This window comes from Nicotiana tomentosiformis, chromosome 11 (assembly GCF_000390325.3).
Source record: "Nicotiana tomentosiformis chromosome 11, ASM39032v3, whole genome shotgun sequence".
Classification (NCBI taxonomy): Eukaryota; Viridiplantae; Streptophyta; class Magnoliopsida; order Solanales; family Solanaceae; genus Nicotiana; species Nicotiana tomentosiformis.
Window position 1 is genome coordinate 98,017,821 of NC_090822.1, and position 72,089 is coordinate 98,089,909.

The 72,089-nt window shown below is 38.2% G+C and overlaps 2 protein-coding genes across 2 annotated transcripts; both read left to right on the forward strand.

Moving 5' to 3' along the window:
• Window positions 1-22,303: 22,303 nt before the first annotated feature.
• Window positions 22,304-33,492, forward strand: LOC104089347 (protein IQ-DOMAIN 5). The gene is made up of 7 exons (XM_070188029.1): window positions 22,304-22,547; window positions 23,752-23,867; window positions 24,431-24,685; window positions 27,312-27,539; window positions 28,117-28,230; window positions 31,746-32,271; window positions 32,900-33,492. The coding sequence occupies exons 2-7, from the start codon at window positions 23,784-23,786 to the stop codon at window positions 33,037-33,039; spliced, it is 1,347 nt and encodes a 448-aa protein (XP_070044130.1). The 5' UTR covers window positions 22,304-22,547; window positions 23,752-23,783; the 3' UTR covers window positions 33,040-33,492.
• An 11,225-nt stretch (window positions 33,493-44,717) lies between these two features.
• Window positions 44,718-47,791, forward strand: LOC104089346 (glycosyltransferase BC10-like). The gene is made up of 2 exons (XM_009594214.4): window positions 44,718-45,944; window positions 47,261-47,791. The coding sequence occupies exon 1, from the start codon at window positions 44,855-44,857 to the stop codon at window positions 45,923-45,925; it is 1,071 nt and encodes a 356-aa protein (XP_009592509.1). The 5' UTR covers window positions 44,718-44,854; the 3' UTR covers window positions 45,926-45,944; window positions 47,261-47,791.
• The last annotated feature ends 24,298 nt before the right edge of the window (window positions 47,792-72,089 follow it).

Sequence of the window (72,089 nt, forward strand, 5' to 3'; positions counted from 1 at the left end):
AGGTTTGGGTATTTCGCGGTGGTGTTTGGTTCTGAGTGGTTGAGTTTTGCTGGTTGATGTCAGGAACATTTAGGGTAAGGTAGAGGTTTGCGAGATTTTGGACCTGATCAAGCTCACCCTGCAACTCTAAGATTTTCTGTTCTAGACGTAAGACCAACTCATTTTTTCCCAGCGTACTTCTTCCATCTGAGGTTTCAACGTTTTCTGCCATGGTAGCATTGTATTTTTTATTGCCACTTAGATCGTCCATCTTCTCTTTGCCTTTGCTTTTCGGGTCGCTAGGTGGAGGAGGAGTTGGAGGACATCTGGATCTGGTGTGGTATGCTGATGATGCTAAAATGCACGAACCAACCTTTGATAATGGGAGTAATCAAAAAATGAAAAAGAAAAGGTAACCAAGTCAGCGAGACAAAGTAAAAGAGTGTTTGCAATATTTAAGCAGGTATCACGTGAGGGCATGCAATAATTCGCGTCCTAATTTGGGGACCTTATTGTGCCTGAGGTAGGCCAAAGCGACACATAGACTTGGAGAAAATTCATGCCAGCGTTGCCTTATTCCATTAATGCGAAAATAAGCCAAATCAATCTTTCACTAAATCAAAATAATAATTATAAAGTGGCTAATGGCATTAAGACTTATTACATCGAAATCTAATCTAGAAAGCAGTAAAGAACATTATCTCCTAGTCTACTTGGTCCCCGAAGGACCTTCTCCATGTTTGGCTCTCTTGACTCCATCAATCACATTTCCCAAATCACGCATGTCGAGTAGCAAGTAAGCCATTGCCAGCTTCCCTTATTCATCAGGATCCATGCCTTGACAATCCCAAAGCCACTTTCTCATCTTCCCCTCTAGCTCCATTAGTCCTTTCTCTAGATGTTCTAACCTCTCTGTCAACTTATTTTCGATCTCCTTCCATTCTCTGATCACCTCCATATCCACCTTATATTGTTCTAGATACTTAGCTTCATGTTTGAATACTATTTTGCATAGCCTCTTGTACTTCACATATGCCTCATCCACCTCATCTATGATCCTATCTTTAAGATTGACCCCTGATTTGATTTCCCCGGCTATGTCGTCTTCCAACCATGAGAGATATTAGTACATATGACTGACGTGATACCTATTTGGCTCAATAGTCTCTTCCTCCACGATGATCTTTTGGTTCCACATGTGTTGGGCTTCAAACTTGAATATGATGACATCTCCTTTGAAATCTGCTTTATATTGAACTATGTTGGAAACTCGAGATATCACTTGTTTCCTCCCAGCTTGCCTCATTTCCCTTATAGGAGTGTAAGGGTAGATGCCTCGCAGCCCGATCAGTACCAAGTGAGTGGTTCCTTTGGACATAATGATGAACTCGCTATTAGGAAACCACTCAAATATCTAATGCACTTGCTCGTCTGTCAGATTACTAAAAAAATGCACCCAGCTTATAACATTTCCAAGATTTGCAAACCTGTCTGGAATGAATGTCATCTTCTTTGGATGATGACTGGCTATGTAGTCGTTCAGTGGCTTATGTAGAAGCTCTTAGCGATAATCACCCATCTGAAAGTGTTCTAGCAGCTAAACTTGTAGTAAGAGATTACAAGCCTCAAAGTGTCCGAACCCATGCTTGCACCGATACAGAGAACGGTACATCTCAGCTAAGATTATTGGGATGATAGTGTATTTCTTCCCCTCGATACCCTCCATCAAGGTCCTAGCGACCATGGCTAAGCGAGTGTGAATTCTTCCCCCTTGCATTGAAAAGATCAACAAACCTAAGAAATTGACTATGAAGACATAGACCTGGCGGTGCACCCATCCAAAAGAGGTAATGACTAGCTCCTCATGATGCAGGCGATATGATATTCTATGGCCATATTGCTTATATAGAAATTCAAAGGGGATGTATATTTTTTCAGGCAGACCAGTTCGTCATTCTTCTTAAAACCTAACATCTTCAGAAAATCGCGTGGGGTGCGATTTTCTAACACTAATAGACTCGGACTATCCCATGGTAACTTAGCGAAGCCCCCTACTTTTTTCGGGAGAGGAGTCATTTCTATATTTCCAAATCAGAAAACAACTCTCTTTTCATCCCAGAACATGGTGGCTGCCTCAATTAGTCCCCTGTTGGGTTGAATATTCAGCAAAGATAACAGGTTACCCAGTATTCTTCTTACATGGTTTCTATCACAGGGTGAAAGGTTGTTCCACCAGTCAATTAGCAGAGGCAGGATATTCTGGACCATACCAATCATGGGGATTTCTTGCTTCATTTTCTGAAACAAATAAAAGTTAGACCTTTCCCCCTCCATATTCGACTATTTACGCAATAATAATCAACATGTTGGCACGTTTTCTCCAAGTAATGCACTTAATATGATGGTGTCCTTTGGGATTATGGAAATCCCGTTAGACTTTGGACAAGGTTCATCTAAGCGGGTTGATGTGTCAATGACGTCTCAATTCGTACTAGGTTTAGCATGATGCATGTACATTTCAAATCAAAGTGTGGTTTCTAGAAGGGTCTAGACTGGTACTCTCAAGTGGGCAACTTGAGAGAGAAAGGCAAGGGACCGTCGACTGCACCGCTGATCGACTAGTCTACCGCTAATAAGCCTTTCCGATTTAAAATGGTATTTTTAGGAAAGCGCGGACACCCATCAAGCGCTGCTATATTGATAATAAGCACGAGTGGAGTATGATACTGAAAGCATGCTTTATGAAAAAAGAGTAACACGTTACCAGATATTTACACGATGAAAGTGCGTAAAACAGTAAATAATATGAACAAGAGAAAGAAAAGAAAAAGGAATGACAAAAGAAAGAAGTCGGTTTAACTGATAAAAATGTACGAGAACGTAATTAAATGAAGCAAATAGGAGGAGATAGGGTGGGAGATACATGATATAGAAGCCTTAAACAAGATAAAGGAAATGGAGAGGGGATGTATATGTCATAGCAGTTTAAGCAAGTAAGGGAAACAGGGAGGGGATGTATCTATCATAGCAATTTAAACAAATAAAGAAAAATAAGGTAAGGGATGTGCATGTTATCAAATAATCCGTTAATCCACATAAGTCAACTTCATTATGGTAAGAGCCTAAGTATATCCCCAACAGAGTCGCCATACTGTAGCGCCCTTTTCCTTTTGAAAGCGGGTTTCGACATGTGACAACTCTTTTAAATGGATATTAAAAAAGAAGAGTCGCCACCTAACGGTTTTAAGGTGTGTTAGGTGATGGTAGGCTATAATTATGTATTTTAGTGGCTTATTGCACTCTAATTTACTGCATTTGAATTGAGTTTGAGCTTTAACTATTAGTGTTTTGCACTTATTATGTGTTTTATGCCTTGTAGGAGTGATTTCGATCTATGTAGATGTTATGGAACGAATTCATGCTATTTTGGAGCTTTGAAGTCTGAGTAAAAGCCCAAGGATTAAGTTGGAATTGAGTTCGGGGATCAACGGACACTAGTGCATTCAAAAAGAGAAACGAAGAATCGAGCTGGACGTCACCAAGGTGCACAACCGCGCATTGGGCGTGCACTGGGTGTGCATGTGAGGAAGTGGACCATCCAAAGTGCGTGGCCTAATGTGCGAGCACCTTCCCAGGTGCGCAACCGCGCACGTCCTTCCCGGAAAAAGTCATATTTCGTGAAGAAGAAGGTGTGTTTGTTTGGGCCCAACCCTACTTGGTATATATACATGGAAAAATGGTATTTTGAGAACTTTTAACATACTTTAGATCTAAGGAGTCTAAGGAGAAGTGGGAGAAGCAAGAGCATAGGGATTTCATCCTTCAATCTACACTCAAGACAAGGGTTTGGATTGTTTTATGTTTTCCTTTAACTCAAACTTATTTGTGATGAATTCCTCCATATCTATGGAGTAATTCTTCTTTAGAATTGATGGATTTGGTGTTTTGAGAATTGTTTGTGGATATTAACTCTAGTTTTTATGTATTGAATCATTTTGGGTATTTTAATTATTGCATCTATTTTCACATTTTTATGTAATCGAAAGAGGTGTAACTTGTGATGTTTTTGCATTATCTTGTTGGTTTAATTCATTGATTCTTCTTAGTAATCAAAAGAGGCTAGTTTAATTATTGTTTAGACCTAGTTAGGAGAATGATCGAAATAGGTTCTCTTACAAACCAATCCACTACGAATTCTTGCATATCTTCACCGAGCTTAACTTAGTTCATACTGGGAGGTTAAACTTTAATCGAGAGAGGAGTTTCTACTGAACATTCGAACTAATAATAGAGTGAATTCGAGAGACTCTCTTGAACCTTAGAAGTGAATTAACTAGAGCTAAATCCCAGACAAGTATCTTGTACCTATCCAATCAACCCATATTTTCCCCCATTGATATCTTTCTTGCTCACTTTTGTTCATTTGTCATTAGTCAATAACTATAGATTCTTAGTTAATTGTAGTTTTTAATTATATAATTCTTAATTATTGATCATCTTGGATAACAATCTAGCTATAAACTATGATAATACTGTTTAACTAAATCTATGTGAATACGATATTATATTATACTATATTCGACTAGCAAGCATATTTAAGTGTGTGTTTTGCACTCGTCAAATTTTGGTGTCGTTGTCGGGGATTGGCAATCAATAGTGTTTGAAATAGTTTGTAGTGCTAATTCAGGAATTGTTCTTTTATTTTATTTTTCTCTTTTTACGTTTGGTGTTCCTTGATTGTGCGCAAGCTACATGTTAGATTGATGCATGACTCGATCTTCTGGGAGAGAATTGCTACCCTACGAACCAAAAATTGAGAAACAACTGCGATAGCTAAGGAAGGAAAAAGATATCTCCGAGAATACAGAAAAGGTTGGGCAATCCTCAACCAAAGAAATAATGCCAGGAGATGAGGATAATGTTGATTTGGCTACAAGAGAGGCAGCCCAACAAAGAGAAAAAACTGTACGAGATGCTGAGGAGACAGCTCTTCGAAATGCACAACCTTTCTACGAAGAGGAGACGGCTCGGAGAATGGCTCCGAATCAACCTTTGGCTGCAGATCAATTCGAAAATATAGCTCCCGGTGCTAGGAGACCACTTGGAGATTATGCTAGACCAGTCTAAAAACAAGGCTTATCAAGTGTGAGACCACTTCAAGTTGCAGCTAACAATTTTGAGTTAAAGCAAGGATTGCTCCAAACTCTTCAAAACAGCTACGTTTTCAGAGGAAAGATGAACGAAGATCCAAACAATCATCTGATGGACTTCGAGGAGATTATGAACACCTTTCAATACAATGGTGTGTTACAAGATGCAGTCTACTTAAGGGCATTCCCCTTCACACTCAAGGATGATGCTAAGCACTGGATTCGAAGCTTGCCTAATGGATCGATTAGAACATGGGATGAGATAATAAGAAAATTTCATGACAAATATTTCTCATCAGCTAAGTCGGGCAAGTTTAGAAGAAAAATCCATAACTTTTGTTAGAACGAGACTGAAACTGTGTTTGAAGCTTGGGAGAGGTTTAAGGAGATAGTGCAAAAGTGTCAACATAGAGGAATTGAACTTTGGATGCAACTCCAGGATTTTTGGGATGGATTGACACCAGCCTCACTCAGAACATTGAGCAACCCAGCTGGAGGTCTGTTGATGAAGAAGACTCTAGAGGAAATAGTCATAGTTTTGAATGAGTTATCCGAAGATGCAAATTAGTGGCCCTCTGAAATGCTAAAAGAAGAAGATCAACTGGTGTTCACCAAGTTGATGCTAACACATTTGTGCAGGTAAATCTTGATGCCATGGCCAAGGAAATAAGGAGCCTGACCTTAGCCTCGATACACAGTGAGCTCCATGCAGCGTGTGATATATGTGGAAGAGGGCACCCTACTCATGAGTATCAAGCCTCAATCGAGGAAGTTAATGTTGTTGGGAATTATAACTTCAATGCAATGGGTCAGAAGCACCCCGATTTTTTGTGGAGTTCACCTGGGGGTAATGCAAATGCATGGCAACAAAACAATCCCAGATTTCAAGGAGCTCCTGGTTTTGTGAACCAGTCGAGGCCGCAGTTCCAGCCTCAACAACCAATTCAGTCTGGGTTATAAGATCTAATAAAGTCCTTTATTGTCAAGACAGATTAGAGATTAGATGCTCATGGTTCAGCTATCAAAGAACTTGGCACTGGTTTGCGAATTTTGGAGAAGCAAGTGGGGCAAATTGCAATTGCATTGTCTGAGAGAATCCCAGGTACTCTACCAGCTGACACTGAAATAAACTCCAAAGAAACGATAAATGTTGTGACCTTGAGAAGTGGGCAAGTATTGAAAGATCCCACTCCAGTCCAAAAAGAGAGTGTACCTGAAAAAGAAGTTGAGGAGCAGCTGAAAAATGAAGTTGATAAGAAGAAGAAAGGAAAGAAGGGAGCTGAGAAAAAGAAGGAGGAAACTTCAAGAATTGAGGAATCTAATGAGAGCGAGCATATGCTTGCTCTACCTTTTCCCCAAAAGCTTTATAGAGAAAAGTTGGACAAGTAGTTTGAGAGATTTCTAGATATGCTAAGACAGATTAATCTAAATTTTCCATTCACAGAAGTTCTCTCACAAATGCCAACTTATGCCAAATTCTTGAAGGAGATCCTTACAAAGAAAAGGAAGATAGAAGAGACTTCAGTGGTCAAACTCACCGATCATTGTAGTGCAATCTTGCAAAACAAACTCCCATAAAAGTGTGGAGATCCAGGGAGTTTTATTATACCTTGCTCGTTAGGCACTCTTAATTTTGATAAATTTTTATGTGATTCTGGTACCTCAATTAATTTAATGCCTTTGTCTATTTATAGGAAATTAGAGAATGAGCTTGGAGAGATAAAGTCTGCACCAATATCTTTGCAGCTGGCCTACCAAACAACTTTGATACCTGAGGGGATAGTTGAAGATGTCTTAGTTCGGATAGATAAGTTTGTATTTCCTGTAGATTTAATTATGGTGAAGATGGAGGAGAACAAAGAGGTCCCCCTTATCTTAGGAAGATCATTCTTAGAGACGGGCAAAGCAATATTAGACATACATGATAGAAAGCTCATGCTTAGAGTGGGTGAAGAGACGGTGACTTTCGAGATGAATGTAGAGATGGGGGTGAGAAAGGGGAAGTCAGCTGCAAGTGTAGAGTGGAGAGTGAAAAGCTCGAAAGAGAAGGTCCCAGTGATTGAGAAAGACAAGTGTGGGGTGTACCCTAAGAAGGCTGAGAAGAAGTTATCTGCGTGGATGTGTGCACTAGTTTGAGAGAGAAGGATGGAGCCCGACTTTGACTCAGACCCCGACTAGAGATTCGGGGAAAGTTCCTCTACGTTATGCATTTTAATTGTCTGTCATGGGGACATGCCACAACTTAAAGTGTGGGGTGGGGGATCTTTTTGTATGTATTTTGTATGTATATTAATTTGGTTAGTTTCTTTTGGTTAGTTGTAGTAGTTTGATAGAAAAAATTTGGAAAACCATAAAAAATTTAAATTTTTTGATTTTTCCCGATGATGGATATCATTCGACAGGTTTCTTGAGGGATTAAAGTCGAAAGAAAAAGACAAAAATATTTTATTTTGTTAGGTAGTGTATTAATTTCCCCTTGGTTTTTTTCTTTGTGCCGCGGTTCTTTTCCAAGGGTTTTGATTGAACCGGGTGTAGTTAGTTTTATTTTTGGTTATGAATAGGAAGCCTTGTGTTAAGAGCTGAATTGAAGACAATGGCTCTTAACTTTATTATACCTTGAGAATAGTGAGTGCTTTAGTTGTGACACTTAGGCTCAGTTTTTGACTCTTGTATAAGTACCTTAAATTGTATGATCCTAACTTTGCTTAACTACGTTGACTAGAGTGTCTAGATAATCCAATCTTGATTGAGTTATGTGCCATATGTGTGTGAGAATTTGTGTTATTTGGTGCATTACATTTGATGTCTAGAACTTACCCCGTGTATTTGCAAAGAGAAATAGTAGTTTTGTTCAGTCTTAGAAAGGATATAAGCATTTCTTTGTTGAGCCAGAGATATGCGCTTACCCACCAAATTGTTATGTATCTTAGTTAACCCCGTTGAGCATGTAATCATGTTTCTTTGGTAACCACATTACAAGCCTTACCCATTTGGTTGAATTAACCATTTATTTGAACCTTTTACCTCTCGTGAGCACTTGAAATTGTTATGAACTTTGTAAAAGTTGAAGTGTGGGATGATTGGGTTGGTTTTTGAATGGAACTAATGAAATAAGGAGAAAGGTGCACTGTTTTGAAAAAAGTAAGAGCCACTTAATTTGAGAAAGAAAAAAATATAGTTGTATTATTATGAAACATATTCCTTGATAGTGGTAACTCTTGGATGTAATTGTGCTTAAAGAAGTAGGGACATAATATATATTGATGTGAAGGTGGAGTTATGGTTCAACATAAGTGTGGGGTTTTAAATGTTAAAATGTATGTATTAAAGTGCTTAGGGAGGTGTAGTCACTCTTATATTCAAATGTATTATACCTGTCCTGCAGCCTACATTACAACTAATTAAAGTCCTACTTGATACTTGATTGAACGAGCTCAATTAGTGGAGTAGTACGCTACGGGCAAGTCTATGGTTCATCTTTTGTGGCATATGAATATTGTTTCTGAGAGTGAGCGAATTCTTTCTATCTTGAGTTCCTAATTGTTCTTAATTTCTATGGTGTGTGGAACTACTCTCTATTGTTGTGTGAGGGCACTTGATTCATGAAGGAAAGGTAATGTCGTTGACCTCTAGTTTAGAGTAAGTGGGTGAGTTGTAAATAATGCATGGTACTTGCGAGTCAAATGTTGAGGCTAGGATGTTACACTATTGTACTTAATCTATTTTAAATATTCTTGGTATGATGAGTTATGGGAGTTGTTTAAAAAGGTCATGTCTTTATAAAGTGTAGTTTGATTGCTCGAAGACGAGCAATGGTTTAAGTGTGGGGTGTTGATGGTAGGTTATAATTGCGTGTTTTAGTTGCTTATTGCACTCTAATTTACTGCACTTTAATTGAGTTTGAGCTTTAACTGTTAGTATTTTGCACTTATTGTATGTTTTATGCCTTGTAGGAATGATTCCGAGCTATGTAGATGTTATGGGATGAATTCATGCTATTTTGGAGGTTTGAAGTCTGAGTAAAAGCACAGGGATTAAGTTGGAATCGAGTTCGGGGATCAACGAACACTAGTGCATTCAAAAAGAGAAACGAAGAATCGAGTCGGACATCACCCAGGTGCGCGACCACGCACTGGGCACGCACGACCTGCACAGGAAAAGTCCTATTTCGTGAAGGAGAAGGTGTGTTTGTTTGGGCCCGACCCTACTTGGTATATATACATGGAAAACGGTATTTTGAGGACTTTTGACATACTTTAGACCTAAGGAGTCTAAGGAGAAGTGGGAGAAGCAAGAGCACATGGATTTCATCCTTCAATCCACACTCAAGACAAGGGTTTGGATTGTTTTATATTTTTCTTTAACTCAAACTTATTTGTGATGAATTCCTCCATATCTATGGAGTAATTCTTCTTTAGGGATTGATGGATTTGGCGTTTTGAGAATTGTTTGTAGATATTAACTCTAGTTTTTATGTATTGAATCGTTTTGGATGTTTTAATTATTGCATCTATTTTCACATGTTTATGTAATCAAAAAAGGCGTAACTTGTGATGTTTTTGCATTATCTTGTTGGTTGAATTTATTGATTCTTCTTAGTAATCGAAAGAGGCTAGTTGAATTATTGTTTAGAGTTACTTAGGAAAATAATCGAAAGAGGTTCTCTTACAAACCAATCCACTACGAATTCTTGCATATCTTCACCGAGCTTAACTTAGTTCATATTGTGAGGCTGAACTTTAATCGAGAGAGGAGTTTCTACTGAACATTCGAACTAATAATAGAGTAAATTTGAGAGACTCGCTTGAACCTTAGAAGTGAATTAACTAGAGTTAAATCCCAGACAAGTATCTTGCACCTATCCAATCAACCCCTATTTTTTCCCCATTGATATCTTCCTTACTCACTTTTGTTCACTTGTCATTAGTCAATAACCGTAGATTCTTAGTTAATTGTAGTTTTTAATCATATAATTCTCATTTTTTTATCATCTTGGATAGCAATCTAGCTACAAACTACGATAATATTATTTAACTCCAATCCTTGTGGATCCGATATTATATTATACTATATTCGACTAGCGAGCATATTTAAGTGTGTGTTTTGCGCTAGTCATTAGGGCACCTATTTGCAAATAACTGTGTTTATCTAGTCTACGTCACCAAAGATCGGGTAGGGCTCAAATTACCTCAAAGAGAAGGTGTTAGGCACTCTTCGTGGTCCACAACTGTGGGTCGCGATCGAAGTTTATGCTACGTAGGATTATCAGATTATAATTGTCCTATATGATCATATAAGTAAGGGAAGATAAGGAATATAAAAGTTCTACTATAATATAAACAAGTGTAAAGAAAATCGCACAAGAATTAAAATATATAAATAATCAGTACAAGTCTTTAGAAGTTACAGGATACAACTTAATTATTCACAGTGCGAACAATAAACATATAAAGGAGGGGGTCCTAAGTTTTTTAGCCTAAAGGGCCACCCCGTGCAACATAAATAATACTTCACAACTCCCTTAGGGTAGGGGTTGCTCATATTATTCAGCGAGCACAAACTATCATCTTGTAAGGCCCCGTAAATTTCGCCAAGGAATTTGAGGTTTTGTGACCCCGTAAAAGGTCGCGGTACTGACATTTTTTGGGTTGAAGAATGCACTGAGTTTATGGAAATTTTTGGCTGAAAAAGGCGATTCTGCGATCAATTTCGCGACCGAAGACCCATTTCGTGGGCCACATAATTATCGCGGAGTTGAGCAGAGAATTTGTTGAATTTTGAAGGTTGTTTTGCGGTCTATTATGCGATCGCATAGTTGTTTCGTGGTCTGCACATCCGTCGCAAATTTGGCATGAAGAATTTTGGAGAGTGATTCTGCGGTCCACTCTACGGCCGCATAAGCGGTCTGCAGACCACAGACCTATCGCAGACTGGTCCAGACCAACCCAGTTTTGGCATCATTTTTGCGGTCCATTTTGCAGGCCGCATATCTGTTCTGCAGTCCCTTTTGCGATCGCAGACCTGAGTTCGAAGGGTCCAGTTTCCTATTTTTATAACCCGGTCCCATTTTTGATAAATAGCCTTAGGGGCTCATTTTGAAGCGAATGTCTGATGATTTTAGAGAGAGGTAAGAGTATTTTAGAGAGGGGGGGAGGAAATCTAGCATTCTAATCACATATTCTTGCACCAATCTTCAAGAATCAAGAAATCCAATCACTAGATTATCATCTATCCGATTAAGTCCTACTCCTAAGCTTTCATGCAAGAGGTTATGAGTTCAAGTATATTGTGGGGTTGGAAATAGGCCATGCAAGTGACAATAGGTTGTAGTATGTGGGGTTAATGAACCATTTGGATAGTTTATTGTTGAAACTGGTTGAGGGAGGAAGGGATTACCATTGTAGAGCTTTGTAGTCTATTTTGCATACTAGGTGTTTGACAAAATTCCTAAGAGAGTTACACCATGTGAATCCTTCTAATTATAATCTGAGTTTCGCTATCTTCCTATAGATTGTTATTGCTAGGAGTGTTGGGATATTGTAGTAACTTAAGGAATGCTCAAGCAAGGTATGTTGACTAAACTTCTCTGTTGGAATCGAATTCCATGATGTTCCCGTAAGTTTCAAGTATGGTTGGCCCAAGTTCCTAATTTCCATGTTCCGAGTTATTTATTATATATTTGACTATTCCGAATAAGCTTGTGTTGAAAGATATATACTAAAAATGTGCACCAAATTCTCCCATCTTCTTGTGTTCTCCGTCGGTAATGTATCCTAGTGTACCCAATATGTCGAGATAGTATGATTTCAAATCATATTTAAATTGCAAGTTGTTATGCCCATTTGTGAAAGAAAACTCAATGCACATAAGACCCCTATTGCTCATATTTATGCTTAAGGCCTTGATCCCAAATGCTCTTTTGATGATGATCTATAAATATGCTTAAAAGTGAAAGAACTAAGAGTGAAATATAAAATGTGGCCATGGTTGTTGTAACTAGTGCATTTGATTTGAAGTCGTGTGTATATCGTAAATCACCATGCTCTCCTTTATAAATATTTTCATTGTGATTTGAGTTCTTACATACTCAAGAGTTGAAATTGTGTATTGCCTTTTGTAAAGAAGTATTTAAGAAGATACAGTGTTTCACTCGTTTATGATTTTTTAATCGTGTTGTGATTACAAGTCATTGTGCTCCATGCTTTGGAAAGGGATCTAATGTGTTTAAAGCCTCCACTACTGATGAACTTAAAATTATGATTTCCAAAATATTCTATGTGTTGATGCTTGTGATGATGATCATGGAAAGTCAAGGAATGAAAAATGTGGAATACGAAATACGACCAACATGCCATGAATGATGAATCATAAGTATGGCCAAGAGAGCCAAGGAAATAATGATGTTGTGAATTGTTGAAAGTACTAATGAAGTTATTTATATTGTGAAAGGTTATGAGGTGAATATAAAATATATTTATACTTTTGTTTCCCTTGTGTGCAAAACAAAATATTTTTGAAATATCGTTAGTCACCAAGGAAGGGTAGGTTGAAATAATCTAACCCCGAAACTACACGTGCCGGTGTAGGAGTGCATTATGATTATTCCACTTATTTGGGATGAGATTGATGTGATGATAATGTTCCCCTTTATTGGGATGAGATGATTGCTAGAAAAGGGTGATGTCGATCCACACTGCATTGTGGTGAGACGGCCTATCCGGTTGGGTCGTGATCGGACGCCATGTTGCACACATGTTGGTGATTATGCTAGGAACTGTAACTGAAATTGTGATTGAGATTATGATTGTGATTGCACCTCCACCTGCACACATTGGGGTGAGACGGCGGTGCCTCTTTGTGTAGATCAAATGTCTTTGGGTGAGATGGCCTAGCCGATCGGGTGGAGATCGGACTCGATGCTAAAAATACGGTGGTATATCGGTGCTAATGATCTCCCAACCAAAAATATATATTATATCTGTATTTTAAAAATTGTTATGTTTTAAACTTGGCATTTAGATATAGATGATTGTAACTTATTGTTTCCATAGTTTTCCCCCCTTCTTATATTGGTGTTCTATTTCGAAAGAGGGACATTTAGCTTTACATACTAGTACTATTCCACATGTACTAATGTCTTTTTTTTCGGGGGCGCTGCATCTTCAATGGATGCAGGTGGTTCATCAGTGGGCGGTCTTGATCCTCGATAGCAGTTACTCCCTATTCAGTAGGTTTCAGTTAGCCCTTCTCTGTTCCGGGCTTTACGTCAATTGACATTGTATTTTGTGCTTTGAGGTATAGCCGGGGCCTTGTCGCCGACACTTCCATTCTTCATTTCTGTTTTACTTAGAGGCTCCGTAGACAGGTTGTGGGTGGTGTCTGATGTTGGGAATAAAACTAGAAGTGTTGGTATTTGGCAAACCTATTTTTCATCATATCTATAAACTTGTAATATTTTGGGAATCGTAAATGAATATCCTTTGAGTAATGGAAAAAGAATGAGGAACACTTGACTCTTCTCATGTCTATCACTTGTACTGATTCTTATATTGTTAATGGGCAAGGTTAGGTAGAAGGCATCTAGCAGGCTTGCTTAACCGGGGTATCTCGATTGAGCGTCGGTCGTTCTCCCCTAGGTCGGGGCATGACACATCTCCTGCTACCTAATTACTATGTTAAAGTTGTTTACTTAGAGCGCTCTAATTCAATTCTAAATTGTATCCTATGCGTGCGCTACCCGTCCCATGCCTATGGTCCAGGAGGCTTTGGACCTACGATTTGGGTGGTTCTAAACTTTACATAGGGTACTCAAAAATGATAAAACTAGGTGCACATTCAAAACATGTAGGACTACACGTAAAGACAATAAGTGACTCAAGTTAGACTTCACACATAAGCAACAAATGCACCCGGGCAGATTCTTATATTAGGCAGTAAACAGTTTTAGAATTAAGATGCATTAGAGTCATTAAGTCATGTAGGTATGGATTCTATGTGATTCTGATTTCAAGTATCTTACAGGCAGTACTGCTATTTTAGACTAACGAATTTGCATATTACAGGTATTACGAACCCTATGGGCATGATATCTAAGTTGCTTGAACGATGAAGCAGTAAAATCATTTGAACTCAGGATTACCAGCATTTGATTCTATAGACATGTTTTCTTGGCGAGTAACCGTATCCTATAGGCAGGATTTCTAACAATTTGTATTTGAACTTGATTTTATCATACTTATTCCTATAAGCATGTCGTCTAGGCGGGCAGTACAATAAAATAACAGAAATAGTTGATTAGTTAATTAATTGCCATATAGTCATGGTATCTAGATGAGCATTAGCAAAGGCATGTATTGTTACAGCCTATAGGTATGTTGTCTAATAATTAAACAAGTAGTTATTGGCGTTTGGTTCCTACATATATGTTGTCTAATAGTGCACAATAGTAGACATGGAAACAGGTACAACATTTACTCAAACCAATTATGTTGTGAATAGTGTACAGGTATTAGACAAGTTAAGTGAAGTGTGTGATTTCCTATAGGCATGATTTCTATGTGTATCGCGTCAAACAAATAGCAAGGAAATCTTATAGACAGGTTTTCTACCCGTTTATGCAAGAATTAGGATTCCCAACCCCCTTTTCACTAATTCCCACATTGTTTGTTTACAAATTATTACATGCCCAAAGATAAAAGAAGAAACAAACTCAAATATTATAAAATCGAGATGACTATAGGCCCAATAAATAGAGCAGACCCAAGAAAAAATAAACCAACACTACCTTGGCCTTCAACAGACTCGCTCCTCACACAAGTAGCAGACCTAGACCCAAACTCAGCTCAAACACTGGAGTGTATCGATTGCATAGCTTAGGCCCACACTTGGACCCATATCAAGCCCAGATGGAGTCCCACTTACCCAGTAATTGCGAATTAACAAATTAACTAAATAAACTAACAAACCACATATAGCAATCACTTAAAGGATTTTGGGACCTACTAACAGCGACTAGATGACAAAATTTACAAGAAAGTGTATTTTGTATTTTAGAAGCAAGCGTGACAGGATTGATTAAGCAAAAGAACATGAAAACTGAGAGAATCAATAAGGCTTAGCTTCAACATGGCAAGTTTGGTATGGAAAACTAACATTACAGGTTCAATCATTTAGCAGGGGATAACATGTTGAGCATGAACAACACATTGAGACAGAGTAGGGGAAACATGTAATTTGGGATTACATGGTAAACATATATAAGATGTACATGCCAAATGAGTTCAGAATGGAGCATGGTCTATAATTATCCTAAAAAGGATTTTAAACTCAGGAGTCTAAGTTATGAAGGTCAAACAGAGTCATAGTCAGGGAATGACAATTACAAATAACAAACAGACAAGCAAACAATCAATATGGAGCCTAATAATGCTGAGTGTAACACAAATATCCCCAAGTCCAAAGATATCATAGTAGAAAGACCCATTAATTCCAGACTAACATGTCAAACAGACATTAGGACTATCCCAGTTGACCATATAGGAAGAATAAGTTGAACATAATGAGAATCCTCCTAGTAGTCTTAAGCAATTAGTGAGCACATAGTGATAGCATGGCATTAGAGTTTATAAACAGCAAAGAGACCTAGTTGGGATAGTATTAGAATATAAGTTCCTCATGAATTGACTCTAAGAAAATAGCAGATTGTACATGAAGGACTCGACAGAAAAGTAGTTCATTTGGACAAATTCTGAGCATAAATTAGTTCCTCACAAGAATCTAAGGCATATAATCATGACAAGAAACAAGTATAAGTAACCCGCTATACATAAACATTATGATTAGAAATCAATCAGGTTGGACACATATAATGGGCATGCATTAAAGCTAGCAGTGGCAAGAGAAAATATTAGGCTAAGCATTTAGGCAGTATTGTCACATGATTTGCAGAGAAATAACAAGTTATGCATAAAGAATTCAATAGGAAGAGAGCAATTCTGAGCAAGGACATAGTTTCCTAAGGGTTTTAGTATAAGAAATCAAAACAAAGTGCAACAAGCATTAATCAGGTTTAATTACGAACCAAGAAAACATCATGAATCAACTTAGCTAATTACGCAAAAATCAAGATTTGAACAGAGTTGAAGCTATTGACACTGCATAATAGTATTAAGACGAACAGACTTGTATAAGAAGTGGCTTAATAACGAAATTAACTCAAGGAAATCCAAGTAGCACTAGTGCACATAACATAAACACAAACAAAAAGAAGTAGGATGCGAGGGTATGAAGTACTAACCAGTTGCAAACAAATCGAACAAAGAATGAGAAACTCAAAATCTCATAAATAGCGACGATTGTAAGAGAACAATGAAACCCCAAATCTCCAGTGCTTCAGAGTTCACGCGAGCCTCGAAGTGGACTCCGAGCAGTGCTTGCGCTAGAGGAGGCTGATGAACGGATTTCAGTGGCCTTGGCTTCCAGCCGGCCAAAATCAAAAGTCTCAAAATAGTATAGAATTAGTGACAGTGAGAGAATAGTAGTGGTAACAGTAGTTAAGTAATCGTTGTTAAGACTTAGAAGGGGAATGTGGAAGAGGGTTTATATAGTAGTAACAATTGAACGAACAAATAAGGAAACATAGTTAATCAAACACCAATAAGGAAAGAGAAACATGCAAATCAATTCACAATTAGTTTAGGAGAAAATCGGGTAAACCCTAGTTCCAGATGAAGAACAAAATAGTCGGAGAATCTCACTGAATCAGACCCATATAACCTTGCTATGGATGCATATAGACGAAACACCGTCCAGATCTTAAAAATCTGGAGACGGTTGTACTTGATTCAAGACCTGGTACTGGCCAAAAATAGACAAGTATTACGTGATACCATAACCATGTAAGTAACGAAGAGATCGGGCATATATGGAAGAAAAATCACGAGGAGGTTCCATATTAGCGTCGGAGTTGGAGAGGATAAGGGAGGCGGGGAGAGTTGAGAGTGTTTGGGGGCAGCGGCTCAGAGGGAAATGGGTGTTAGGGCTTGGGGTTGGTTAATTAAAGATGGGAGATGGTTTGTGGGTCGTTGATCTCTGAGATCAACGGTTGAGATAGAAGGAAAGAATGGGGCAAGTCGTTTAAATGGGTACCGATCGGGTTCATTAAAAGGGTCGTCTGGTTTGGTCTTGGGGCTATTGGGCTAGGTTTTGAGTCCGAAATTAGCTCAAAAAATTGGACCATAATTTAAATACACACAATTTATTAAAAATAATTTATAAAAGTAATTAATAAATAATAAAAATATTATTTATGCAGTAAAATGCTTGAAAATAATAGATTAACATTATAAAAAATATAAAAATGCAATTTTGGAATAAATAATATAATAAATATAATTATGTATATAATATAAGTTATTATTACAAAAATTGTGTAAATAGCTAAAAAAAAAATACAAATGTAATTATATGAAATGAAGTAAAATATTATAAAACATAAATATGGGTGTAAATAATAAATTTAGATGATTAAGTCATCACAAAATAATTTGAAAGGATAGTTAATAAATATTTGAACAATTTAAATACAAGAAAATCAACTTTAAAGCTTTAAACATTATGGAAAATACTTATATGACTCTTGCAAATTGGGTAATAATGTGAAATGATATTTTAAAAAATATAAAAATAAAATTGGGTATCAACAATCGTAATCGCGGAACGTGGGCTGCGTTCGCAGAAAGAGAAGACTTAGGTGGACTTAGTCAACTTTGTTGACTTATGGAATAGCGAGGAGGAAGTCCACAGTCGCAGACATGCTTGGCCCAACTAGTCTCACGATCGCGAGAGGTTGCCATCATGGCGTGGGAAACCTAACCCACATAGTTTTGTGATAACGATAAAATGTATGTGATTGTAAGACCCCTTGATATGTAAAGGATATTATCAATTTTCAGAAGTGTGTTTTCAATTTTGGGCAAGGTAACTCACGAGTTTGAAGGTTTTAAGCAATGTACTCATAATTTAGACTAAGATAATGACTTTAAACCCTTACTTTAGTTGATTACATATTTTTATATGGATTTTGCATTCAAAATATGAGATTCAAAATGGATAATTATTATTTTGAGCCCTAAATCCCCAATTGAGAAAATTGAGGATTCGGGTGACTAATTGAACGTCGATTATTGAAGCCATTCATCTTATTAGGAGACTGGTAGAGCATTATAGGGATAGGAATAGGGACTTGCACATGGTATTCTTTGACTTAGAAAAAGCTTACGACAAAGTCCGAGGGAGGTTCTATAGAAATGTTTGAAGGTTAGAGGTGTGCTTGGAGCATATACTAGGGCAATTCAGAATATGTATGATGGTGCTAAGGCCCGCGCTAGGTCGGTGGGAGGGAACTTAGAACATTTTCGAGTCGTGATGGGTTTGCATTAGGGATTCGCTTTTAGCTCGTTTTTATTTGCCTTAGTGATGGATGTTTTAACGTAGCATATTCAAGGGGAGGTGACATGGTGCATGTTATTTGTAGATGATATAGTACTGATTGACGAGACGTGAGGCGGTATTAACGTGAGGCTGGAGGTCTGGAGACGAACCTTAGAATCAAAAGGTTTCAACTTGAGCAAGACTAAAATAGAGTACTTGTAATGTAAGTTCAGCAGCATGACTCATGAAGAGGATGTGAAAGTGAGGCTAGATTCACAAGTCATCCCCAATAAAAGGAGTCTCAAGTACCTCAGATATATAATCTCTAGCAATTGAGAGAGACGAGGATTTCGCGCATCGGATCGGAGTGGAGTGGATGAAATAAAGGCCCACTTCCGGAGTTTTGTGTGATAAGAAGGTTCCACCAAGACTCAAAAGTAAATTTTACAGAGTAATGGTTAGACCGACGATGTTGTATGGGGTGGAGTATTGGTCGGTCAAGAACACCCATGTCCAACAGATAAATGTAGCAGACATGAGGATACTGAAATGGATGTATGGACATACCAAGCGAGATAAGATTAGAAATGAAGTTTTCCGAGACAAGGTGGGAGTGGCTTCCATGGAGGATAAGATGTGGGAAGCTAGGCTGAGATGGTACGTGCATGTGAAGAGGAGGAGCATAGATGCCCCAGTAAGGAGGTGCGAGAGGTTGGCCATATTGGGGTTGATGAGAGGTAGAGGTAGGCCTAAAAAATATTAGGGAAAGATGATTAGGCATGACGTAGCGCTAAAGGTGTCAAATGGGCGGGGTTGGGCAGGTTTTGGGCGGGTCAAAATGGGTTGAGTCAATAATTGGACGGGTCAAATGACCCGCCCAAAAGTTACTTGGGTTAAGATGGGTTGGGTCAAGATAGGCTAAAATTTGGGTCATAACCCAACCCGCCCAACTCTTATCAAGTTGTGCTTAATATGTGTTATTTTCTTATAAATTATATAATTACTGAATAAGACTTTTTTTTTTTGTTATGGTCATATATAACATATCAAATAAAAAAAAATATTTCTAAAATATTTTGACAAAGTTACTCATGGATCAATTTGGGTAAAAATCAATCCAATTTTAAATGGGTTGAGATAAGTTGGGTCAAGATGGGCTGATTTCAATAAATGGACAGGTCAATAGCCAGTCCAACCTTAGGCGGGTTCGGCGGGTTGGGCGGGTTATTTGGGCTTGGGCCAAATTCGACAGCCCTACATAGCGCAACTTCAGCTTAATGAGGACATGACCCTTAATATGAGGGTATGAAGGTTGAGAATTAGGGTACAAGGTTAGTAGATAGGCGGGAGTGTCTCCTTTCCATGTCGGTAACATTAGTATTAATCTCTTATTTTCATACCTTATTATGCGTAGGTTTCTTTTACTATATGTTGATTATTCTTACCCTATCAAATTATCACCTTATCGTATTGTTGTTACTACTTGTTGTGTCTGTTTTCTTTACTGTTACCTTGAGTCGGGGGTCTATTAGAAATAACCTCTCTACCTTCACAAGACAGGGGTAAGATATGCGTATACTTTATCACTCCCAGACCCCACTTTATGGTATTACACTCAGGGGTGTTCATGGTTCGGTTTGGATCAGTTTTTTTCTAAAAAGAAATTAAACCAAGTAAGTCAGTTTTTCAAATATTGAAACCAAACCAGACCAATTAGGTCAGTTTTTTATCGATTTGGTGTATGCCGGTTTTTGTCGATTTTTCGGTTATTTATCATTTTTTCTTAAATATGAGACATACACTACCAAACACATATTCCGACGACTACCTTTTCAACATAACACTATCAAACCAATTAATATTTGAGAAATCTATCATTTACCAAGATATATTGATTATAATTGAACTAAATAGTGATGAATAATTTTAGGACTCAATTAAAAATAGATTATTTTAAACATGAAATAAATTTTTGTACTTAGCAAAAGAAAACTACCAATCAAACTAGAATGTAAAGGCAAAGAACTAGAAAAGTGAAAACTATTAAAATGTAACATAAAATTTTAGAAACTTTGTATAAATATATATATATATATATATGTGTGTGTGTGTGTGTGTGTGTGTGTGTGTGTGTGTGTGTGTGTAATAATAAATTTTAAATAGCTACTTCTATATTCGGTTTGGTTCGATATTTTTCGGTTATTTTTTATTAAAACCAAAATCTAACCAAATTTGATCGATTTTTAAAATTCAAAACCAAACGAAAAAATATCAATTTTTTAGTCGGTCCGGTTTGCTTTGATTTTTCGAATTTTTATGAACACCCCTAATTACACTGGGTTTGTTGTTGTATATTCAGACGCACCGGTTAAGAGTACTAATAATGAAATGTAGGGGGGCAGAAATTTTGCCTTATTTGTCAAGAATTGCCTTTTTATTGTTGATTTCGACGTTAACCAATGTCTAATTTTATGAGATGAGCCTAATGTGTATAATTAACCGTGAAAATTCATAATTTGCATTGATCGAAGGCATTTGAGCTAAATTAAACACAGTATAAAGCTTTGTTTAGTGATGCCGTTATTTTTCTACATTTTAGATATTAGAAGGGATTAGTGGTGGCAAAATGGATAAATAAATAGTTATCCATCCATATTATCCACTAAAAAATGAGTTGGATAATCAATTTTCTAAAAATGGGTCAAATATGGATAATATCCATATTATCCACTTAAAAAATGGATAACCAATGGGTTTAACTTTTATATTTGTAAAGACTCAAATTGGGGATTCCTCAAGTCCTAGTCTTCCAAAAGTGATCATATTCAACAAGCCATGGATAAATATGAATATCCATATTACCTACCGATTAAACCGTTTTCTATCCGTATTAAATATGGATTGAGTCGAATAATTTATTTGTGTTTATATACCCGTTTTGACCCGCCCATATCCGATCCAACCCGTTCGTTTGCCATCTCTACATGGGATGCATCTCACTTTGTATATGTTTATGACTCTTAGAAGCTCCAATACCTTTTGCATCTATCTTAAGCACTTTAAGATACCTAAGTTGTCATATGGCTTATTTGTCCCTACCAATATTTGTTAATTGATATGTACGTGCATGCTGGGTGATTATTATAAATATTCTATGGACTGATGTTATGTTATCGCATGTTGTAGTTGATAACTTGATATTTGAAAAGATGGGTGAATGGTTCGCCTAACATGTTTCATGTCACTAGACGTCAATAACAATCGTTTAGTTTTGGATTATCACGCAAAAATAACTTAAAGACAAGAGTTAGAGCAAATAAAATAAAAAAATGTAATAATAGAATTCTAAGATAATATTAAAGAAATATATAATATAATACAAAGAGTTTGATATGTTTGATTAAGAGAATGGTTGACATTTCTTTATTCCCAAGTTTGTGTATTCATCAAATATGTGCAACTACCTAAAAAAGGTTCAAAATTTCCAATTTCTATTTTAACAAAAAAAAAATGTTACTTAAAACTTGATCAAGTAACCAAAGCCTGACCCGCAAACCCATTTTCAGTTGGAAAAAATCCGACTTGACACGACGGTGAAGGGGTAGGGGCCGAGGAAATCCCGTGATTGACTCTTGGTCGCATGCACCTCTGAAAACGACCTTACGTTACCACCCGCCCCACCACCTAAAACGACGCCGTTCTATTCTCCCCCATATTCCCCACTCCTCTGGCGTACGTTAGCTGGCACCACCCCTCACACTCACTCTTTGCTGCTACTGACGCATTTCATTACTCCTTTAGTAGTACTTCTTATCAGCTCATCCAAGTCCCCAAAAACACACCAAAAAAAAAAACCGAAAAATTCAAGATTTTTGGTTGTTGAAGCTCACTTGAGTATGATGCGAATTGGGTTGACTTCAATTTTGACTTTTAGTTGACTGATTGATAGATCCATCTATTTCAACCAACCCTTTTAAGGAAAAAAAGGTTCTTTCCCTTTCTTGTTGTTTCTAAGTTGATATCTTTGTTAATTTAATTAGAGTTTAGTAAATTCAATAATGTCTGTTAATTGGTGATTTTGAAGATCTGCATTTGTTGTTGTTAGTTGTTTTTTCTACTGGCTTTACCTTTAGCTTACAAATAGTCAATATTTTGGTGAAGGGATTTGTAAATTGAAGTGGGTTGCTGTTATTTTTGGTTTATGATGACCCTAAATTTGGGAAATGAAAGTTACATGTAATGTGTTGTGGAGTTCAGCTTAGAACTTGAGTTTGAAACTTTGGGTTTAGATAGTTAATATATAGATAATGGTCAATATTTTGGTAAAGAGAATTGTAAATTGAAGTGGGCTGTTCTTATTTTGGGTTTATGATGACCCTAAATTTGGGAAATGAAAGTTACATGTAATGTGTTGTCGAGTTCAGCTTAGATTGTTGTGAAGTTTGGAACTTTCGGTTTAGATAGTTAATTTATTGATAGCCCTTGTGTGAAATGTATGGCATTGTGGAAATCTGTTTGGAATATTCGTTAAGGGGTTGCCGAAGTTATGAGATTTTGTGTACATTATGCACATGTCATGTGCTGGAGAGTTGGTGTAATATACAAGGGAAACGAGTGACTTTGATTTGACTTGTGTTGTGCTGGAGAATGGCTATAGTATAACAGGAAATGAGTGGCTTTGATTTGATTGATTTTAGTAGTATTGACATAACGTGCGTGCTCCAGTACTAATTGGAAAGATGGTATTATGAAACCCTTGGTCACAGTATTAGTGAGTGATCACTTCAAAGCACGTGTACATTGTTTCTGATCATAATTTGCTTAATAGATAGAACCTTTTTGTTGCATCTGTTCTCTATATTTTTTTTTATAGCCTTCTTTGGAAGTTACTCTACTGATACTGTCGTTTTGGCTGTTGGCCTTGTGCATTGTGTTCATAATGTTACCTGTTTTCACGTCTTGGATAAGCTAGATTATAATTCATCCTAGATTTGTGGTTTCAGGCATTCCAGGTTTGCCTCTGAATCAAGAACTAAATAACTTCATCCCTCTATTTCAGTTGTCCATTGTGTTTTTTGTGTTACAGGGAACCTATCACAAAAGAAATTGATGTTTGTTGGTTATCATGTGCGCTTTTTCTGAAGGTTTATCGGTCACGAAATTACTAAATTCGTCAACTTTCCTGTTTCAGGTGCAAGTTGGTAGAGCAAAAGCTGGTATAGCATGGGTGTCTCAAGCAAATGGATCAGAGCACTGGTTGGTCTAAAGAAACCAGAAAAGTCTCATTCTTCAGAAAAAGATGAAAATGTGGGTGACATTTTCTCTCTATTTTATTTATTTCTGCATGTCTTTGATAGCTGAACTGATAAATTGGCTTTCAATGGGTATCCTAATCAATGCTTCTACATCTTTAGCAAACTACTTTGTATAATCTTTGGTGTCATCTTTACATCCTAACGAGACAGGCTTATTCTCGAGTAATATCACTTTCTCAATAGAAGCTACCTTTCGTTCTTTCACCTCTGTCCGGAGCCTGAAATGCAGTGATGTTGAATCATGAATGCGTTCTCAGTTGGTTATCTCATATCTTTACCAATTAGCACATATCAGACAATTTATCAACAGGAAACTTCAATTTTTATAGATGCTTAATTTTTGATGGGATCTTTTTATTCTGAAAACATTTTAAGAACATAAAAACTTATCATTGGAAAAAAAATATAAGAAGATTTTTTTAGGGTGTTGGTCTATGAGATCATATGTAACTTATTTCTGGATTGTCAATGCCTGTTTATTTCAAGGTACTGCAAAGGTAATTATGCATATTGGATGAGCATGTATACTTAATCTGAACTCGTTTGATATAACAGAAATCAGGAGGTACTGGAAAGTTTTGGCACCGGAGAAAGCACTCAGTTGAGATCAATTCTGACCTACTTCAAAAGGAGCTAACTCATAATGATGCTGTTGTAAGATCAGTTGAAGATATCAGCAGCACATCAGTTCAAGTTGCTGCCAGCTCGCCTTCAAGTTCACATCAATTGCACCATGCCCCACAAGTTCAGCAGAGTATGAGAGAAGAGTCAGCAGCTATACGCATTCAAACAGCTTTTAGAGGATTTCTGGTACTGAATTAGCTGTCAGCCTGTAATTTTAGTTAATTGAAATATATGACATGCCTGCTTAGTTGTGCTTTTGGTCCTCGTATCCTTCTTTTCCAAGAGTGAGTTTTGACTATGTCAATGGATCTAGCACTTACCACAGCTTAATTGAAAGAGATTTCTCAGTAATACGGAAAAGACAATTGCTAGTCGTAGAATATTATTCTCGTGGGACTTAAACCTAAGACTGAAACCAAGGGTTCGGAAAATTTCTTCTCTTTAGGCGAAGTAAACTAACCTAAGGTTAAGTAAGATAAATCCGAGTTTGATATGGATTTCCCCCATTTTTGTATCATAGACCAAGGATCTATTTTCATTCCTTGTCTACTCTTTTCTTTCCAGTATTTGGATTATGATTTTTTTTAGTATTCTATTTTACACATCACAACAATTAGGAATTGAGAATCTATATCTTTAGATCAAAGAAAGGTCTAGTTGTTGGAATAATGGTATCCATTGCTATTTGAGCACTCGTTGTTAGTAAAATTGGTGAATTAAGCGAAGGTACCAAAAGAGAGGGATTCGAACCTCGGTAAACAAAAGCCTACATAGCAGTTCCAATGCTAAGCCTTGAACCACTCGGCCATTTCTCCTACATAATGATAAAAGGAAGTCACTTAAAATACAGTAAATCCAAGTCTGAATTTCACCGTCATGGCTTCATACTCCCTCATTTCATTAGTCTGCTTGTATATAATGACAGGCTAGGAATAATTTCCTTTTTCAGCCTCCAAATTTAGTCTGTCTTCGTTATACGAGACAGCTAATACTGTTATTTGGATGAGACCTACTTGGCTTTCTAAGTAAAGGAGGAGAAGTGGATACCATCGGGGAACTTGAATGAACCAAATAAGAGAAAGACATTTGCATCTAAACTTATTCCTGATTCCTTCTTAGACTGATCAAAAGAAGAAAAAAAATTCCTGATACCTCAGAAGATGTGCAATTCTGGAGTCAATACAAATGGGCCGCCTTGAGGTACTAATGGCGTTAAAAAGTTGGATATTAATATGTGCCAATCTACTGTCAGAACTTCCAGAAAAAAGAAGTAAAAAATTCCAAGAGTTGGAGTCTTTATCTAAATGCAAATTTTTGAAACATGGGTATAGGTGATGTAAATGCTTAAATGCAATAAAACATGTAACTTTCAGCTATTATTGATCATTTAGAAACAGATTTCTTCTAGCATTAACCAGTATATAGGATATGATGTAGGGCAACCTAAACAAATCCGAGATAGAAACTTCCAACAATCCGAGTAATTGACACCCTCAATGACCTATAGCACAATCTTTTGAGTATGGGCTTACTTACTTTTTACCTCTTTCTGCCAATGTGAAATGTAGTCATCTGTGGAAAGCTCCATGACTATTCCTCTTCTAACGAAATTTTTGTGGGACCAAAACTTATCAAAAAAGAAAATATTTCTGGGACCAAATTGCTAAATGCAAGTCCACCCCTTCCCCTATCAAACAATTGAAAAACAATGTCTTCCGGTAAGTAACTGGTCATTAAAAATTATTTTATCCACTTTATACTGATAACTAAGCATCAGTCATAATACACTTTCTGCCCTCAGAGAACCTAAAGAGAATCAAATTAGGAAGACTGATCCTAGAGAAGTAAGGAACTAGAGCAATATAACCTCCTGAAGAGGGAAAACGATTTCCAATTATTAAGCCTTTTGGTCGATATTTTAAGATTTTATATAGATGCCCTAGGGAGGTGCAAAGTCAAGATACATTTTTGATAAAGGAAAATCAAGAAAGATCTACATAAATAAAGAATAGGATACAACCAGATCATCTAGGTTAAAAGAAATGATGAGCTAAGTGATGAGCTGGATGAGATCTTTGATCCCTTTCGAAGATCCCTCTAACACTAAGTTCCAGAAACTAAAGCAACAAGGTTTACTTTGTACTTGCAAACGAAGATAAGTCCACCTAAGAAGCAAAAACACTATTATCCTGATCCTTAGGCCTTCTTTGATATCAGACCAGTGACCACTAGGAGGGGAAAAAAGGATTGGTAATAAAAAGAAGTACCAATGGGGGAAAGAGCTTGAAAAATTACTTTTGTCACGAAAGTGAAATAATAGATCATGAATTTCACATTTTAAATAAACATTAAGTACATGTTTATTTTCTTTTTTCATATTTAAGAAACTTATGTTTGCCATTTTAGGTAGGGATACTTTGTGCTATGGTAAATTCCTAAGCAATTTTTATGTTAGGCATGTTCTGCAGAGACTGAATATTTGTACAAGGTTAAAAGAATGTATATCATACAGAACTTACTTGCGAAAATGGCGGCGAAAAATGGTGTTTTATATGGTTGCAACTTTTAGTCAGGGAAAACCTGCCTGACTCCAGTTTCCAAGTTGGTATCTGACTCATAGATTAAGCTTTTGGACATAAAAGAACTTTCTGACACCTGAATATAGGAATAATATGTTAACCACTGTGTTTTTAATTTCTTATGAATCTTTTCAGTTGGTGAGTTGAAACATACTAGGGGAATTGAAGAGATAATTGTTAACTAGGAAAAATTACAGCCATTAAATCTTATTTGATATCCTGGCACTGGTCAGGCGAGGCGAGCTCTTCGGGCTCTAAAAGGATTGGTGAGACTACAAGCCCTTGTCAGGGGTCATGCAGTTAGAAAGCAAGCTGCGATTACCCTCCGTTGCATGCAAGCTTTAGTGAGAGTTCAGGCACGTGTCCGAGCAAGGCGTGTTCGCATGGCACTGGAAAGTCAAACCGACCAGCAGAAACTTCAACAACAACTAGAAAATGAGGCTCGCGTACGAGAGATCGAAGTAAGCAACTTCTAAATTGTTATTACTTTAAATATTAGTTTGGTGTTTCCATAGTGCCCACTACTTGTGTTAATGGCATTTGTCACTAGATTATAATATTAATAAGTGGTTAATCTTATCTTTTTCTAATTGAAGAGTCTCTTAGTAATGGCATGCCATTTTTGCTTTATGGTTTCTGAATTATTTTCCATGGATTCTGCGCATGGTGGATGTTGTCCAACAATATATGATATACACTAAACTATGTGGAACTTTCCTGATAGGTTCTTCATGGATGTCCCAGGGGGACTATCGGCACCCCAATCATTTGAATGTTGTGGCCAAGAAATTAGGTTTATATCGTGGTTCATGGTTGTTCTTGCCATTTGTCTCATATGTTTGGTTTTTCCACTTCATGTGGTGATTCGAGTTGTAGTCATAGGAATCTTTATCTTGCTGACATGAGCTTTTTTGCCAAAACATGAAAAAAGAAGCTTCACGTGTAAAACTATGCATTACCTGGTGGAATCCATGTAGGTTGACCCAAACTTTCACATTAACATGCTTCTCACCTTTTTGCTACTGACTTTTCTAACAGGAGGGCTGGTGTGACAGCATTGGGTCTGTTGAACAAATTCAGGAAAAGTTGCTAAAGAGACAAGAGGCAGCTGCTAAGCGTGAAAGAGCAATGGCCTATGCTTTGGCTCACCAGGTAAGCATCTGATTGTCCTTCTCTACGATGTTTGTTCATTGCTCTATCAGTTCAAAGAACTGATATCTTAAAGGCAAAACTTCAGAGTAGATTATAAGTGGGAACTTGTAAGAGAGGCAGCTGTCTATGTCAGCTTTGCTATTGATATTTTGAAATATGATCTGTGTAGTTTGATATGCGATATTGATACCTGGTTCATTAAAAAAATCTGTGATGCTATGTCTTGATTGAACATTAGAGGAGTGGGAGGTTGTTTCCTACTTGAAGGTGTCACCACCAGCCGAAAGACACAAGTTTCCTCTTCCAGTTTGCAACAAGCTATGAAAGCCCTCCATGAAGGAAGGAGATGGTTGGATGTTATCGGTAATCTAGAGAGGGGGGAACCATCTCTTTCTTATGACATTTTGACTCGTAAATTTTACCAAGGCCAGGGGACACTTAGGGTCGGGAATATGAAGAGTAAACTTATAGTTTTATGGCCTTATAGGTATATTTTAATGATAGGTTTTACTGGATGGCCCATTTCGGTCTAGTACCTAACGACAAACTCTTATGTTTCTTTTATTATGATATTTCTGAATAATTTCCGGTATCCACTATCCACAAGTTCCCTCATTTCCATAATTTCTTACATAATTGTTGGATCCAATTCTACAATGGAGCTTCCAATGAAATTGGTTCTAGAGTCAATCCGCTCAAACTCAGAGCTCCCTTTCCCTCTCTTTCCTTCCCGGGCCCCTTATCCTTTGTACTTCAGAAAAAAAGTCAAAGAAAAAGAGAAGTAAACATGATCAATTAAGCTGGTTGTTTAATATATACACACACACATTATTGTTTATTTACTGAATGGATAAACTTTGCATTTTGGCTACGTAGAGATTGCAACCAGAAATACCCTGGTGCCTTGGTTAAAAAGTAATATTATGCATGAGAATTAGCAGAAGGCTTTGCTCAAGTATAAGCTCTAATTTAAGGTAGAGTAGGTCCAAGGACAAATCAAGTTCGTTAAGGTTTGAAGATTGAGGAAGGTTTTTGTAGGGTAACTTAGATTTTAGGCTTTCATCTGTTCTAGTTCTTTGTCTTTTAACAGAGAATTAATGAATTGGATGCTAGTTTCTGTAAAGGCTGGAACAAGGGTGATCAAGGAAAATGTTTTTGTCATGAAACTAGGATATTTGCAGGTGGAAGGAAAGTTCAAAAAGTGAAAAAGATAGAATTTAAGAGAGGCAGGCACGTCACTGTTCAAGTCCTATGGAGCACTGCAGAAGGCTCATTTTATATCTAATGGCTAGGGGTTAGGAATCATCTGTTGGAATTAAGTTTAAAAAGTTGATTGAAATTCAGAAGGGCAAGTGCAGATATTTTCCTTGTGTGACGTTTTATTTTTCTGGAGTTTGCCGTCTTACTGTCTTAAAGTGCTGAAACCTTTTCTGGGGAAAACATTACATTGGGTTTAAAGAAGTTGAATAGTTTCTATAAGGCACCTATTGGTTGTTTTATGGGAAAGTTAGCTTTCCTACATTTTTCGCTTGTTTTATAGGTAGGAAAGATGTGATAAAAGCGGTTAAAAAGTTTACCTCAAGAAGCACTTCCCTTCAAAGCAAGTCTTTCAAAAGAGTGTGGAATTGTCATGGGGAAAATGGTTACTCATTTTAAACAATCCTTTTCCTTTCAACAAATACAGGTAAGAAAATTTATTTTCTTTATTCCAGCAGTTGTCACGGCCCACGGGGGGCAGGTTCCAGCTACGTTTTGAAGACATCCAAACAAAACCGGGGCCCTTTTGGAAAGTCTTAACCACTAAATGAAATTGCACTCCAGTGCCCAACAAGGGGACTAACCAGTACTGCTAGTAGCACCACCTGAATCCAGTGTTAGTTGAATAACCATTGTTATTGAATTCGATGATGTAGAGGAAGGCAATGAAATTGTTGATGCATCGAATACCATGCCATGTTGGCTCTTGGAAAAGGAGACTGATTGGCATGTAGGCAAGAAGCCAATTTTAATAGTGTCAACCCCCATCACTACTATCTCTTGCTCTGGCCTAGCAATGCCAGTCTCATCCCAGTTTCCCTTTTTTTCTAATGTGCCCGTATTCCCTCCTGTTACCAGCTATTTTTGTGGCCACCTTTTACCCTTTTTATAAATTTCACCATAAATTTTCTGTGGTTTTGCCTGGCAGATCTGGGCTGTCATGTTATGTTTATTTGGAGTGCACTGGGTGATGCCTAGAGATGTGCAAAGGTTATTGTCAAGCTGGCAAGCACAAAAGATTGCAGGAAACAGAAAGAAATTTGGAGAACAGCTCCTTTATGCATCTCATGGGGTATATGGTGGGAAAGGAATATAGGTGTTTTGATGGAGGGAGGAAATAGATAGCAGTTGTAAAATATAATTGTTTAGAAAATCTGTTTCAATGGTGTAAGGAGAGGACAGTAGAACACTTTTCTGATGTTCGAAACTTTTTAGATTCATTGAGAAGATTGTACTTAATTGCTATATGGTGATTTCTGTACTGTTGTAAATTTGTTTTTTTGCAGTACCATCTTGGTACTTGCTTTAATAATATTTACTTGTCTTATAAAAAAAAATCAACCATAAAGTTGTAGCACCTTCACATTGTATTGTGATTGGTACACATGTTCGCTTCAGTTTGAAGAAATCTGTTCAATTAAACACAGGATAAATATAAGAAAGTTGATCTTCTACACAGTTTTTCCCGGCAATTGTTCCTAGCGTAAAAAACTTTTTACGCTCAACCAAATGGAACCTGTAGTGTGGTCCAAGTAGTGATAGACATTGGAACTAGTTAAAACTCGTCAATGCTTTTGGAAAGGTCTTGAAATTTGCTTATAGATGGGAATATCCAACAATTAAAAATCATAACAAAATAAGGAATAACCATGTGTTTTTATGCATTTCTTCCTATTTAGGTGTTTAGTGGTAGCCTTTTGATTTTCTTCTATGAAATCCAGTGATAACTGCTTCTACATTCAAGAGCATGATCAAGAGGTGTTTGTAACTAATAGGTCGGATATGCATCACTAATAATGGTTTTAATACTAGCGTAACGGCTATGATTTTCCTCAATGCTGGTGCATCTTTGTCAGCCTGCTTTCTCGGCTAAAATGTATCTGAATCTAAATTAATGATAGCATTTGTATCAGCTGCACTAGTAGAGCAAATACTTGGCAACCAGCTTATATTGTAGCTCATAAAGCTTAACTGCTGGGTATTTTCTCCTCTTCATTTCACTTGCTATATGCTATTTGGGTCCATTCTCTTCTTCGTTTCCCTTGTTATATGCTATGCGTACTTTTATGGACACATAGTACCTCTAGTTAGAATTCAGGAACAACTCTAGAAGAACAAAAAATAGCTGCCAATACTAGAGACCTCCTAACTCCCGACGTCATTTTATGATAATGGTCATGATCTAGTTATGCAAGGTTCCAATGCTTTCATTTCAAGGCTCCTTTTCTTTTTCTTATTGAATCTATTTTATGCTGCAGTGGCAAGCAGGATCGAGGCAGCAGGCTACACCTTCTGGGTTTGAACCAGATAAAAGCAACTGGGGTTGGAACTGGTTAGAGAGATGGATGGCGGTACGCCCGTGGGAAAATCGCTTTCTAGACATTAATGTCAGAGATGGAGTCATGCCTACTGAAAATGGATCAGCTGATCCCAAGAATGGCATAAAGAACCAGGTAAAATCTGCTGGGAAGAAACCAGCAACTGCAAATCTTGCAAATGAGAGAGCGGGTCCATCTCATTCAAGCAGTAACTCGAAATCAAATGAGAAAACAGCAGCATCTCTCTCTGATGGCTGCAGCAGCTCTTCCCCAAATGTGTCAGCAAGCACACAAGAAACGCCAGCAGCATTAGTTAACAAACCAAAGTCTAAACCAAATCCTGAAGATTTAGTTGAGGAAGCTAGTTCAAGGCCCGCCCTTGGTTCTAGATCACATAGCAATCCTAAGGAGAGATCCGCTCCTTCTGATAAACAAGGAAAGCAGAGATTGTCTCTGCCTAGTAGCGGTAAGTCCTCTTTCCTTCTCTTCTTTGCGATTTACTTTTAACTGATATTGCCTTGTGTTACACACTAGAAATGTGAAGCAATATAGATCCTCTTTGTTCCATCCACTTTCTTCTCTCCTGAGGCTTCATATAGGCTTCTTCTGGCTTTGTATAAAGGCAAAATATTGTTAATTCATTACTCGCTTCTCCATAAATATCCTCAGTCAATATCTGTGTGTTTTATTCCCTCTGCACGTATCTTATTCTCCTCATTTCAATTGTTTGAAGTTGCTCACTGTCAATAAGCAAAAGTAGCTTAGTAACTTGTTTCTAGTGCCTCCTCTTTCTCTTCTCGGATGCCCCCCCCCCCCCCCCCCAAATATTTGTATAGTTCGTTGCAAATTCCTTGCACAGGTAACCAATTTTGGAGTGCTATGCTGAGGGAAACTTGTTTATTGTCTTCTATTAGGCCTTCTATAATCGAAGAGGACATTAAGATTGCGCTTGAGAAGATATTTATTCTACACATCTTTTCGGGCAAATGTCTTAGTGCAGTGGCAATGGACATTTAGTAGCCACTCTAGTGTGGTCAAGTTTTCCCGCGATTAGTGCCTTATACACTCTAATTCCATGATATCTGTTTTGCCAGGTCTTGCACCTCAGACTACTAAACAACCCAGCAGAAGTTTTAAAAGGACATCTAGTGCACCGAAGCCTTTGAAGGAGAAATCCAAATTAAATGGAACTGATACTAAATCTACAGAATCTGTTTCACAGGGTGCTGATTAGTTTTAGATACTCGTTGAAGATCGTGATCTGGGATCCAAGTGTTGCCCTTGCATTGTAAATACAGGGCGCCTTCTTAAAGGAGATGGAATGTTCTTCTAGGGATGTGTCCTTGGCATAGTTAAAGAGACAGGCTTGCTATCTCCTGAATAATGTCTTGGTATTTATTTAATTCTTGTCATAATTATTGTTGTAATTTACGTAATAGTGGAATTTACTTGCGATTGCAGATTCGTTGAGGTTCTAGTAAAGAGGTCACTTGTATGTGTTGTTTTCTCTACCCTCTTCCTCCCACTGTAAAAAGGTTGAATTTGCTTTCTGTGACAACTTTTCTTGAGCTGAGCCGGGGGAATTTGGTGAGTTTGATTGCCAACCTCTTGTAAGTACAATTTCTTTGTCCAAGTGTGCAGGATATTCGTTCATTATTAAGATGGTAGAACAGATTGTGCCCCTTAATTGTAAATTATTCTACCTTGATTATGAGTCCATGTGTTCTAAGGCGCAATTGACCCGCAATTCGCCGAAGGTAGTCAAATCGTTGGATTTATCAACAAAATCCAATTAATTACTAAGAATTTAATGGATAATTCAGCAACGAAAAATGTAGGCAAAAAGTTACTTTGATCAAAGACAATTTACAACCAAGATTCAACCAAGTAAAAGCATCAAGAAATGTAAAGAAATCAACAGAAGGAAATTTTTCAAGGGAGCGGAATTTTCAACCTCTTTTCTCAAAAAATTGTTGAAGGATGGTAAAGTGCTAGCACCAAATATGGGTCCCATGTCGGGTTGGACATGTAATTGGGCCTCAATCCGGCAAAACAGATAACTTGTTGCCATGTTGTAGGGTAGAAATGACACTAGGTAGCCACTCTAAAGGACTGCTATTTAGAAATTAGGCATCCTGAATTCTAGTTTTTCAGTTTGATTTTTTGGAACAAAATAGGTACTGGTTAATCTCTAAATAGCAGCCCTAAGAATGGTTGTTTGTGCACTTCGCCTCGTGTTAGGCCTATTAGAAATCATTATGGAAAGTCTAATGGGCTAGCGGGATCAGAGATGGACTTATGTCGTAAAGAGAGGGGACATCGGCACCTGAAAAGTTTGGCAAAATATCCAAGTATATATGTATATATCTTTATAAAATAATGATATATTAGCAGTGTCACTCTATATACAAAGCAAATTTTCATTGAAGGCAAAAGTACACCCGTGACATTAAAATCCTAGTTGCACATCGCACAATTTTGATAGATCGTGTCCTGTCTTCGATGCTTGGACCTACTTGATAGTGGATTTAGCCTCTCAACGACCGACTTCTCCTTGTAGAAATAGCACATCTTGTGTAGTAATGAAATTTATCCAATTAATGCAGTACAATCAATCAATCCTTAATTCTATTGTTTTCAAATCTTTGAATCACTTTTGTTACAACTTCCTTGGCTTTTACAGTTTACACTAGCCTCTGTTAAGCGTAAATCTATTATTTCTGTACAAAAACTTTTTCCCTAACTCGTCTTGGCATGAACTTACACAGAAAACGCAAACTCTCATTCTTCACACTAATCGTCTCATCTTAAGTTGAAAATCGTGTGTATTGAAGGATTGCTCTGTTAATCCAGATATGGACTCAGCCACTTCAGTTAAAGGAAAGGGCCCAACCCACTAATAATAGAGGATATCCGACCCACTTGTATTTTAATTTTTCTTTGCACATTTTATTGGTGTAAATATATATATACACACATATTATGTAAATAAACATATAGATAAATAAAATGGTGAAGTCTGATCTTGGTTATTGACCGACTCATTTCTCTCTTCTCTCTCATCACCCTATCTAGGGTTTTCTTCTTTTTTTTCCGCCATAACTTGTAAATCATCAACCTAACATGGTATCAGAGCAAGAATTATGATTCCTCTCGTCATGAGCTTCAGTCCAATGTTATCCTCGCCCAGAGTTTTGAACGGTTTCGTTTCCGTCTCTGGTTGATCGGAGACAACTGCTATTCGACGATTTTGCCATCAAAATTTGGAGATTTCTTCGTCTTTCCTCTTCAATCGTCTAGTCCTACTAGGAGGTTTGGTTTTCCGAGGTTTTCCTTAGCAATTTCTTCAAATCCGATTTTCTAGGGTTTCATATTCAGAGAAGATTTTTCTTCTTCAAGTTTGAGAAGAAGGCTGGTAATATCCTTCCTGTTCAACTCCAAAATCATATAAATCCGATGTTGCATGGAGTATACTTGTGTAGAAATTGTGTTAATTCAGTTGATAATTGTTTTCTCTGAAGTTACTGAGCTTGAACTTCATTGTATTGGAAGTATTATGGAAAACGTAGGATCACCTAGTAGTACGACCTCTAAGGGATTTACTCCCTTCACGATAGATCCATCCCATCCTTTGTATGTGCATCCGTCTGACAGTCCTGGCGAGCTGGTGTCTATGTCTTTTAATGGTTGTGATTTTGTTATATGGAGAAGCAATATGCTTACCTCCTTGTCTGCAAAGAACAAGTTGGGGCTCTTAGATGGTAGGGTTCCTCAACCAATACCAGATTCTCCTTATTACTCATACTGAGAAAGGTATAATAACATGATGAAAGCATGGATAACTAATTCTGTGTCCAGAGAAATTACCATCAGTGTCATGTGTCTTAAGACTGCAAGGGAAGTCTGGAAAGATATTAATGAGAGATTTGGTCAGTCAAATGGGTCAAAGTACCTTCAAATCCAAAGGAAAATTACTACAACCACTCAGGGTTCATCAAACATTGCTACCTACTTCACTAAGCTTAGGAGCTTATGGGATGAATTGAACTCTTCTTATGTTGGTCCAGTATGCTCCTGTAGACCACTTTCAAAGTTTATAGAGGACCCGCAATTGTTCTAGTTCTTGAATGGGTTGAATGAATCCTACTTTACTGTTAAGAGTGCCATCATGATGATGACCCTCTTCCTCCTATAAGCAAGGCTTACTCCCCCTTTTAATAGGATGGGAGTCAAAAAAAGTCCCTTTCCAATGTTTCTAATTTTTCTTGGGATTCTGCTTCTTTCTCTGTCACCCCTGCTTAGTACAATAATAATAGAAGCTTTACTCAGAAGGTCAATTTTGAATCCAAGAAGAATATGTGTACAGTATCTTGTAAATACTGTAAGAAACCTGGACACACAGTGAAAAAATACTACAGGCTTCATGGTTTTCCCCCTGACTTCAAATTTACCAAGAATAAGAAGTTTACTTCATGTGTCCAAGGTGATATTTCCTATCCTCAACCATCTCCTGGGTTCAGTCAGCTTCCTTGTAGTTCTGCTCCAGTTCATAGGTTTACAAATGAGCAATATCAACATCTTCTCACTTTATTTCAACAAGTTCAGGTCTCTCCTGGTTCTGCTCCACCTATTCACCCAGATGAGGATTCTATTTTTGCTCACTTTGCATGTTAATGTTCCACCTAGTTGTAATCAAACTTCACTTGTTAATAAGATGGATCTCCTTTGGCATTAGAGATTAGGTCACATGCCTTTTCATAAGATGCAATCTATTTCCTTTCTGTCTAACAAGGTATCCACTAAACAACCTTTTATATGTTCAATTTGTTCAATGGCTAGACAACAAAGACTCCCTTTTCATGATAGTACTATTCATTCTTCCACACCTTTTCAACTAGTTCACATTGACATTTGGGGCCCTTACAACACTAAAACTTATAATGGCTTTAGGTATTTTCTCACTTTAGTTGATGATTTTACTAGAGTCACTTGGACCCATCTTCTTTCCTCCAAGAGTAATACTTTGTCCATTCTTAAAGCTTTCACTTATATGGTGAAAGTTCACTTCAATTCCTCAATACACACATTTAGATCAGATAATGCTTTTGAACTTGGAAGTAGTTCTGAAGCCATCAGTTTCTTTGCTTCCCAGGGCATTTTACATCAAACTTCCATCCCTTATACTCCACAACAAAATGGTGTTGTGGAGAGAAAATACAAATATCTTTTAGAAGTCTCAAGAGCCCTACCGTTTCAATCTAAACTACCACTGAAATATTGGGGAGAATGTGTCCTCACTGCTACATACCTTATCAATAGAATGCCTTCACCCCTTCTTCTTAAGCTTTCCCCTTATGAAATGTTTCATGGTCATCTACCTTCCTATGACTATTTAAGATCATTTAGTTGTCTCTGCTTTGATACTTACCCCAAGGTAGGCAGGGATAAGTTCCAATCTAGAGCTATTGCATGTATATTCTTAGGATATCCATGTGGCAAGAAAGGTTACAAATTGCTCAATTTGTCTAACTCCTCTGTTTTCCACTCTAGAGATGTGGTATTCCATGAACATAATTTTCCCTATTGATCTTCTACTTCTTCTCATTTCAATGTCCTACCTCCTACTTTTGTGGATATCCCAGCTTCTCCTCCAGTGGATACTCCATCTACTAGTCATTCTGAACTTTTCCCCACTTCTCCTCTTATCCCTTCATCTTCACCTCCTATTGTTTCTCATGTTTCTATTTCTACCTCTCCTAATTCCACCTCCACTACTTCTGATCCTCCGCCCTTAAGAAAGTCCACTAGGACTGTCATTCAACCTTCTTACCTTAAGGATTATATCTGTTCATCTGTCATCTCCAACATTAACTCTACACAATCTAAGCTTTCCTCTAGTGAAGCTCACATGCATGAACCTCAGTTCTATCAGCAGGCTGCAGGTCATCCTGCCTGGCAAGAGGCCATACTAAAAGAATTTCATGCTCTTGAGGCTAATCAGACTTGGGACATTGTCCCTCTTCCCTAAAATAAGAAGGCAATTCCTTGCAAATAGGTTTATAAGATTAAGCAGAGGGAAGATGAGTCTATTGAAAGATACAAGCAATGTTGGTTATTAGAGATGATACTCAGAGGGAAGGCATAGATTTTACTGAAATCTTCTCCCCTGTTATCAAGCTCACCACCATCAAATGTCTTTTAATCCTTGCCATCAAGAGAGATTGGACTGTGTACCAGTTGGATGTTAATAATGCCTTCCTCCATGGTGATCTCCATGAGGAAGTCTATATGAAAATTCCACCTGGTCTTGATGTCTCATATGCTTCTTCCTCAGCTCCTCTGGTCTGTAAGCTCAAGAAATCTCTCTATGGCCTTAGGCAAGCATCCAGATAGTAATTTTCAAAACTGTCTGAGGCTTTGCTCTCAAGGGGCTACATTTCCAGTCTCAATGATTATTCTCTCTTCACCAAATCCTCCTCTGGCTCTTTGGAAGTATTGGTTGTCTATATTGATGATATCTTATTGGCTGGAGATGATCTCACTGAAATGAAATTCCTAAAGTCCTTTTTGGATGATCAGTTTAAGATCAAAGATTTGGGATTAGTCCATTATTTCTTAGGTATGGAAATCTCCAAGACTCCTCAGGGTTATATCACGAGTCAACATAAATTTACTACTGATCTTCTTGCTGAGTTCAACTGCAATTATTTTTCTTCTGTTGTGACTCCTTTGGACCCTTCTGTTAAGTTGACCTTAGACATGGGTGACCCTCTCCCTGATCCTAGTCTGTACATGAGGCTCATTGGCAAGCTCAATTTCCTGCAGCAGACTAGACCAGATATCTCCTTTTCTGTTCAACATTTGAGCCAGTTTCTTCAGAAACCTCATGTTCCTCACATGATGGCTGGCCTGCATGTTCTCAGATATTTGTTGGCTGATCCTTCTCAGGGTGTGCTTCTCTCCAACTCTTCTGACTTGTCTCTTGTGGCATATTTCTCACAAATCTATTACTGGGTTTTATATGACACTTGGTGGGAGCCCAATCTCTTGGAAAAGTAAGAAACTACATACCATTTCTTTGTCTTCCGCTGAAGCTGAATACATGGCACTCAGGAAAGTAGCTGCTGAAATCTCATGGCTGGTCAGACTACTTGGGGATCTTGGTCTTCCTATTTGCACTCCTGTCCCAGTCCATTGTGATAGCCAGGCTACCCTTCACATTGCCAAAAATCCAGTTTTTCATGAGCGTACAAAGCACATTGAGATTGATTGCCATTATGTTCGTGAGTGTTTGAATTATGGGCTTATCTCTTTGCATTTTGTTTCCAGTGCTAACCAACTAGCTGATATTATGACCAAGGCTCTATGTGGGCAGCTTCATCACAGCATTCTTGGCAAGCTTGGTGTGTTTTCACCCTCTAGCTTGGGGGGGAGGGTGTTAACCCAGATATGGACACAACCACTTCAGTTAAAGGAAAGGGCCCAACCCAGTAATAATAAAGGATACTCATCCCACTTGTATTTTAGTTTTTCTTTCCTTTCTTTGCACATTTTATTGGTGTAAATATATATACACATATTATGTAAATAAACATATAGATAAATAAAAGAGTAAAGGGCCAAATATACCTCTGTACTTTCGAAAAAGGTTTAAATATACGCTTCGTTATACTATGAGTCCAAATATACCCTCGTCACTATACTTTGGGTTCAAATATACCCCTCATTTAAACGGAGGGACACGTGTCATCGTCTTGTTGGCCAATTCTAAATATCTCTTAATTAATTAAAAAGACCCATATTTTAAAAATATTTTTCAGTATTTTCAGTTTCTTTTAAAGCAATTTTTTTGTAAAAGCAAAAACTGAAAAATATTTTTAAAACTGAAAGCAAAATATCTTCTAAAGCAAAATATATTTGCAATATCTTCTAAAGCAAATATATTTTAAAACTGAAAGCAACATATTTTTAAATATTTTTTTGTGAAGCAAAATATCTTCTAAAGCAATTTTTTTGTAAAAATTGAAAAATATTTTACAAAAAAATTGCTTTAAAAAAACTGAAAAACTTAAAGCAAAATATCTTCTAAAGAAAAATATATTTGCAATATCTTCTAAATCAAAATATATTTTAAAATTGAAAGCAATATATTTTTAAAATATTTTTTTGTAAAGCAAAATATCTTCTTAAAATAATTTTTTTGTAAAAACTGAAAAATATTTTACAAAAATATTGCTTTAAAAAAATTGAAAAAAGTGAAAAATATTTTTAAAATATGGGTTTTTTTTAATTAACTAGGAGATATTTAAAATTGGCCAACAGGACGATGACATGTGTCCCTCCGTTTAAATGAGGGGTATATTTGAACTCAAAATATAGCGACAGGGGTATATTTTGACTCATAGTATAACGAAGGGTATATTTAAACATTTTTCGAAAGTACAAAGGTATATTTGACCCTTTTTTGGTGAAGTCTGGTTTTGATTATTGACCGACTCATTTCTCTCTCCTCTCTCTCATCACCCTATCTAGAGTTTTCTTCTTTTCTTTCCGCCATAACTTGTAAATCATCAACCAAACATTCTCAACTTGTAAATCCTATCTAATTTTGCAGCCACTATACATATATTTTGTTGTACCATGCACATCAGGAGTTTGGTTTAAAACCACACGTATTAGATTTTCATGATACAGCAATTTCTTTGCTTATTGTTTCTGATATAGTCCTCTTACACTTTTATGGTTGTGCAAAAACCATACCGAAGATCGGAAGATAGTATTTTATTAGATTTACTATATAACAATACGTAAACGAAATACAATAATTTATAGAATTTCGTTTCCAATCTAATGTTGTTGCATGTGTGGTATAAGTTGAGTATTACTTAATTATTTATGTTCTCAAAAAATATTTAATAGACAGCTCTGGAAGAACTTTACAATTTTTAAAATAATATTTCGATATGTTTCGTCTTAGATACATGTACGTAGGCACATGTGGTATTGGGTTGCGTCTATGCTTTTTCCAAGAAAACACAACAAATGTAGCACATCTAGGAGGTTACGTGATATTGCGTATTGGTATCTTTAGTTCACGAGGTTGTCATTCTCATTATTTTTTATTTTATTTTTCTTATTTGGTATTTAAGTATTATTTTTGGATTATAATTTATTTGAATTCGCGCAACATAAAATCCATCCAACAAAGAAGTATTTTCTATCCAAAATCTCTGATTAATGGTAAATGAATCCTATCCAACACTATTAAATTTGTATTGTAAAATATTTTACTTTTAAGTTTGGGTCTTGGATATTACAGTTTTGGGAGATATGGCAATTTCAGAGTAAGGGATAGTCACATACTCCCATCACATAAGGACAAACCGACATGCACCATAATCTATGGCGACCTCGTTCTTGTTTAATTTGTAGAATTATAACTTTTTAGAAGAATTAGAAAATAATAATCTAATTTTGCATTATTTTTTTCGAGATAAATCTAGGTTTACGTAAATATTTAGATGCAAATACTCAATTAACTATACTTTAATTTCTAACTATTTGAGATCGATTGGTTATATAAATTTTCCGCGTCTATTCAACTCTATTTGAACCAATTCCATTTCAATATTAAATATCTTGACTATATAAAATACAAAGAAATTAACAAATCTAGAGTAGACAAAAAGTTTATTTACTTATTGTAAGCAAAAATTAACTGAAGGGAGTACATCATACAGATTAGAAATTTCTATTGTTGTCTTCTAGTTGACATTGAAAATATATAATATTTTCTTAATTAGATATTGGGTCCTATAGATTCTCAGTTTCCACATTAGTATTAGGTTGACGTGCTGTACCTGCTGAGGAGCTTATTAATTTGTGGTAATTATAATTGAGCAATAATTTCAGCAACTTAGATGAGATGGCCTTTGTACTATATGCATTATGCAGACGTGTAGGACCAAACTGAATTAATTTTGTCTTTATCGATGTACTATGGAAAACATGAGGATGGATTTCTTTACTCCTATTAAAATGATTGTAACACATTTAATGCACTGATCCATACTTTATAATATTTGATAAATAGTCTACTCTATAAAGTATCCATTAAACCATACTATTAGATCTTACGCGACTAATCTTAGAGCATCATTAGAGAAAAAAAATCATTTTCAATTAATTGAAAGCTTTAACTTTTATCTCAAGTTAAGAAACACGAAAACACTGCGAACTTTCATTGTGGAAGCCATGCCCATCTTTTCCTCTAAAACGATGCTTGCACTTTTAGCTACCCGAACCCGAATCAATATTTGTTCTCTTTGTTTGATAAAAGTTTACTATATATTTTTTTATTTAATCATTTAATATTTGATACTTACCAATTAGTTCGACTAATCCGTATAGATCTAGTGTAGTCCTACTGTGGGATTAAAACGTTTCATATCAAGAAATTCTTTATATTCTAAACTTGGATATGAGAGTCAAGGACATCTGATTAAGGGTGGAGGATCATATCATATATATACCTAGAGACGAACCCAGGATTTGAAGATGGTGGGGGCGCATGAGTAGACTACTCAACCTGTGTCCCATCAGACTTTTAATCGTAAGAGTTTCAGACAAAATATATAAATATTTTCAACATACATGCACATGTATATTTAGAATTTTGTCAAGGTTAATGGGGTTCGGTGATACCTCTTTTCTGTACATAGGTTCGTCTCTATACATATTCTCATATATCCTACACCTTTTGGCCAGTCAAGAATTCTCATATCCAGAAGATGAAAGTGACATAAATGAGGATGCTGAGATGGATGTGCGGACACACTAGGCTGGATAGGATTAGGAATAAAGATATCCGGGTGAAGGTGGGCGTGGCTTCCATGGAAGACAAGATGCGGGAAGCTAGGCTTAGATGGTCCGGGCACGTGCGGAGGAAAAATATGGATGCCCCGATAAGGAGGTGTGAATGGTTGGCCTTGACGGGTATGAGTAGAGGTAGAGGACGGCCTAAGAAGTATTGGGGAGAGGTGATCAGGCAGGACATGGTGCAGCTTTGGATTTTCGAGGACATAACCCTTGATAGGAAGCAGTGTAGGTCGAGCATTAAAGTTGTAGATTAGGAGGTAGGAGGCTAGTCTGATAGTGTTGTGTCTTAGGCTGCTAGTAGCTCCTGTTGTGTCCATATTACTTCGTTAGGGTTGTAGGTTAGGTTGTAGGAGGCTAGTTTGATAGTGTTGTGTCTTAGGATACTAGTGGCTCTTGTTGTGTCCTTATTACTTTCATTGTGTTTATAGTATTGTACCATTGTTACTGCTTATTGTTATTACTTTTCTTTCTATTTTCTGGTTATCACATTGTTGATGTTATCTTTCTGACTTCATTTGATGTCACTGCTCCACTATCTTTTACCATCGTTGTGAGCTAAGGGTCTATCGGAAATAGCCTCTCTACTCCTCCGGAATAGGGGTAAGGTCTGCATACACACTACCCTCCCTACACCCACATGTGAGATTCCATTATGTTGTTGTTGTTTTAGCTACTTTAGTTCTTCTGTTTTAGTTAATTTTTTTGGTCAAACTTTACTATTTTGGGGGGTGGTTTCTAAATTAAGAGTTTTATTTAGTTTCAAAATTCTTGCATACATTAGGAGTTTTGCCTCATTTAGAATTCTTGTATTAATTAGGAGTTTTGCGGCTTCGGCCTAATTTAGGAGTTAAAATATAATGCATATATCCTCACATATTTGTTATGCTAATGTTTTTTTGGGAAAAGTACAATAACTTGCGACCAACACAGGAGATGTAAAGTTGCAAATCACACTAGACTAGCTTGGTGCGGCGAGCTCTAACTTAAGAGGTTGCTAGTGAGGGGAATCGATCATAGGTCTCCCCTATAGGAAACCATTTACTCAACCAACTCTTGCGGGCTGTTATGATAATCAGTGGCGTACGCAAAAATTTTCATAAGTGGTGTCACTATTTTAAGAAGTGAACAAATAAATAAATTATTATAACAATATCATATTAAAAAGTAGCAAAATTCAAATCATATTAATAAAACACAACTCAAGTATATCATTGAATTCTTTATGACGAGCTTTCATTTTTTGAAATGTATTCAAAATAACTTGATTAGAAATAATACTAAATTTTGTTATTTTGTTTTATAGAAGGCAGGCAAAAAACTTCGAAAACAAGGAAATGAAGCTAGGAATACTCGAACCTTGATTTTCCGTAGGAAAATGAACGTCAGGTTTTTGTGCCAAGGAGTGTCACTGTACTATATTTATACAATTGTTATTTTTATATTTTAATTATATATATTTATTTAGTAAAATTTTTCGACGGGTGCTGCGTGACACCGCTTGGTGTAAAGGTAAATTCGCCCCTGATGATAATGTTGTCATACAGTAAAATATAAAAATCAATCAATTTATTAATAACACTAACTTTTATATGAAAATTATTTTTTTCCGTTCTACAGAACAAACAGCACCTAAATATTTGTATACACCGTTACCATCTAAAATTAAATTCTCCTTTATAAGGAGCGTGAAATTTTGACGCAAATTCAAGTCATTGAGTTCGGAAAGAAAAAGAAAAACAAAAACATTTTGAACTCCGTACAATCACGGATCAAAATAGAGAAATTATTTTTTCTTGTAATAAAAAAAAATAAAAAGGCAATAAAGTAAACCAATAGTACCCCAAAGGTACACCATTCTATCATCTACACGAGTCCCTACACACCTGCAATTTCCTTGAACAGTCCCTATTTGTCAGTTTCCACTCATTTACACCTCTTAACGCCGTCAATCTCCCCCGTCTTCTCCGTTACCCCACCCACCCTACACCAAACCTCCACTCTATTTCAGCCACTTTCACCATTTCTTCCCTTACCCCAAATCTCCCTCTTCCACTCTCAACCCTAATTTCCCCCAAACCACATTACTAAAAATCCAAGATTCTTACATTAATGTCCATTTTGGTCTAAAACACACACATTTTCTTGAAAAACTAGCCTATTTTCTTGAAAATATGTTCAGATTATCTATACTCATCCCTTCACTTACTCTCCTAATATCAGTCCCAATTCTCTTTTTATTAGCACCAAGAATCCTTCCCCCTCGTCAAATCTCAATCTCAGTACCCGATGAACTCGACGATCTTTCACTTTTTCACAAAGCAATTGCCGCTGAAACAACTTTTCCTAAACAACCTTCACACAAACTCCGGCTCGGATCTACTACCGTTCGCCCACCCAAAATTGCTTTCCTGTTTTTAACAAATTCGGACATAAAGTTTGCTCCTTTATGGGAAAAATTCTTTAATGACAGTATTAACCCTGTAGATCCACATCTATATAACATTTACATACATTCTGACCCTTTTGTTAAAATCTCACCTTTATTGGGTGTTTTTAAAGATCGGTTAATTCCTGCTAAAAGAACTCAACGTAGTTCTCCTACACTTATATCTGCAGAACGAAGGCTACTCGCTCACTCGCTTCTTGATGATCCGTCGAACACGTACTTTGTTCTTCTTTCACAACATTGTATCCCTTTACACTCGTTTAGTTATTTCTACAAATTTTTACTTAATACACAAAAACTGTCAAGGAAAATGGAGTTTCCGAGTTATATTGAGATTTTAGATGAGTCTGATTCGTTATTGGATAGGTATAATGCGAGAGGGGAGAATGTAATGGAACCTGAGGTGAAATTTGAGGAGTTTAAAGTTGGGTCACAGTTTTTTGTATTAACAAGGAAACATTCTTTAATGGTGATTAAGGATAGGAAATTATGGAGGAAATTTAAGAGAAAGTGTATTAATGTTGAGTCTTGTTATCCTGAGGAACATTATTTTCCTACTTTGTTATCAATGGAAGATCCAAAGGGGTGTACTAAGTATACATTGACAAATGTGAATTGGACAGATTCAGTTGATGGTCATCCACATACTTATTATCCTCCTGAGGTTTCTGCACAGCTGATTTATGATCTTAGGGTGTCGAATTCGACGTATTCTTACATGTTTGCGAGGAAATTTTCAGCTGATTGTTTGAACCCTTTGATGGAATTGGCAGATCCAGTCATTTTCAAGGACTGATTCTTTGTTTGCTCCATTGGTAAGTGATACATACTCCCTCCTTTTCTATTTATTATATATATATATATATATATACACACACACACCAGAGACGAGCTGTTATTTAGAAATTGGCCAATACGTCTTGAATTTTAATTTTTTCAATTTAATTTTTTTGGACTAAAATGTTCTTGAACTTAAAGAGTTTTAGTTTAAAATTTCAGAACAAAATAAGTACTGGCTAATTTCTAAATGGCATACCCTAGAATGGCTATATGTGAACTTGCCCCTTATTTATGTGACATTTTTTTTTCTAATTAGTCCGTTTCAATAAATGATACTACTACATTTTCAATTGAGCTGGGTTGGATTTACTCAAATTTTACTGAATTTACTTGGTAGATTTAGTGTTCTAGAAGTTGTGCTGTGGGGATAGTTAGCTTAACAATTCTTTTGTAGAGCTTGCCTATTTGGGTGGTGAGAAAGTCTCTTTAAGATGCCATTTTTTCCTTATGGTGACGTTATTTCAATCTGACTAGGTAGGTTTTTCCTTTGACAAAGTCTTAAACTTGCATTTTCACGTGAAATTAGAACATTTTTTCTTAAGATAGTAGTTGCCAGTAGTACTTTTTTTGTAAAATTTAAGCAGAAACCCGTCTGCACTACTCGTAAGTGTGCGGTGGTAATTTGATCACGGTGCAATAGCTCGCAAATTAGTTGCCAAGGGTACATGTGAAGGTTTTAAGGAATGGTTTTAAAGATTCCTTAAAATATTATATTTTTTCTTTTCACTTTCACACTTTGATTAGTCAAACTCTTGATTATGCAAAATCTTGAAAATGCTGCCACCTTAGCTCTTTGTTTGTCACCATTATCTCTTTTGCCACCAAATCTTGAACTACAGCCAAATGTAAGGGTACTCGTCGGTTTATCCTTAATGTAAGGACAAGAGAAAGAACAATAATTGAATTGAGTTTCATTTTTAAGAAGATACTCTATTATGGACATAGTAACATATGTTTCATTTTTAAAATTTTTGGGATTTTAAAAGTTGGACTAAATGTCATAATCATTAGACTAAAGAAAGTGTACTCTATTACTCAAAAAATTAGGAGGAGGTTGGGTTTGGTATATAAAGCCTAACAACCCTTCCTTATGTGTCAATTGAATTGTGATTAAAACAATGGTATATGATGTGATCTAAAACTTAAAACAGCAATATACCCTGTGATTCTCACAAGTGGGGTCTGAGAGGATAGTGTAGGTAGACCTTAACTTACCCTTCCCTTGGGAGGAAGAGAGGCGGTTTGTGATATGATGTGATCTAAAACTGAGTATCTTTTATTTTTATCACAGGTGATATGAAGGAGTGAAGACAAATCAAAGGCAAAACTTTGATGATGTTGTGAAGATAAAGAATTGGGTGTAGGAGAGTAACACGTGGTGGGAATAAGGTTTTGAAGGGTTTGTTAAAAACAATATGCCCTCAAACCAAAGTAACCCCAAAGTAAAGTATCCAACTCAAAGCTTGAGAAGAGCTTTCAAAGAAAGCAATGGAAAGCTATTGTTAGTAGTAGTAGTCAAAAAGGTATTGTTGAGGTGTAATTTAATGATGTAACATGTCTTGATAGGATGGTATTTGGGTTTTTCCCTTTGGTGTTTTGTGTTTTTTTTTTCTTGTACATATATGCAAAGTATATATGTGTTTTAGGTGAATTTATGAGGGGATTGATTGGAGGATTGTTGTGATTTTTCAATCATGTTGGGATTAGCCTTTGATAAAATCAAGGAAGTGTTAAAATCCATATTGCTTTTTCCACTACTTGTGGAAATGGATCATTGTATCAATCGGATCTACTATCCAATGTAGTTAACGATTTAAGATAATTCTCTGTTTTTGCTCCCATTTTTTCTATTTTCCTCTGCAAAAGTTCTTTACTTTAGGTTTCTCCTATCAATATTTTCTTTTACCAATAAATAATTCTTTAGTAATGACTATAATTAGCCGTTAGATTGGAATTTACAAATGAAATTGTTTGAAGATGTATAATAACATTGGATTTCCTCTCAGCAAGAATTATTCTCGTATTCCCTTAGTTTTAGATTTTTATTATTATTTGATACTACCCCGTTCCAGTTTATGTGAACCTATTTCCTTTTTGGTCTGTTCTAAAAAGAATGACCTCTTTGTAAATTTGGAAATAATTTTGCTTAAATTTACAATTCTATCTTTAATGAGAAGCTTTTATAACCACACAAATACTCTGAGCTTCTTTTTGAATTGTTTAGGACCACAAATTTCAAAAGTTTTTATTTTTTCTTAAATTCCGTGCCCACTCAAACAAGTTCACATAAATTGAAACGAAAGGAGTATTTTTTTATGCTTTGGCTCTTTGACTGGAAGGAGTATTTTTTATGCTTTGGCTCTTTGACTACCTTGCCGTTATTAATACTTCGTTTTCCATGTCTTCTATGCCATCATATTTCTTTTTAAATTGTCATGATTTTTGTTTTTTCTGAGTCGAGGGTTTGTCAAAAATAACTTCTCTCTTTTTGCGCAAGGTAGAGATAAAATTTGCGTATATATTATCTTCTTCAGACCACAAATGTGAATTTATATTGGATATGTTATTGTTATTGTTGTTTTATCGGCAAGATTCAAATTATTGCATTAATATTTATGCTTCAACCATAAGTATGTTGAGATGGAAGCAATTATATGAATCTTCACTCGTAACTATGCCTTGATCACAAGCTAGGTTTAAAAATGTGAATCTTCTCATTCATGTAGGGTTCAAATGGTCGGTCCTTTATTTGAAATCTACGGCAATATTAGTTCTAGAAAAAGAAAAAGCAATAGAAGAGAACATTTCTCCCCTTCTAGGGGTGTCAATAGATATTCGAAAACCGACCGAACCGTACCACACCGAACCGATTTTTAGGTTTCTTTTTAAGAAACCATAGGTTTTTATATAAATCTATAACCGCATCAATAATTAGGGTAGGTTTTTTATTTTATAAAAATAAATCGAAAAAATATCGAACCATACCGAATAAATTTTACATGTGAAAAATATATTTATCTAGTAAGTTTAAAAATAATAATGCATTAATTTTTTTTTTTGGGCCTTGGAATTATGCAAGCTATTACAAGCCAACAAGTAATTAAACTCAAAATACTAATTCCTAAAACCTATTATGCTACATCTACTTAAACTAAGTTATTTCAAGTATCTTTATTAGCAAGACACAAAGTATTCTAGGGTTAATGAGTAGCAAATTACAATGTATTGAATATGTTTCCTTTCATATAATTTAGATTTATCTTTTTGACTATTTAATCTTCTATATACTTTATTCTTGAGTCTCAACTTGGTTAATATCTTTCCACTCGTGTGATTTATATTTTCTTTGCCTTTGCTTGGTTTCTTTTACGTTGTTGTAGAATAGTTGATGGATCTATACTCTAGCCATTTTTTTTAATTCATCACCCTTTAAACAGTAAAAAATATCTAGATAGTTTTGCTAAGTCCTATAAAAGAACGTATGTTATTGCATTCTACTTCTACTGGTGAATTTTACATGATATTTAATAAAATACCGAAAATTAACCGAACCGTAACGATACCAAAGAGAAACCGACATGATTGAGACGGTTTCGAAAAGTCTAATTTTGGTTATACATAATAGAATAACCGAAAAATTGATATGGTACCAATTTTATAAAATAACCGGCCGAACCGAACCATTGACACCCCTACCCCTCCACTAGTTTTACTTTAATTTTTTTTTAAAGAATAAATATCTAAGACTTCAATTTTTGTGTCCCTTTTCCTATTAATTCTTGAGGATTAAAATGGAGGTATGACGTGAATTTGTCTGAGAAATGTAATTCAGAAAGGAGAGGAATTGTTTTGGGTCCCCTTGAGAACAATTAAAGGGAAAACGGAAGAAGATGATTTTCCCTTCACTTTTTCTAACTTTGGATCTTTTCTGAAATAAAGGGATCACTGCAACTAATGTTCTACATTCTTTTCTATTAAGAATTTGCCTTTTGGCTTTTGCCCAAAGGAAAGAATCGTAATCTTGTTTCTGCGCTTTTAGTTATCTTAAAATATTCATTAATCTTTTTGGGATTGAGAATGATAATGGTTAGTCAAACTTCAAAAGACAGTATTAAGAAATAGATTTTTTCTATAAAATATTTATTATATTTGTAATACCATTGTGCACTAAAAAAGATTCTAGTTAGTAGAACCACCATGAAAAATTGCAAATTATATTGGTCCTAGGCAATCTTTTTCTGAAGAAAAATGAGATTTTCATTTAATCATTATCTAATAAAGTGCATTATACTATAAAATATGAACCAATCATCCCCACCCTTTCTGTTTTTTTTTTCTTTCTTTTTTGTTTTGTTTTTTTGTTCAAGTGTATTCTATCAGCTACGAACTCCTAATCTTTACTTTCAATATATAAAATAATAGACAATTCAAAACTTTAGGACAATCAAACTTCAAAAATGAATATCTCTCACCTCCTCTAATCTTAAGAAGATTTAGGGTTATAATACGTGTTCTACGATTTTACATTAAAGAAAATAATAAATGTGTATATACTTGCAGTTTGCTGATTTGCAACTTGAGTAAAATGTTAAGTAATTTTTTTTCACAGAGAAAGTAAGACGTAGCTGACCTCAAACATGAAGCCTAGACACAGATGGATTTTCATTACATTATTAATGTTGATTCAACAAAGAGAGGTAATGGGGGTGGGCAGATTGACTTTCATTGACAAATGGATTGCATTTGTGGACTTCTATAACAATTTCCCACCACAAACTTCTTTAGTGCCCTCCCATCTGTCGGTGCACATAATTAAGTATGTATCACAATAGTTATAATTTGACTTAGTGTGTGTTTGGCAGGAAGGAAAGTAATTTTTAATTTTTGTTTGGAGAATTTGTAATTTTCTTATTTATTTTTTGGTGTTTGATTAGGTACCAGAAAGTATTATATATATATATATATATATATATATATTATTTAGACCAATAATATGGAAGACAAATCGATAAGGGCGGCGAAAGATGGTAGGTTGGGATCTATGTCACGATCCAAAATCTATTAAAGGTCGTGATGGCACCGGACACCGCTGTCAGGCAAATCAACAATAAATACTCAATTCAGTTCTCGTTTTAAATATTTTGAAATCATATTTTCCTTCCATTAAATAGTAGAAGATGAAATTTACAGAGTAAGTGATAATATTTTTTAACAACTTCAATACAAAATAACTCATAATCACCCCAAAATTCGGTGTCACAAGTGCATGAGTATCAACTAAGAATGTAAAATAAAATGCAGCATCTGTCCGGAATACAAATTTGGACAGGAGAAATATAAATACTCTGAAGGAGATTCTGCCGGTTGCGGGTCGTAATGTAGAATGCAGCTCACGTAAGTCCCTGCATGCATACACGCCTCTGCTCTCACAAGGCCACTAGTCACATATGTACCTGCACAAAAATGTGCAGCAAGTGTAGCATGAGTACGTAATCAACGTGTACCCAATAAATATCTAGCCTAGTGACGAGGGGTCGACTTAGACACTCACTAGTGGTCCAATAACATCAGGTACAATAAAGAGATAAGTAAATACGAGGCAGAGTAAATAAATGAGGTGAACAAGTAATAAATCACGTGGTATAAATCCCCCATCTTTACGAGGAACTTAAGCTCTCCATTAGAAATTCTCTCCTTAACCGGATCATATATATATAGTGGATCTCATCAGATAGACCGTCATAACTCAAATCGAAAAAACTCACAGATACACTGGTTTCTTGTCAAATATTACACACGAATCCATGAGGATATGATATAGAAAATGCCGAGGCGTACGGCCCGATCCAACATAAATATTTAAACTGTGCACTGTCAAGGGTCGAACGGCCCGGACCATAAATACATCTATTAAACTGCCGAGGCGAACTGCCCGCTCCCATGAGAGTGTGGTACGTAAATTCCTGCCGAGGCGAACAGCCCGATCCCATAAGAGTGAAATATATATTCCTGCCGAGGCGAACGACCCGATCCCAATAGAATTAGAGGCTTTAACGGGTCCTTGAACCCACTCACGAATAAACGTATGAGTTGAAATTTCTTAAATAAAAACCTTTCAATGAACATATATATATCCCGAAAATATGCTGTAAGAGGAGAAAAATTATTCGGTGACTAATCACGAACTCGTGAAATCTCTACAATAGCAAGTCTAGTCTCAAGTAATAATGTAAAACAGAGGAATTTAATAGGCGAGAGACTGCTCAAATAGTACAGCTATAGCATGATGTGAACCTAAGCCTACTCGGATAATAACATGAATGTAGCTATGTACGGGCTCTCGTCACCTCGCGCGTACGTAGCCCCCAACACAAGTAGCACACCGGCTCCAAAGCCTCTCTAACACGTCAAACCGATGCATGTCTCTCCAAAACTAGTCAAATAAGATACAACCCAATCAAAATATACTCTAATACTCATAATTAATCAATTTATAACAATTTTTAACTCCGCTCGAAAAATCGATAAAGCTACCCTCGGGCCCACGTGCCCGAATTTCGAGAATTTTTGAAGATAACCATTACTCATAACCTCACGAACTCAAATATATAATTTATTTCCAATTCCATGCCCAAATTCGTGGTCAAAATCCAAAAATACCAATTTCTATGATTTTCTTCAAAATCCCAAATTTCTACAAATTTTCATGCATGAATCCATATAAAAATCGCCCCCCATTTGAAGCTCTCCAAAAATCTCCCAACCAAGAGAGAATGGAAGAAAATGGGCCAAAACCCCGTTCTTAAGGAACACTTCTGCCCAGCGACTCCCGCACCTGCGGCCGCTTCATCGCATCTGCGGTCTCGCAGGTGCGGCCAAAACCTCGCACCTGCGCATTTCCTTTTTCCCAGCACATCTCCGCATCTGCGCCCCATGCAGCGCACCTGCGCTTCCGCTTCTACGATCCTCATGTGCATTTGCGCTTGCGCACCTACGCGTTTGTGCCCGCTTCTGCGGCCCTAGGCCTTTTGGCCAACCTCCGCTTCTGCGCTAAACTACTCGCAGGTGCGCATCCTCTTCTGCGGCAAATCGTCCGCACCTGCAGACACAGTCCCCCACTCCCTTTTCGCTTCTGCGACCTCCTGGCCGTTTTTGCGGCTCCGCACCTGCTGCCAAACCTCGCATGTGCGGTTACACCAGACACCAACTCCAGCATTCCTCCAAGCCAAAACTCGATCCGTTTACTATCCGGAATCCACCCGAGGCCCTCAAGACCTCAACCAAATATACCAACACGTCCCAAAACAAATCACGAACTTAGTCGAGGCCTCAAATCACGCCAAACAACATCGAAACTACGAATCACCCTCCAATTCAAACTTAATGAACTTTGAAATTCTAAACTTCTACAATCGAGCCGAAATCTATCAAATCACGTTCGATTGACCTCAAAATTTGCACACACGTCATAATTGGCATTACGGAACTACTCCAACTTCCGGAATCAGAATCCGACCCCGATATCAAAAAGTTCACCCTGGTCAAACTCTCCAAAAACCTTCAACTTTCTAACTTTCGTCAAATGACCCCAAAATGACCTACAGACTTCCAAATCCATATCCGAACGCGCTCCCAATACCAGAATCACCATACAGAGCTATTTCCAGGCTCAGAATCCCAAATGGACATCGATAACATTGTAATGCCTTCAACCTAAATTTATGAATTTCTTCCAAAATGTTAACTTCCATAATAGGTGTCGAAATGCTCCCGGGTCATCCCAAACCCGATCCGGACATACGCCCTTACCTCGCGCGTAAATATTTTGAAATCATCTTCCATTAGCTCGCGCGTACGTAGCTCCCATAACAAGTAGCACACATCAATATACAACACATAGGGCTAATTTCCCCCTTTACAAAGTTAGACAAGAGACTTACATCGCTCCGAAATTCCATAACCGACTCTAAAGCCTCTCTAACACCTCAAACCGATGCTCGTCGCTCTAAAACTAGTCAAATAAGATGCAACCCAATCAAAATATACTCTAATACTCATAATTAATCAATTTATAATAATTTCCAACTCCGCTCGAAAAATTAATAAAGCTACCCTCGGGTCCACGTGTCCGGATTTCGAGAATTTTCAAATATAACCATTACACATAACCTCACGAACTCAAATATATAATTTATTTTCAATTCCATGCCCAAATTCGTGGTCAAAATCCAAAAATACCAATTTCTATAATTTTCTTCAAAATCCCAAATTTCTACAAATTTTCATGCATGAATCCATATAAAAACCATGTATTTATCTTGCAATGGATGAGAATAACTTACCTTGGCATAGATGATGAGCCCCCTCCCCCCCCCCCATTTGAAACTCTCCAAAAATTGCCCAACCGAGAGAGAATGGAAGAAAATGGGCCAAAACCTCGTTCTTAAGGAACCTTTCTGCCCAACGACTCTCGCACCTGCGGCCGTTTCATCGCATCTGCGGTCTCGCAGGTGCTGCCAAAACCACGCACTTGCGCATTCCCTTTTGCCCAACACAGCTCCGCATCTGCGCCCCATGCAGCGCACCCGCGCTTCCGCTTGTACGATCCTCATGTGCATTTGCGCTCGCGCACCTATGCATTTGTGCCCGCTTCTGCGGCCCCAGGCCTTTTGGCCAACCTCCGCTTCTGCGCTAAACTCCTCGCAGGTGCGCATCCTCTTCTACGGCAAATTGTCCGCACCTGCAGACACAGTCCCCCACTCCCTTTTCACTTCTGCGACTTCCTGGCCGCTTTTGCGGCTCCGCACCTGCGACCAAATCTCGCATGTGCGATTACACCAACATTCCTCCAAGCCAAAACTCGATCCTTTTACCATCCGGAATCTACCCGAGGCCCTCAGGGCCTCAACCAAATATACCAACACGTCCCAAAATAAATCACGAACTTAGTCGAGGCCTCAAATCACGCCAAATAACATCGAAACTTAATGAACTTTAAAATTCCAAACTTCTACAATCGATGCCGAAACCTATCAAATCACGTCGGATTGATCTCAAAATTTGCACACAAGTCATAATTGGCATTACGGACCTACTCCAACTTCCGAAATCAGAATTCGATCCCGATATAAAAAAATCCACCCTGGTCAAACTCTCCAAAATCCTTCAACTTTCTAACTTTCGCCAAATGACCCCAAAATGACCTACGGACTTTCAAATCCATATCTGGACGCGCTCCCAATAATACCAGAATCACAATACAGAGCTATTCCCAGGCTCGCAATCCCAAATGGACATCGATAACATTGTAATTCCTTCAACCCAAATTTATGAATTTCTTCCAAAATGTTAACTTCCATAATAGGTGTCGAAACACTCTCGGGTCATCCAAAACCCGATCCGGACATACGCCCTTACCTCGCGCATAAATATTTTGAAATCATCTTTCATCAGATCGCGTGTACGTAGACCCCATAATAAGTAGCACATATCAATATACAACACTTAGGGGTAATTTTCCCCTCACAGAGTTAGACATGAGACTTACCTCGCTCCGAAATTCCATAACCGGCTCCAAAGCCTCTCTAACACCTCAAACCGATGCTCTTCGCTCCAAAACTAGTCAAATAAGATGCAACCCAATCAAAATATACTCTAATACTCATGATTAATCAATTTATAAGAATTTCCAACTCCGCTCGAAAAATCGATAACCTCACGAACTCAAATATATAATTTATTTCCAATTCCATGCCCAAATTCGTGGTCAAAATCCAAAAATACCAATTTCTATAATTTTCTTCAAAATCCCAAATTTCTACAAATTTTTATGCTTGAATCCATATAAAAACCATGTATTTATCTTGAAATGGATGGGAATAACTTACCTTGGCATAGATGATGAACCCCCCCACCCACTTGAAGCTCTCCAAAAATCGCCCAACCAAGAGAGAATGGAAGAAAATGGGCCAAAACCCTTTTCTTAAGGAACCCTTCTGCCCAGCGACTCCCACACCTGCGACCGCTTCATCGCATCTGCGGTCTCGCAGGTGCGGCCAAAACCTCGCACCTGCGCTTCCGCTTCTACGATTCTCATGCGCATCTGCACTCGCGCACCTGCACGTTTGTGCCCGCTTCTGCGGCCCCAGGCCTTTTGTCCAACCTCCTCTTCTACGCTAAACTCTCCGCAGGTGCGCATCCGCTTCTGCGACAAATCGTCCGCACCTACAGACGCAGTCCCTCACTCCTTTTTCGCTTCTGCAACCTCCTGGCCACTTTTGTGGCTCCGCACCTGTGGCCAAAACCTCGCAGGTGCGATTACACCAGATGACAGCAACTCCAGCATTCTTCTAAGCCCAAACTTGATCCGCTTACCATCCGGAATCCACCCGAGGCCCTGAGGACCTCAACCAAATATACCAACACGTCCCAAAACACATCACGAACTTAGTTGAGGCCTCAAATCACGCCAAACAACATCAAAACTATGAATCACCCTCCAATTCAAACTTAAATGAACTTTGAAATTCCAAACTTCTACAATCGATGCCGAAACTTATCAAATCACGTCCGATTGACCTCAAATTTTGCACACAAGTTATAATTGATATTACAGACCTACTCCAACTTCCGGAATTAGAATCCGACCCCGATAACAAAAAGTCCACCCCGGTCAAACTCTCCAAAAACCTTCAAAATTTTAAATTTCGCCAAATGACCCCAAAATGACCTACGGACCTCCAAATCCACATCCGGACGCGCTCCTAATACCAGAATCACCATACGGAGCTATTCCCAGGCTCGGAATCCCAAATGGAGATCGATAACATTGAAATGCACTTCAACCCAAAGTTATGAATTTCTTCCAAAATGCTAACTTCCAAAATATGTGTCGAAATGCTCCCGGGTCATCCAAAACCCGATCCGGACATACGCCCTTACCTCGCGCGTAAATATTTTGAAATTATCTTTCGTCACCTCGCGCGTACGTAGCCCCTACAACAAGTAGCACACATCAATATACAACACCTAGGGGTAATTTCCCCCTCACAGAGTTAGACATGAGATTTACCTCGCTCCGAAATTCCATAACCGGCTCCAAAGCCTCTCTAACACCTCAAACCGATGCCCGTCGCTCCAAAACTAGTCAAATAAGATGCAACCCAATCAAAATATACTCTAATACTCACAATTAATCAATTTATAATAATTTCTAACTCCGCTCGAAAAATCGATAAACCTACCCTCGAGCCCACATGCCCGGATTTCAAATATTTTAGAGTATAACCATTACCCATAACCTCACAAACTCAAATATATAATTTATTTTCAATTCCATGCCCAAATTCGTGGTCAAAATCCAAAAATATTAATTTTTAGATTTTTCTTCAAAACCCCAAATTTTTACAAATTTTCATGCTTGAATCCATATAAAAATCATGTATTTATCTTGAAATGGATGGGAATAACTTACCTTGGCATAGGTGATGAAACCCCCCCCACTTGAAGCTCTCCAGAAATCGCCCAACCAAGAGGGAATGGAAGAAAATGGTCCAAAACCCCGTTCTTAAGGAACCCTTCTACCCAGCAACTCCCGCACCTGCGGCCGCTTTATCGCATCTGTGGTCTCGCAGGTGAGGAAAAAACCTCGCACCTGCGCATTCCCTTTTGCCCAGTACAGCTCCGCATCTGCGCCCCATGCAGCGCACCTGCACTTCCGCTTCTACGATCCTCATGCGCTCGTGCACCTGCGCATTTGTGCCCGCTTCTGCGACCCCAGGCCGTTTGGCCAACCTCCGCTTCTGCGCTAAACTCCCCGCATGTGCGCATCCGCTTCTGCGGCAAATTGTTTGGACCTGCAGACACATTCCCCCACTCTCTTTTCGCTTCTGCGACCTCTTGGCCGCTTTTGCGGCTCCGCACGTGTGACCAAAACCTCGCAGATGAGGCTACACCAGATGACAGCAACTCTAGCATTGCTCCAAGCCCAAACTCAATCCGTTTACCATCCGAAATCCACCCGAAACCCTCAGGACCTCAATCAAATATACCAACACGTCCCAAAATACATCACAAACTTAGTCGAGGCCTCAAATCATACCAAACAATATTGAAACTACGAATCACCCTCCAATTCAAACTTAATGAACTTTGAAATTCCAAACTTCTACAATCGATGCCGAAACCTATCAAATCACATCCGATTGACCTCAAATTTTGCACACAAGTCATAATTGACATTACGGACCTACTCCAACTTACGGAATCGGAATCCGATCCTGATATCAAAAAGTCCACCCCTGGTCAAACTCTCCAAAAACCTTCAAATTTCTAACTTTCGCCAAATAACCCCAAAAATGACCTACAGACCTCCAAATCTACATCCGGACGCGCTCCCAATACCAAAATCACCATACGGAGCTATTCCCAGGCCCGGAATCCCAAACGGATATCGATAACATTAAATTTCGCTTCAACCCAAAATTATAAATTTCTTCCAAAATACCAACTTCCATAATAGGCGTCGAAACGCTCCCGGGTCATCCAAAACTCGATCCGGACATACGCCCAAGTCCAAAATCATCATACGAACCTGTTGGAACCTTCAAATCCCAATTCTGAGGTCGTTTACTCAAAAATCACACTTTAGTCAATTCCTCCAACTTAAGGCTTCCGAAATTAGAATTTTCTTTCCAAATCAACTCCGAACCCGAAATTAAATTTCGACCACGCGTACAAGTCATAATACCTGAAGTGAAGCTGCTCAGGGCCTCAAACCACTGAACGACACGCTATGGCTCAAAATGACCGGTCGGGTCGTTACATTCTCTCCCACTTAAATATACATTCGTCCTCGAACGTGCTAAGAACTGTTCTGGAGTTGTCTGAAATCATTGTTTAATACCTCGTGCACCTACCCGTGCTACCACAACCCAATTGAGTACATTAGATCGAGCAAATCTGAAGATCCTCTCCTTTATTTAGGCAAATAAGCCTTAGAGCCAAATTCCAATGTCCGAAATTCTCCAGTAGGCCTGCTTCCAACATACGAACACCGTTTCAATCACTACACGATGTACCAATACATGATTGTATACTCTCACTGAATTCTTACCATGCACCACGTAACTCATTTGCCCAAGACAATCTTTCCAAAGCACAACAACTAAAATTTCCACTAGCTGAAGCCCGTAGTGTACCTCATGACCAATTAAGCCTTGCTTGAACTCTCGCAATACTGCCACGACAGAGAAGATGTGTAGAACTCATAACCACCTATCGAATCACAATTTATGGAGTCTCCCCTCCCGACAAGAACCATTACCTCATTCTGGACTGAATACCAATATTTACTCTTTAATATGCTTCATATAAATCTGATCGTACTGATCCCAGGTCCAATAATCTCGTCTCACCCAGTACAAGCTGCTCAGGCAATAAGCCACCTCAGACACTTCCAAAAGTCTCATATGATGCCACAATGTGCTAGCAAGCTACAAACTCGAATGCTATATATAAGGAAAACGAACCCTGGAACGAACTACTCAACTCACGTAACTAATTAAACGACCGAAAAGGTGTTATGAACCTTCCCCAGAGAATGAGAAGAAAAACACACAATAATAGATATGGGAAATTGTGCTCAACATCACATTGTTGCGGCGTGCAACCCGATCCAACGATGATACCTGTGGCGGCGTGCCACCCGATCCAAACAACATATCCGTGGCGACGTGCCACCCGATCCACACATAATAAGCTAAAGAAAATGCACATCGAGCCGTAATGCTCATACTCACGAAATGCCCGAATATCAACCATAAGCACGCCAAGTGCATAATACAAATCTTGGGGAGACGTATAGCGTCATACGCTATAAAACTCAAGCACAACTAAGGTGCGATATATGATCTGCATCTCGAGAGCCACCCTGCCACATAATACCACAAACTATACGGGATCTCAATACGAGTGCTAATAATTAAACCGCCTCATAACCCACATGTCACAATAGAGACTACACGGAAGGGGCCGACAACAGAAATAACATCCAAGGCCTGAAGACCCCTCCGAAAACAACGGTATACTGAGATGAACACATCCGGCCTGATATAGAGCCCACATTCACATTTAGATCCATCCATGGACCTCAAACCGATTCTGATCATACCATGCTTGGCTAAATAGCCTCTCACGAACCCACAATGACCTATTCACGATACATAAGAACATCCGTCAAATTCGAAACAAACTCACATGGTCCACATCCCAAGGAATAGAACGCCTCTCAGGCATAAACTCTCGCACTTGCGATATTACCATGACCTCCATACTCGATCTCAATCTTTAACAATCAAGTGAATGACATGTCACACTTATATAAATCTCCCCGTGGGGCATGCTCCCACGACCATTTCGCTCGGGTATCAAGGTCCGCACATCCATTCCACCAACCATTCTAATTCTGTAGAGTGAGTCAAAAATTTGCAAGTCAACACACAGGGCCTCTTCCACATGACACCGATCTCAGGTGACGCTAAAGACAATACCAGCTTACTCTAAACATCTGAATTCTTCCCTGCTCATCTGAGCTCTTGAAATTCTTGTCAACACCGAACCCCAACCTTGATCCTCAGCTTCCAATCTCCCAAGGCCGCTCACTGCACCTAACATGCCAATACGTGAGAGTACCAGAATTCCATAATAACCCCTGATCTACTAATAGAATAGATACTTCATCATATAGAAGCCTTTTACTTAGCTCATTCCAGAAGAACTAATGCAACCCGCTACTAAATTCTCAAATCGCACAAAAATACAAACCTCGCGTAATGGTCTAAACCACCATAATTCTTTCGGGTTCCATCTACACATAACATGCCATAATACTCGAATGCCCCCAAATAAAATCAATTACGGCGGCCGTTAAGCCTCGCACATACCGCCACAAATCACATGTATAACTCAACACGCTAAAGGAACTGATCATTGCCACCATCATGCCAGTTCAACCATTGCTAACCGAACCGACTTCCACTAATTTACTCGGGACTCGCCCTAGAAATAATAATAGCTCTATTCAAAACATCATGAACCCAATTCCGTACTCATCCTGAGTGACCTTATTTCACAAGACCACGTTGTCTCCAAAACCCCTGAACCATCACATACTTTCCTTGTGCGCATATTCGCATCTTCAACGAGTACACCCATCCTGATAATTCGTCCATGAATCCGAAGTTATTTTCTCCCATTCCTCCGATGCCGCACCGCTGACTGTAGATAACATAGAACACTCCAAGCCCCTTTTTTATAATCCACTGCCAAAGCTCGATACTTAAACCATACTACAGACTCGAAATCCTTAGGCACTGCACTTTAATTTTTGAACTTGCTAGGACCATTGTTGAGAGTCACCCACTCTGACTTATACCCGAATATAATCAAACTCCAAGGCCCTGCTAGCACATGAACACCCTCTCAAAGAAGCAACCAGCTGAATTCTTCTCCTTAAACATCACACCCACACGGAGCATAGACTCCGAGTCTTCCCAAAACCCGAACATGAACCGATATGGCCAAGGATAACACACATTTCTCAAATCCTTTGCTCAGATTACCACTGATGTTTTTTTCCTTAGTCATAATAACCCACCAATATACCGATAACCAGAAACCGCACAAGTTGACAACTACGCAATCCAATCATAGACGGTGGGGCTCTCCCACTTAGCTTGAAGCTACAATTACATAACCTTGGGACCCGCCAAGGTTCCTTCTTCCCCATTGACATTAGTTAAAAGTCGAACAACGCATTCCAAACTCGAAGTCATGTTGCATCCAAATAAAATCCATGGTCTTAGTCATTGCCAATCACAATTTCCAAATTGCTCTAAGCTTCCCTCAAGGCGTGTGTCTATCCTACCACAGAACCCATATGCTACTCTATCACTCTCCCACTTTGGTCAAACCCTTTCCTTTAAGCGACTCCTTGACTTCTACTTTTCACACTTGACCTCCTAACAATTCAACCATCGCAAAACTCCTCCCACACGTCCTTTCTCATCCTTCGCTGCCCAATTGTTGCTCCAAACCCGAATCCATTTCTGTAACATCCGATCACATGAGTTGCCACCAACTCTATACCTCTTAGAAGATCATCTTTCTCAAGCCATCAATACTAGAAGTACCAATTCAATTTCGAAATCGCTACACTCTGTTATCTCTGACAACCACATCTCAGGCACTATTTCACAACACCCTGCCCCGAAGGCAAATTGAAGAAGGCCACAACATCGGCGAACCTTAATGCGTTCAATAAGGACGATGACACCACATCACAATTGAGAACTCTACCGCGCTCGAAAATACCAAGCCTCATTACTCCAGCAACCCCAAACCTAAACAATCATAGTACGATTACCTTTCCTTTGCTGGGATTAAACGTTGAACCTCTACATCATGCGCTGAGAAATCCTCCTTTCAAGTCATTCACTGCCTCGACGCCTAGACAAGCATCCTACTATTGCATCATAGGCAATACTGATACTGAGCTGAAATGACAGAACGACCTTCCGCAAGGCGACAACAATAGCCCAATCAAATACGTAGGGAGAAATATCCTGCCCACGTCTGTAGTACCACTGTAACTCCTCGGTGCCCAATTGACACGAGAGCTCAACACCGTACAAGAATGAGTAGGAAGAAAATAAAGGCATAAGCCTCAAAGGGATTAAATAGCACGATGAGGAATCAAGAAGGGAAGTGCTTCTAACAGTCCTGTAGCCTCTCGAAGATAAAGCAGAGACGTCTCTGTGCCGATCCGCAAGACTCTACTAAACTCGCTCATGACTCGTGAGACCTAAGTGAACCTAGTGCTCTAATACCATGTTGTTACGACCCAAAATCTATTAAAGGTCGTGATAGCGCCAACAATAAATACTCAATTCGGTTCTCGTTTTAAATATTTTGAAATCATATTTTTCTTCCATTAAATAGTAGAAGATGGAATTTACGCGCGAGGTAAGGGCGGCGAAACATGATAGGTTGGGATCTAGGGGTTGGGGTGATGACAAAGAGATTAGGGGTGAGGGTGGGGTGTAGGGGTGAGAGGTGGGAGGGGTGGCAAGGTGGTTTGGGGGTGAGTGGGGCGGTGGAGGGTGGGGTAAAAAATAAGGTGGGAAAGTTTGACAATAAGTTTTGAAAAATATTTTTCTTGCTTTTGGTAGGGAAGTAATTATCATCCAATTGAAGAAAAAATAGTTGAAAAAGAAAATATTTTTTAAAATATTTAAGCCAATCAAAATTAAAAAAAAATTAAAATATTTTCCTTCCTACCAAACACATCCGTAGTCATAATGATAAAGAGACATTTGAAAATCAAATACTATCATTTAAGTTGCAACAACTTGATCGCAGAATGTGCCTTTAATAATAAAGAACTCCTTAAGATTCACATCATATTTCTTTTAAAAATTTAGCACATGATTAGACTGATCAAGTATTTAATTCTGTTCTTTCTTTCTTCTTTTTCTTCTGGTTATAGTAATATATGTACGTTGAAAACTAGCTTAACAATATATTTTAGAATATATGGTGAATTCGTTTTTTCACTATCGAACCAGTAATTTTTTTAATTTAATGAAGCCTTTAATATAGGATATGTTCACGTGAAATTGGAATTTTCAAGATTTTTGTATAATCATTGAGGTTATGTAGCTTTAATCGCATGTTAGCAGCCAAAAACAATTCTAACTTAGACATGCATCATAAATTCATACCACTAATTTTTTTTCCTTTTTATAATTTCGATTAGTCAACTCTTGAAAATACATACTTACGATGCAATTCTTCTTGAGGATGTTAACACGCTGTCTTTGTTTCTCAGTTCTCACACTCTCTCAGTGCTTCCAAGTAAACTACAACCAAATGAAAGGGTTCTCAACAAAAAAAAAGAAAGAAAGAAAGAAAAATACTTGCTACACAGTTGCATCTGGTTTTTTTTTTGGATATATATATATTATAGCGGACGAGGCTGATCTTTCCTTAACCAGAGGTTTCGGGTTCGAGCCATGGGTATAGAAAAATTCTTGGTAGGGAGCGATTCCTCCCGAATGGAGCCTTATATGGCGCGAATTCGGATATAGACGAGCTCCAATGCGAATACAGAACGTAGGGGAAACCAAAAAAGAAGTTCTGGAAGAGCTTATATACGGTCAAAACCGGTTTCGACCTTCGTACGATTGGTGAAGATGGACCGAAGAGCGTCTTCATAATATCGAGATGAGATTTGAAGAAGGCACAAATGAGCTTCAAGTTTCGGTGTCAGATCAAATACCGAGCTCGAAGTCATTATCGAACTCGAGTCCAAATCGAACTATGATGAGAAGCGATGGTATCAAGCTTCAGAGCCAGAGACCAACCAACACCGAGCCCGAATCAATACGGGCCCCGAGTTAGCATTGATCTCGAGCCCGCATCGAGCTCTAAACCTGGAAACCGACTAATACCGAGTCCGATCAAGATCGAGCCAAGAGACAAGAGCCGTTAAAACCGCACTAAGAGAGAGAATCTCGACGGAAATTAGGGAAAAACTAGTCTATCATGGGATTCCCACTATGTATTTTTTATTATATCTAAAGTAAGACCCTTCCACTATAAAAAGGATGTCTACTATTTCTGTAAAGGGGCATCCAACTATTGAGACATTAAGACACCATAACTCAGATACTGTGCATATGCTCTATATTGAGAGATTATCCTTTTGAAGCTTTATACATTGATTCATCTTGCTTATCCATAAATCATCCTCCATTAAACTTTGTTTGTATTTCATTCTTTACGGTCAATATTCGATATTTCTACTTATACGATTTGTGTCAAGTTATACCACGTACCCTTAGAACTACGTACAAATTTAACTCTATCAGTTTTTTGGGTGAACAGTTTGGCGCCCACCGTGGGGCTAAGGATAATAATGGTTATTTGATACGAATCTGCAAAACACACCATTTTACGCTTGTTTTCGGAAGTGTCTTTGATTTCGGATTAGCAACGATCAGCTCTCAATTAAATGGTCTTACCTATTGACAACGAAGCTGACCTTCAAGGTCAGAACAACAACTTGACGCCCAGGGCCGAAAGGGCACTTATCGACGCCGTTGGAGCTCGAGTCGAAGTGCCATTAGACGTTAATTCACATGTGGCCATTGAGGCAAACCAACGTTCTGAACCTGAAAATAGCATTCATAGTGGTACTAGATTTGCAGCTCGGGATACCCATAACATTAAGGAAAACAGAATCAGTTTGCGTATAATTTTTGAAATGTTGCAAGCTCAACGGTAGCAATAGCTCAGTTGCAGAGTAAAACCCAGATACCGAGTAGGCCGGAGCCCAGTCCACCCCGATAAGTCACCCACAGAATGGAACCAGCTATAGTAAGGTCAAATGAGCAAGAGTCGGGGACTAATCCCGAAATTGATAAGATATTCGAAGAACTGACCAAACGAATAGAATCAGGAGAAAGGAGGATCGAGGCAAATGACAAAAAGGTAGAAACATATAAGTCCAGGGTTGATTAGATCCCGGGGGCACTACCGATATTGAAGGTCTTAGATTCCAAAAAATTCGTACAAAAGCCTTTCCCCCCAAGTGCGGCTCCTAAACCGATCCCAAAGAAGTTCCGCATGCCCGAGATTCCTAAATATAAAGGAATGACCGACCCCAACGAACATGTCACCTCTTACACATGTGCCATTAAAGGGAACGATCTAGAGGATGATGAAATCGAAACTGTATTATTGAAGAAATTCGGTGAAACTCTGTCAAATGGAGCAATGATATGGTATCATAATTTACCATCTAATTATATCGATTTTTTTGCTATGCTTGCAGATTCTTTCGTAAAAGCACACGCTGGGGCCATAAAGGTTGAGACCAGGAAGTCGAACCTGTTCAAGGTAAGACAAAAAGATAACGAGATTCTAAGGGAGTTCGTATCTCGTTTCCAAATGGAACGAATGGATCTACCACCAGTCACAGACGATTGGGCTGTTCAAGCTTTCACTCAAGGTCTGAACGAACGAAGTTCGATGGCTTCACGGTGGTTGAAGCATAACCCGATCGAGTACCCAGCTATTACTTGGGCCGACGTGCACAATCGGTATCAATCAAAAACTAGAGTCGAAGACGATTAGTTGGGTTCTGGAACTGATGTTAGAAGGGACATCAATCGAGAATAAGGGCCGATTAGGGACCGATGCCGGCCGTATAATAGAGACCATAGGGGGAATGAATCGAGACGTAACCCCATAAAAGGCAATAAAAGAAGTGATCGATGTCAAGGGTCTCGGGGGATGATGAACAGAAATGGGTTCGACAAGCATACTAGACCTAAGAAAGCACCACGGTTATTGGAGTATAACTTCAGCATCAATGCATCCGTTATCGTGTCGGCTATCGGGCGCATCAAAGATACTAAATGGCCTCGACCTATGTAGTCAGATCCTGCCCAGAGAAATCCTAATCAAATGTGCGAATATCATGGCACCCATGGCCACAGAACGGAAGATTGTAGGCAATTAAGAGAGGAGGTAGCCCGGTTATTCCATAAAGGGCACCTTCGAGAATTTTTAAGCGACAGGGCCAAAAACCATTTCAAAAACAGGGATTTCGGTAGGCAAAACGAATAGGAAGAACCACAGCACATCATCCACATGATCATCGGTGGCGCCGATACCCCTCAAGGGCATGTGCTTAAACGTACTAAAACATCAGTTATGAGAGAGAAGCGACCTCGAACTCAGGATTACGCACCCATAGGAACCCTGTCCTTTAATGATGAAGATGCAGAAGGAGTCATGCAACCTCACAACGATGCACTGGTAATATCCGTACTTATGAATAAAACTAAAGTTAAGCGTGTGTTAATTGATCCTGGTAGCTCGGCCAAAATTATTAGATCGAAGGTCGTAGAACAGCTCAGTCTACAGGCCCAGGTCGTACCCGCAAACCTGGTTCTAAAAGGATTCAATATGGCATGTGCAGCTATCAAAGGCGAGATAATTCTACCGATAAACGTGGCCGGGACCATCCAAGAAACGAATTTCCATATAATCGAAGGCAATATGAGGTACATCGCCCTTTTTGGAAGGCCATGGATCCATAATATGAGAGTTGTACCTTCGACCCTCCACCAGGTTCTGAAATTTCCAACATCGAAGGGAATTAAAATAGTGTACGGAGAACAACCGGCCGCAAGAGAAATGTTTGTCATAAAAGAAGCAATTCTGATATCCTCGCCTTCATCAACAAAGGGGTCGGACTCGAAGGGGGAACATGATGCCAAATAGCAATCACAGACGTCAGCTTCGACCCAACTAGAAAATCAGAAGATTGACGAAGATGATGAGCAAGGGATCCCTTGATCTTTTGTGGTCCCCGATGATTCCGACGCTACCCAATCAACGGTCGAAGAACTGGAGCAAGTCATACAAATTGAATATCTGCCCGAATGAAAGGTATACCTGGGAACGGGATTAACCCCCGAACTCAGGAAAAAGCTTATTCAATTTATTATTGATAACATAGATTGTTTTTCTTGGTTCCATTTAGACATGACAGGGATCCCACCGGAGATAACGACGCATCGGTTAAGCCTAGACCCTAGGTTGAAACCAGTGAAGCAAAAGAGAAGACACCAGTCCGAGGTAAAGCACGCATTCATAAAGGACGAGGTAACTAGACTTCTCAAAATAGGGTCCATTCGGGAGGTGAAATATCTTGAATGATTAGCCAATGTAGTTGTAGTCCCTAAAAAGGGAACAAACTTAGAATGTGTATAGATTATAAGGATTTAAACAAGGCATGCCACAAAGATTCTTTTCCGTTGCCTAACATCGATCGCATGATCGATGCCACGGCCGGCCACGAGATCCTTACTTTTCTCGATGCCTATTCCGGGTATAATCAAATCCAAATGAACCCGGAGGACCGAGAAACGACTTCATTTATCACCAAGTAGGAGCATATTGTTATAATGTAATGCCCTTTGGGCTAAAAAATACAAGAGCTCCTTTCCAACGCCTAGTAAATAAAATGTTCGAAGAACAAATAGGTAAATCATTGGAAGTTTATATTGATGACATGCTAGTTAAGTCCCTGTGCACAGAAGACCATTTGGACCATTTGCAGGAAACATTCGAGATTTTAAGGAAATACAAGATAAAGCTCAACCCCGAGAAATGTGCTTTCGGGGTCGGTTCGGGCAAGTTTCTTGGCTTCATGTTATCGAATTGGGGGATCGAGATCAACCCCGATAAAATCAAGGCCATCGAAGACATCACCGTCATGGACAGTGTAAAATCTGTGCAGAAGCTAACTGGATGGATAGCTGTCATAGGTAGATTCATTTCGAGGTCGTTGGATCGAAGCCACTGATTTTTCTCTCTACTCAAAAAGAAGAACGATTTCGCCTGGACCCCGAAATGCCAATAGGCATTAGAGGAATTGAAGCGATACCTATTGAGCCCACCACTGCTTCACACTTCAAAGGCAGACGAGAAACTTTACTTGTACTTGGCAGTATCGGAAATCGCGGTAAGTGGTATCCTAGTTCGAGAAGACCAAGGTACACAATTTCCTATTTATTATGTAAGTCGAACCTTAGGAGAAGCAGAAACTAGATATTCACACTTAAAGAAATTGGCACTTGCTCTAATAAGCGCCTTTAGAAAGTTAAGACCATACTTTCAATATCACCCCATATACGTATAAACCACTTACCCACTTCATAATATTTTGCACAGACCCGAACTATCGGGCCGATTGGCCAAATGGGCCGTCGAACTCAGTGGGTACGATATCAAATATTAACCCCGGACGGCCATCAAATCTCAAATTTTAGCGAACTTTGTGGCTGATTTCATGCCAACCCTCGTACACGAATTTGAAAAGGAACTCTTGTTAAAATCGGGTACACCATCGGGGGTATGGACCCTTTTCACAGACGATGCTTCGAATGTGAAGGGGTCCGGGATAGGCATCGTTTTGAAACCGCCCACGGGTAGCACTTTTAGGCAATCTATAAAAACTTCTAGGTTGACTAACAATGAGGCCGAGTACGAGGCCATGATTGCAGGTCTCAAGCTAGCTAAAAGCTTGGAAACAGAAGTCATTGAAGCCAAGTGTGACTCTTTACTGTTGGTGAACCAAGTAAACAAAACCTTCGAAGTTCGAGAGGATAGAATGAAAAGGTATTTGGACAAACTGCAGGTAACTTTGCACCATTTCAAGGAATGGACTTTACAACATGTACCTCGAGAACAAAACAGTGAGGCCGATGCACTTGCAAATTTGGGGACATCGGTCGAGGAAGATGAGATCAGCTCGACGACTGTCGTTCAACTCTCGAGATCCGTAATCGAGGAAGGTCACGCTGAGATAAACTCCATAAGTCTAACCTGGGATTGGGGAACCAAATATGTAGAATAGTTTAAGAACGAGAAACTTCCATCGGACGCAAAGGAATTGAGAGCTCTACGCACAAAAGCTGAACGGTTCACCTTATCCAATGATGGAACAATGTTTAGAAGGATGTTCGATGGTCCACTGGCAATATGTTTGGGACCGGGAGATACCGACTATATCCTACGTGATATTCACGAGGGTACTTTTGGAAATCATTCTGGTGCCGATTCATTAGTCCAAAAAATAATCAGAGCAGGATATTATTGGATTGATATGGACATAGATGCAAGGGAGTTCATTCGAAAATGCGATAAATGTCAAAGACATGCACCCATGATTCATCAACCCGTGGAATTTAACCTCTCGGTCCTATCTCCCTGGCCTTTCATGAAATGGGGAATGGACATCATCGGCCCCCTCCCATCGGCCCTAGGTAAGGCTCAGTTTATTTTATTTATGACTGACTATTTCTCTAAATGGGTTGAAGTACATGCGTTCGAGAAAGTGAAAGAGAAAGAGGTTATAGACTTCATCTGGTATCACATCGTATGTCAATTTGGGATACCCACCGAAATAGTGTGTGACAATGGAAAATAATTTATCGGCAGCAAATTGACGAAATTCCTTGACACCACAAAATAAAAAGGTTATTATTAACGCTGTATCACCCTAGTGGGAACGGACAAGCCGAATCGACAAACAAGACTATCATTCAAAACCTAAAGAAAAGGTTGAACGACGCTAAGGGGAAATAGAGAGAAATTATACCCGAAGTCTTCTGGCATATAGAACAACATCAAAGTCCGGTACGGGGGCAACCCCGTTCTCTTTAGTATATGGCTCTGAAGCCTTAATTTCAGTCGAAGTCGGGGAACCCAGTGCCAGGTTTCGACATACAACAGAAGAGTCAAATCACGAGGCTATGAATACTAGCCTCGAATTATTGGATGAAAAACGAGAAGCCATTCTCGTCCGATTGGCTGCCCAAAAATAGGGGATCAAAAGATACTATAATCGAAGAACCAATCTTCGCCATTTTAAAATCGGGGACTTAGTGCTGAGGAAAGTTACCCTTAACACCCAAAATCCGAACGAAGGAAAATTGGGTCTGAACTGGGAAGGACCGTATCAGGTCCTCGAAATTGTCGGTAAAGGATCCTACAAGCTCGGTGTAATAAACGACAAGCAACTACCAAGCAATTGGAACGTGTTGCACCTAAAACGATACTACTGTTAAGGTACAACCTCCTATGTTCATTTATATTTTGAAATTAACCCTTGCAGGTGTTCGATCAGAAAAATGAATGGATTATTCAACTCGAAGCCTTTAGGCCTGAAAGCATGCGTTGCACTCTTTTTCCCTTTGACCGGTTTTTGTCCCAAAATGGGTTTTTCGACAAGGTTTTTAATGAGGCAACCATTGATCGTGCTAACGTAGTACAATTCAATGATATCCGAGTCCTATTTACAATCAACCTCAAATACCGGGGGGCACTACCCTCAAATATATCAAGTAAGTTCGATTATCAAGTTTGATGCAAGGAAGTTACGTCATAACAACATAGTTTCGATAGGAACAATTATAAGAGCCAAATGGTCAAAACGAACCATGCTCGGGTAGTTTACTCGATCCCTGGTACAAAACATGAACACATGTATAATGACATAAAGAGAAATTTCTTCTTTGCCGATATCTCACGTCTCAAAATCCATCCTCTATTTCATGATCTATTATGCAAACAAGCTTAAGGGCCTACCATTACCCCATAAATCGGAGACTGCCAACCGAAAAATCAACAAGACCAAGCCCCATACAAGCCTACAGGCTACCTTACTTCGAGTTCGAGCAATCACTCACTCGACCAATAAGCCTATGAGCTACCTTATTTCCAGTTCGAGCAATCACTCACTCGACCAATAAATCCTAAGGGCTACTCTTACTTCGAGTTCGAATAAATCACTCACTCGACTACTAATCCTACGGGCTACCTTACTTCGAGTTCGAGCAAATCACTCACTCGATTATTAAGCCTACGGGCAACCTTACTTCGAGTTCGAGCAAATAACTCACTCGACTACTAAGCCTACGAGCAACCTTACTTCGAGTTTGAGCAATCACTCACTCGACCAATAAAGCCTATGGGTTACCTTACTTTGAGTTCGAGAAAATCACTCACTCGACTACTAAGCCTACGGGATACCTTACTTCGAGTTCGAACAATCACTCACTCGACCAATAAGCCTACATGCTACCTCACTTCGAGTTCGAGCAATCATTCACTCGATCATTAAAACCTAAGGTCTACCTTACTTCAAGTTCGAGTAATCACTCACTCGACTACTAAGCCTACGGGCTACCTTATTTTGGGTTCGAGCAATCACTCACTCGACCAATAAATCCCAAGGTCTACTCTTACTTTGAGTTCGAGCAATCACTCACTTGACTACTCAGCCTAAGGGCTAATAATTATTCCGAGTTCGAGCAAATCACTCACTCGACCATAAAGCCTAAGGGCTACTCTTACTTCGAGTTTGAGCAGGCACTCACTCGGTTGTAAAGACTACAAGGTCCTAAAGCCTCGAACTTATGAAAACTTTTATAAGGCGTGCATGAAACAAAATCTTCACAAGGCAGTAAACAAAACAGAAACAA

Excerpts from the sequence above, each read along its gene's own strand:
- LOC104089347 (XM_070188029.1), top strand. The coding sequence starts at position 23,784 with ATGGGTGTCTCAAGCAAATGGATCAGAGCACTGGTTGGTCTAAAGAAA. Across the intron at positions 27,540-28,116 it reads CTCGCGTACGAGAGATCGAA|GAGGGCTGGTGTGACAGCAT; the intron begins GTAAGCAACTTC and ends CTTTTCTAACAG. Across the intron at positions 32,272-32,899 it reads ATTGTCTCTGCCTAGTAGCG|GTCTTGCACCTCAGACTACT; the intron begins GTAAGTCCTCTT and ends CTGTTTTGCCAG.
- LOC104089346 (XM_009594214.4), top strand. The coding sequence starts at position 44,855 with ATGTTCAGATTATCTATACTCATCCCTTCACTTACTCTCCTAATATCA.